General features: G+C 37.4%; 5 protein-coding genes across 5 annotated transcripts; 4 read left to right on the plus strand and 1 right to left on the minus strand.

Moving 5' to 3' along the window:
• The first annotated feature begins 14,205 nt into the window (after nt 1-14,205).
• LOC114710132 (olfactory receptor 1013-like) lies at nt 14,206-15,140 on the plus strand. The gene is given in 2 exon segments (XM_028894216.1): nt 14,206-14,776; nt 14,779-15,140. Coding segments are annotated over 2 exon segments (933 nt in total).
• A 15,892-nt stretch (nt 15,141-31,032) lies between these two features.
• On the minus strand, nt 31,033-31,969 carry LOC114710136 (olfactory receptor 1013-like). The gene is given in 2 exon segments (XM_028894224.1): nt 31,033-31,344; nt 31,346-31,969. Coding segments are annotated over 2 exon segments (936 nt in total).
• Nucleotides 31,970-42,782: 10,813 nt separating this feature from the next.
• On the plus strand, nt 42,783-43,703 carry LOC114710145 (olfactory receptor 1013). Its single transcript, XM_028894234.1, has one exon. The coding sequence runs from the start codon at nt 42,783-42,785 to the stop codon at nt 43,701-43,703; it is 921 nt and encodes a 306-aa protein (XP_028750067.1).
• An 11,317-nt stretch (nt 43,704-55,020) lies between these two features.
• On the plus strand, nt 55,021-55,938 carry LOC114710143 (olfactory receptor 1013-like). Its single transcript, XM_028894231.1, has one exon. The coding sequence runs from the start codon at nt 55,021-55,023 to the stop codon at nt 55,936-55,938; it is 918 nt and encodes a 305-aa protein (XP_028750064.1).
• Nucleotides 55,939-62,736: 6,798 nt separating this feature from the next.
• Nucleotides 62,737-63,735, plus strand: LOC114710147 (olfactory receptor 9G4-like). Its single transcript, XM_028894236.1, has one exon. It carries the CDS (start codon nt 62,770-62,772, stop codon nt 63,706-63,708), a length of 939 nt encoding a protein of 312 aa, XP_028750069.1. The 5' UTR covers nt 62,737-62,769; the 3' UTR covers nt 63,709-63,735.
• Nucleotides 63,736-72,089: the final 8,354 nt, after the last annotated feature.

Genomic DNA, 72,089 nt, shown 5'->3' on the forward strand with positions numbered 1-72,089 from the left:
AAACACAGAGACTTATATTGCTTACAAACTGTATGGCTGTGGCAGGCTTCTTGCTAACTGTTCTTATAGCTTAAATTAATCCATTTCCATAAATCTATACCTTGCCATATGGCTCGTGGCTTACCGGCATCTTCACATGCTGCTTGTCATGGCGGTGGCTGGCAGTGTCTCTCTCTCTGCCTTCCTATTCCCTCAATTCTCCTCTCTGTTAGTCCCTTCTATACTTCCTGCCTGACCACTGGCCAATCAGTGTTTTATTTATTGACCAATCAGAGCAATTTAACATACAGACCATGCCACAGCACCCTTGTAAACCCTAGTTGCTTCTCAAGGGTTGATGGTGGGCCCTTATTGCTAAAGATGAAATATATTTAGGACACACAACTTGGGTCTAGAGCTTGATCTGACCTGAAAGGCTCTTTCCTGTGGCATAACTTTCATGGTACCAAAAACTGCTATGACCAAAGAAAGGAAGTAATTAAAGAGTCCTAACCAGCCACAGTACCTATGAACTTATGGACAACACGTACAAACAACAATTATCAGCATGACAAGTTATGCATAAAGGTGCAAACAGTAGCACTCACATGCTGTTGCTAGGCAACAGCTGTCCTAACTGGTTTTAAGACCCATTCAACAGGAAGAAAATCATATATGGTACTAGAAACCTAGCCAGATTTCCTAGGCTAGTGAGAGCATGGACCTTCGAATAGAATGTACTATCAGCACTTTGCTAGAAGATCATAATTACATTTTGATTTTATCTTTATACCTATAGATAAGTATAGTTATCACTGCTATCAACGAAGCTTCACTTCACAGCAAATGAAGACCATCGCAGAGTATTAGAACTAGATGAAACAGACACATCTCTATTGCAGCTCCTGCTCAAGGAACATCTTAAAGAGGGTGTGGCAAGATTGTAAAAGCCAGAATACCTGGAAACCTGCTGTGAAACAATCTCTCCTAGAAACGTTTGCACAAACAAGACTGGAACAGTGGCAGTATCAACAGATATGTTAATGTGGATGGGGGGAAAATTTTATGTGGTACCACTCCTGGACAAAGAACTATGGACAATTAATGACTGCTAGGAGGAAGAGGAGAATTAGACTCTCCCAGAGATTAGCCCAATTATCGATTGATCAATGCAGAGTATATTCTGTACACACACACACACACACACACACACACACACACACACACACACGCCAAATATAATAATAACAACAAAAAGAGGCTATCTATACTTTGTTGATACCCAGGGGAGGCCTGATTCTTTCTGAACTGAAACATAAGAGGAGTGAATGCGGGGTGAGGGGGTGGGCAGAGGGGAGATGGGGGTGAGAATGGGAGGGGAAACAGCAGTTGGGATGTAAAATAAATAAATACATTTAATTAAAAAAAGGTTATCAGCTTGAGAAGGAGGGCACCATGCAGGGGTTTAAGGGAGGATAATTGTGAGGAATTGAAACGTAGAAAAAGATGAGGGAAATGATGTAATTCTATTTCAATTTAAAATATTAAAAAATAAAGTGAAATTAAAATATATGTTCATAATGAATATATTGATGAGAGTAATGAAATGGTCAAAATGAACTGATAAATCATTATAGCTCAGGCCTCCAGCTTCCCTAACATCAAATGTCCTTAACAGTATCTATGATTCCTTTTACAAAATTTTCAGCAAGGATACATCTGAATACATTTTTTCAGATACACATCAATAAAATGGGCAGCACTGAATACAGAATTTATTAGTTTGCCTTTTTGATTATTTAATGTTAATTAATTATAACAACTCAATCAATATTTATGAAGTCCTGCCTTGCTAAGAATGAGGGTGTGTTAGGGCAGGGAAGAAAAACAGGGGACTCAGCTTCCATGGACCGTATGGTTCTGGGCGCACACAGGGCAAGTTTCAATCTCGAACATGCAGATTGTACAGCATAAGAAGTGGCACAGTCTGGGAGATTCTCGGTTATGGAGATTTGACATGTGTGAACTCTCTGAAAGTATTTACAGCAACAGAACTCATGCATTGGAAGAAGCAGCTCCTTGTCCATCATGTGGATGGAGATGCTGATCACAGACATTGCTTACACATCACCACAAGATGGCAAGAGTTCTCCAGGAAAGTAACTTTGCTGGAGCTTGGATATGTTTAGTGGTTCATAGTAAAATAATGTTATATAAGAGATTTTTTCAATTATACTTTTATTGATATTTGGGAATTTCACATCAAGAATCCCGAGCCACTCACTTCCCAGTCCTCCCAGGTCTGCTTCCCCCACACTTGTGACCTCCTCCACCCTCCAAAAAAAAAAAAAAAAGAAGAAGAAAAAGAAAAAAAAAAGTACAATTTTTGTTGCCCATGTAGTCACTGAATTATGGTCAAACTCCCAGTGGCTAGCTCCTTAAATAAAAATGGGTCTGTCCTCACCTATACAACCCTGTCTTCCCCTGCCCTCCCTGCAGAAGCCACCAATTGTGGAGAGCTTCACTTCATCATCCTTATGACAAATTTTAAGATTTCTCTTTGATGGCTTTCTGTCTAAACTGTTACTGTGGGGGGGGGAGATAGGGGTTGTCACAGAAGCCTTCTACATCCCTCCTTCTCAACTTTTAGTCTGTGGTCATCAATGCCATGACAAAAGTAGCTTCCTTATCCTTTACAGTCAGCAGGAGCATGGATTATGGATTTATACATGGTTTCTGGCAACAGTGTAGACCATGATCCACATGATCTCTGATATAATCACATGCCACAAACCTCAGCATGGTCTCCAGTGACAGTACAGACCATGGACATCAACATGATCCTCTGATGTTGCTTAGGTCATATACACTGTCCTAGCCCTTGGCAGCAGTACAGACCAAGGACATCAACATGATTGCAGGTGGCAGTGTAGGTCACTCAAATCAATATGGCCCTCAGTGGCATCACAGTCCAGGGACAACAATATCACTTCAAGCAGAGGCACAGGTCAATGACATCTGCATGGCCTTAGTTGAAAACACAGGCCAGAGACATCAACATAGAACCTGGCTGCCCTAGGACTATGGACCCAGACATGGCCCTTGGCAGCACCAGGACCCAGATATCAATATGGCCTCGGTAGAATTGTAGGCCACTCACATTGATATGGCCCCCAGTGACAGCAAGGCCCAGGGACAGAGTTTATTTATTTATTTTATGATATTGCTAGGGCCAAATTTTAAATTCAATTGCATGGGTATTATATTATTCTGTTCCTCTTACTAACAATCCCAAATTCCACTGAAATACATGGAAAGTAAAAGATGAATATTCTCTTTCACACTTCTACTTCATGGCTACCCCTTCTCAAATTCAACTTCTAAGTCCCTTCTTTTTAAAAGGAATTTGATTTTTTTGAGAATGTAATTACAATATTTCCCCCTTTTCTTTCATTCCTCCAAACCCTTTCATATATTCCTCCTCTCTTCTTTAAATTCATGGCCCCATTTTGAGCTGCTTTAGCATGCATACATCACACACACACACACACACACACACACACACACACACACACACACACATTTTCCCTTAGGGTTACTGTTGGAGTGTTGAAACACTATGACCAAGAAACTCAGGAAAGAAAGGGTTTATTCAGCTTACACTTCCACAGCACTGTTCATCATTGAAAGAAGTCAGGACAGGAACTCAAGGCAGGAACCTGGGGGTAGGAACTGATGCAGAAGCCATGAGGGGGTGCTGCTGCTTCCTGGCTTGCTTTCATAGCCTCCTCAGCCTTCTTTCTTCTAGAGCGCAGGACCAACATCTTAGGGACAGCACTCCTTATCCTGGGCTGGGCCATCCCTCATCAATCCCTAATTAAGAAAATGCCTTACAGCTGGATCTTGTAGGCATTTTCTCAATAGCGGTTCCTTCCTTTCAGATGTCTCTAGCTTGTATCAAGTTGACATAAAACTAGCCAAGATACACACACACACACACACACACACACACACACACACACACACACACACCCCTAAATATAGCCTGTTCATTTTATATGATGCTACTTGTATGTATGTTTCCAGGGCTGACGATTTGGCACTGGACAACCAGTTGGTGTGCTCTTCCCTGGGGAAGACCATTTCTCCTGCTCTCAGTTTTTCTCAGTTTCTTATAATACTCTGTGTAAGGCTGAGGCCGCATGGGCTTTTCCATGTCCAGTTTGGCATGTTCATTGATATCATTCTTATTCAGCTTACATGTGGTTGGTCATGTTGATGAGCCTTTATGGGTTTAGCTTTTGATGTCAACAGGAGACATAATTTCAAAGAAAATTCCTGGATTCTCTGGCCCTTACTATTTTTCTTTTTCATCTTCTGCAATCCCCTGAGTGGTTGAGATGTTTTGTATATATGCATTGGAACTGGGCTCTGCACTCTGCAATTTGATGGTTGTGGTTTTCTGTGATGATCTCTTGTCTGTTGCAAAGAGAAGTTCCTTGATTAAAGGTGAAGACTACACATATCTGTGTGTATCAGGACAAATATTTACAGATTGTTTTTATGGATTATGCAGTTTTAATAAATGATTTCTTTTATACTATCCTCAAATAACCATAACTTCACTAACACTGAGTAGTTAGCTAGCTTTCCAGTACCATACATGTTTTCCTTCTTGTTGAGCAAGTCTTAAGTCCAATTAGAGAGCTGTTGGTTACTGCCAAGGTATGTACAATGCTACTGCATACTTAGGGTTATCTTTTCATGCTGGGAGTTGATGTGGTTCATGGGCAAAGGACTGTGTAGTACTGTTGGTTCCTTCCCTCCTTTGGAAGCTTGCATGATACCTTATAGTACAATGAAAGCTAGTCCCCAGGCAGAGAGCAATCAGGGCAGTTCCAGCTCAGGGGTCTCCAGGATTTGTTTCATAAGTTCATGGTGTCTTCAACAATAGGGACACACCTTGCACCTCTAGTGGGTAACCAAGGGCAACAGCAATAGGCTACATATTTTGGTTGTCTTCTTTATGGTCCTGGTCAACAACTCCAAAGTGCACTTCTCATGTTTTTTATTGAGGTTTTTGTTAAAAGGCATCTGAAAAAAAGATTTGTTGATTTTTATATTATGTGTATGCATGTTTAATGTGGTACAGAATTCTTGGGTAAACTCAGGTTTATTAACAGCTGAGATTAACAAAGTACACTCACAACACAGAACAGAGCTGAGATGCCACCACTGATTCAGTTGCTGAGTCCTGCCATTCTGCCCAGAGGAGATGGGGACCAACTGCAAGCTGCTTCATGCCACCTGACCTTGTCCTTGCCACCTAAAAGAGCTCATGACTCTTCTTCCTCTGCTCTTAAGTGGTCACATAAGTGGACAAGAACACACCCTGAGGCTTGTTACCTCAAAGCTACTGGCTGAATGAAATGAATTCCCATAACACTTCCTCTTTTTGTCTAAATAAGAGTTCTAATCCTAACACAAAGCTATATACAATAAGAACAATTATAAAGTATTTTCTAGAAGAAAGAAAAGGTAATAGCATAACAAAAATGGAATTACAACCAACAAGAACAATGTTAAGCAAAAAACATACTAAATGTTCAGGCCAAAGGTAATTGGCAAGTTACAGAGAATACTCCAAAAGCTGTCCTGTCCTGAAGAATCTAAATCTTGTACCTGACATCCTCTTAGTTAAGATATGAGAATATTGTAACTGTAACTATCTTGTCCTCAACTCCATCAAAGACCTGAGAAGGAAAATGATACTACCTAAGTAAGCAGGAAGTATAAGCAAGCAACTATGGAAAAATGCAAGAAATGACAGAAACAGTTGGCTGTCTGGTCTGGAAAGTCACACAATGTTTCTCTGCAATATTGGGACATCCACTTTTGGCTACAGGCCTAGAATATCTGACAGACAATTTTCAGAAGCAGGAAAATTTTAAAGACTGTCCTACCCCATCTTGGCAAGGTTCAGCAGTCTCTTTTCCTTGTGTCTTGCTTGTCCAGATTGGACAGCGTACTTACTGTAAGCAGTAGAGGCAAGGGAAGTTCTTCGCCCAACAGGCCATTTATGCCAAGAAGAAAAAAAAGTCTATATGGAGTGTCCCTGATGCTCAACATCATTTTGAGAGTAGATTGGTGCTGCCAAGAGCAATAGTGTCTAATATCAACAGAATTCTAAGTTATTAAAATATTTAAGTGCCATATTCTCTAGGTCTTTGAATTGTTTGAAGATTAATTATCCTTCTGAAATATATCTCTGTTTATCTAGAAAATCTAACTATAAGACAAGCACGGGTGGCTATTAACCTGTAATTCTTATCAATTTTTATAGCTTAAAGACTAAGGTTCACATTATAAAAATAAACAATCTCTAAACATGTACAGTATAAGTACCATATATAAAAATATCTTAATCAGAGGTAGAGATGCATAGTACAATATGACAAAAAAATCCTTGATTTGTATTGATATACAAAATATCCTAAACAGAAGTAGAACATACATACAGTATGACAAATAAAGCTTTACATTCGCATCAATATACAAAATATTTTAAAAAGAAGTAAATCATATGTACAATGTGACAAATACAGTTTTGAATTTGTATCAATATACAAATTATTTTTAACAGGAATAGAAAAATAATTTTACATTTCTATCAATATTCAAGAATCCATACTAATGCAAGTTATCTAAAACTGATATTTGCTAATTTAGTTACAAGTCGGCGCAATAACCTACCTTATTAGCCTATCCTGTCTATCCCCTTTTTTTTCTATTACAAAAGAGATTTCTGAGTCTAAACTTTATTGTTCTACCTCCAACCCTGTAGCAACTTATAACTAATCCCTTACAGATGACTATTATTTATAACCCTGAGAAAAATAAAAAACCTGTTGGGAGAAGGGGCATCATTTTCTTAGAATTGCTTCCTGCTGTCTAGGGGAGATAGGGATGAACCACAAGTTGCTTCATGCTGCCTGACCTGGTCCTCGCCACCCAAGAGAGCACAGAACCCTTTCTCCTCTGATCTTAAACAGTCATGTATGCAGATTAGACCATGTCCTGAGGCTTGTTACTTGAACAGGATGAATTCCCACAACACATATTTTGTCTGCATATATGTTTATGACGTGCATGTTTGTCTGGTTCCCACAGAGGTGGAAGTGGGTGTGGGGTCTTCTGGAATTGGATTTATAGATGATTTCCTTGTAAGCCATCATGTGGATGCTAGAAACTGAATCAGAGTCCTCCCTCATGTTCACATGTCAATTGGTATAGCCATCATTAACCCATGAGGAATTTGACGGGGAGATGGTGGTGTGGAAATAATATAAATACAGTACTTATATATGAAATTCTCTCAGATATTTAAATTAAATTTTAGAAAAGAAGCAAACAATTTGCCTCCAAGTATTTCTTCTACTAGTGCTGCTATTTGTACTTACAAGGTATAAAGGTGTGTGCTCTCTCTCTTTATTATTTTTTTACAGAGAAGGTCTTACTATGTACTCCTGGATGTTCAGGAACTTATTATGTAACACAAGCTGGTCTCATACTACTGGCAGAAACCAGTACCATCAGAAATCTTTGCTATTAATTTTGCATAATTCAGAAGCTGTGGCACTTAGCCTTCATATATAGGCACATACATATTTATATATCTAGTCTTCTATATGAATGGCTTCTCTCCCTATACTAGAAGAGAGATGTTTAACTTGGGCCCATTGATTATGAAGTGTCATATACATAACCAATCTGAATTTTGTAGGTATTTTTACTGTCAATTATACAGTATAAATCAATATCAATTATATTGATACAATTTTTATTATGGACTAGAATAATTTCTGGATATTTACTGTTTTTAGGACATCCTATAGATAGTTTCTATAGTTTCTTTATATATTGATATTTTTGTACATATATATAATATAGTCTCATCACCCATATCTCCCACCCTCTTTTGTCCCCCTTTTTACTACACCAATCCCTTCTTTCCAAGAGGTTTCCATCCTACAATCATTTCTTTCACTTGGCTTTTGCCTTTGACCCACTGAATTTAACTATAGCTTTCTACATGAACATGGAGAAAATTTTTTTTATTGGAAAATGGGAACTCACCAGTGGCTACACCACTAACGATAATGAGTCTTGATAGTTCCTCTTCATTTCAAATTCATCAATTAACTCATACTAAAACCCTTTTTCTTTTACAATAATTGGCTCTTTTGATTACTTGATTGATCTGTCTCTCCCTATCTTGTTCTGGAACAAAACTGAGCACTATAATTGGTCACTTGGCACCAGAATAGAACATAGAAATCTTTTCTTTAGCAGAAGTTCCCAAAGGGATATTCATGCTTATATGATCTCCCAGTACCACAGTCACAGGAAAGAGAGTTTCTATGAGAAAACTGTTTTATTCTGAAGTATTAGAGGAAATTCTGGGTTTTGTTCAAATACAGATGAAGAGACAGTTTATTTCCATGCAAGTAAGTATTACATTTAATTAGCCAAAGGAAATAGGCCATAAATTATAATATAAAGGATAAAGTGATGCTTAATATAAGCAATCTACACTAGACTTCTACTTCATAAAGTACAATGAAATTTTCTGTGATTATGTTTAATGGAAAGCTGAAGAGTCTTCAGATACCTCATGTTTAGCTTTTATTTTTCTTTAAAAATGTTTTGGTTTAATGCATACATGGTATATGTCTTTATTATAATAGATTTTCTGTAGCTATGGCCTATATTCCCTCCTATGACTTGTAGAGACCATTTTTATATTTAGAGCAGTTCAGTTAGAAACATTATGAGTTAATATTTTCATGATTCTGTATGTGTGTAAATGTTACAATTATGCCATGTATTTATGGTAAACTGAAGAACTCCCTAGCAAAGCCCAAAGTTAAATGTCACAGTCAGTGGACATAATAAGCTTTGAGCTGAGAGAGATCAGTAACTGTTTGAGGCATGACAACTGCTGTGAATTCATGAGTGCAATAGCTGTGTCATATTCAGAGGAGGAAATTTTATGACATTGCTCATCCATAGGCTCTTACATCCTTTATACCATTCTGCAATGTCCTCTGAGCCTTGGTGGTGTTGTGTTGATGTAGATGTCTATCGAGGACTGGGCATTCAGCCTCTTATTCTTGGCACTTTGAGCAATTATACATCTCTCCATTGGCTGGTGTCTACGGCAAAATGGAGCCTTTCTAACTAAGACTGATAGCACCCCAGGTCTATGACTTTAAGCATAAATATTTAGATGACAACTGAAAGTATGGCCATTTAGCAAGATAACACTAGCTGGTTCTACCCAAGGGCCTATGACCTCTGTAGCTGTGAGCTTCTTACCAGAATTGTAGTAAAAGACATAAAATTCTATCTTATGAAGCAGGTCTCAAATGCAATCAGGACACGGTTAGAGATCCCTCAGTAACAGTGCTCTTATGGTACCAGTAGGTATCACGACGTTCAGGGTCAATCCCTGGGTAATACTATTGACGTCTTTTCTCTTTCAACAGCATGCACAGCACCTTTCGGCACTGTCAAAGCCACTAACAAGGAAGGAAACTTTTGGGTCAATTTGAGAATTTTCTCTGTGTTTTGCAGCCAAAGTTTTTGGTGTCTTTAGCAATACGGTCTTACTGTTTGGTTATGGTAGCTAATCAAGGACAATGACAAAAGGCTGTGATGTTTTGGAGACCTCTCAGGACCAATAACTTATTGGAAGATATTCCATGCCTTTTACTGAATTTTAATAACCCATGTATTGAGGAGTGTCATTGTCTGTTCATGCAAGGTATTTTAATTCAAACAAATTTTTTAAAAAAGATGTATTTTGAAATTAGATTACTGACTAGTAATTAGTAACTTACAGAAATTACTAACTAGTGAGTTTCTGTAAGGCTCTTTCATACATCCTTAGTTTTATTTAACCTACTCACAGCTGCTCTTCTTCCCCATTACTCAAACCTAACCCACACTTAATTATACTTTCTTTAACTACTTTATTTTTTTTTATTGAAAATAGATTTCTTCTCTCATGCAATATATCTTGACCACAGTCTCCCCTCTTTCCCTCCACTTCTCCTAACTCCCCTACCTCACTTTCCTCCACATCCACTCCCTCTGTTTTCCTTCAGAAGAAAGCAGGCCTCCAAGAATCAATTCTTAAGCCCTAGTCTTGCCACTTTTTTTAGTTCACACGTATTTGATTACCTCCACTTATTTGCTTTAAATTGGGTGTGAACTAGTAGGCACTGATACAGTCCATACTTCCTTTTTTTGGGTCAGCCTTCCTCTTCACTCTGATTTCCTTTAAACTCTCACACCCTCCCTGCTTAAGACTTTCTTTCCCCAGGACTCCATCTCATTGCTTTTTCTGTGCTTATACCTACTAACAATCCTCCTTTAACATGTCCCCAACTCTTCCTGTTAGTTTCCTGCCTTCCACTTTTGCTTCAAGTTAAACACACAAAACAAATAATTTGAATCCAGGTTCCACACATGAGAAAGAACATATAACATTGGCTTTGTAGCTCTAAGTTACCTCCTTTTCCCAGTATTTTACCTGAAACTTTCATATTTCTTTACAGCTGCATGGTATTCCACTGATATGGTACTTTTTCTTGTCAATGCCTCTTTAATGAGCATCAAGGATGAGTTCATTTTCTGGGGATAGTGAATTGAGTTTTTGTATGAGATAGGTCCTCACTCTGCAAGCAGTAGGTAGCCTAGATTGGCCTCAAGTTCATGGTGGTCCTACTGCCTCAGGCTTCCAATTTCTTGGAATATATTCATGAATCACCATGCACGGTTGAATTTTCTATTATATTGAAGATGCAGTAAGAATAAGATACTAGAAAATGAAATCGTTTTAAGGCCCAAAGAGAAATCTACTCATCCATTCAAGCTAGTGTTCCTACATAGACCACAGGATTCCCAAACAGCTTACCCATACTGGAAAAGCAATGCACAATTCGGATCATTTGCTGATTTTAATCTGACTGTTTATTTATTTTGTTGTTAAAACTGAGTATGTTTGGATCCCCATCCTGAGTATTAAACTCCATGTTTTCTTCCATTCTGAAGATTGCCTTTTCTTCCTATTGGTTGTGCCCTTAACTGCAGAAATTTCTTTGTTACGTGCAATCTCAGTTGTCTATGTTCTCTTGCTCCCTGTTCTTTTAGCACTATAACCCAGAAACTGCTGCCCTTTCTAAACCCTTAAAGGCTTTCCCTGAATTTTCTTAAGTAATTTTTTTAAAACTTTTTTTATTAAGAAAATATTTTTATTAATTTTACATACCATTCACAGATCCCCCTCTTCCCTCCTTCGGCCCCCTCCGGTCTCCTCCTCTAGCACACCCCCCATTCCTTCCTACAGGGAGGTAAGGCCTCCCATCGAGAGTCAGCAGAGCCTGGTACATTAAGTAGAGGCAGATCCAAGCTCCTCCCCATGCCTCAAGACTGTATTTTATGGTTTTAGCATTTTACATTTAAGTATTTTTCATTAAGAATTTATCTGTGTACGGGGGTGAGTGATTGGGGTCAAGATTTAATACTCTTCGCATGAGTTTTTTTCACAGCACTAATTGAAGAGGCCATTCTTGCAGTGGTTTCTTTTGACGAGTGTGCTGTAGATGAGCTGACTAAACAGGTATGATTTTTTCCTCTGGAATTTGAAATCTCTGGTTTGTTCAATTGTGGACAACATTCAGTACCATTAGCAAGTATAGAGATAAAAACAAAACACCATGAGATATGACTTCACCTGAGTCAGAACGGCTAGTATAAAATGTTTCAGTCGACTTAAAATGTAACAAATGTCAGTATGTACATGAAGTAAAATGTATTATTATACACTGCTGGTAGGAATGAAACCAAGTATTTTTATTATGGAGGACAGCTGGGAAATTTCTAAAATTTCTAAAAACTAAAACAGAATCTATGCTGAGATCCAATAATCCCACCTCTGGTTGTATAACAGCAAGAAATAAAATCAGCATACCAAAGAGATACTTGAATGCCAATACTTACTGTGGTACTATTCACTATTGCAAATGTATGGCACCAACCAAAGGGCCCACCAATGAATGAAGAAGTGTGATACATATCTAGTGGACTTTTATTCAGCCATAAAAGAATGGTGTCCTACCATTTTTCAGAGGCAGAATTGGAGAGTATTAAGTAAGTGAAAAAAGCCAGGAACAGGAGACAGGCAAGGCATGTATATAGTCACTTTGAATGTAAAACAGTGACTACTAGAGTTTACACAGAAGTTCTGGAGAGAAGTAGCCTATATTTGATTAGTGAATAGTATATGTGATTGTTGATGTGTTATGTAGCATCCCTTTTAATGTGTATAATTATTAAAGCTAATAAGGCCAAAATGAAATAATAAAAAAGAGAAGACTAAGCAAAGGGTTCAAAATGAATCTGATTAGTGTGATAGACAGAGAAAAGCTAGATATTACATTACAGAAAAAGCAGAGTTGTTATTTATAAATCTTTAATTAGTCTTTACTTTTTTCTTAAATTTTCATTGAAAATAGATTCTTCTCTCATACAGTACATCCCAACCACAGTTTCCCTTTCCTTCACTCCTCCTAGCTCCCTGCCACCTCTCCTTCTCCCCAGAACAACTCCCACTCTGTTTCATTTTCAGAAAAGCCAAACAGGGCAAAACAAGATATAATAAGACAAGACAAAAGCCCTCATATCGAGGTTGGCCAAAGCAGCCCAGCAGGAGGAAAACCGTCTCAAGAGCAGGCAAAAGAGTCAGAGATACACTAGCTCCCACTGTTAAGAGTCGCACAAAACACCAAGCTAAACAGCCATAACACATATACAGGTCTCATGTTTGCTGCTTCAGCCTCTGTGAGCCCATGTGAACCCTGCTTATTTGGTTTGGTGGACCATGTTCTCCTGATGTTCTCAACCCCCTCTGAATCTTCCAGTTTTTCCTCCCCGTCTTCTGCAGGTTCCCCATTTCTGAGGGGAGGGACCTGAAGGAGACTTCCAATTTAGATTCTCTCCATTCATAATGTCTGGCTGTGGGTCTCTGTATCATCTCCCATCTGCTGGTGTGGGAAGCCTCTCTGATGATGGTTGGACAAGGCACTTGTCTACAAGTATAGCAGAATATCATTAGGAATCATTTTATTTTACTTTTTAAAGACTAGTCATGTTTGTACAACCCTAGGTCTCTGGGCTATTCAGGCTCTAATTTCTGGCCATCCAAGTGGTGTTGGGATTTGGTTGCCTCTTGTGGAATGGGTCACAAGTTAAATCAGACATTGGTTGGCCACCCCCACAAGTTCTGTGCCACCATTGCCCCAGCACATTTAGCAGGCAGAACAGATGATTGGTGGAGAGTTTTGTGGTTAGGTTGGTGTCCAGGTTTCTCTTTCTATAGCCTGCAGAGTACCTTCTCATGCCAAAGAGACTAGAATGTAAGGGTGTAAAGTTCTTATCAATAAATCTTACTTTAATTAAACTAGTCTTTAACTTACTTTTGATCTGCACTAAATCAGTGCAATAAATGGTTCTCTAATAACCTGTCTACCTATTCTGTCAGAATCAACCTTCCTTCCTTGGGACAGCCAAGTCTAAAGCATTATGCATTCTAGAATGTACAGTTAGATCTTATTATCATATATGCAAATACTTGAGTGTGGTTTATAGTATCCATGAAAAATAGTTAATAATCCTAGGGCAGAAATGTGAATAAGGCCATTTAAAAGCATTTTTTGTCCTTGGAGAATTAAAGAAAAATAAAGTAGCATCCTTTCCAGATATCACCATCAATTATTTTAATTTCTAAAGCCATTTATGAAATACTTTAATACCTTTATAAAATCTATCAATGCCTTTGTGATGTCCAAAGTAATGAATAAAATATTTGAAATAAAAAGACAGTATACAAATTCACAAAGATGGAGACATTAGGCTGAAGATGTAAGTGACATGGAATAGTGTGAATTTAGTAACTGACCTCTGTGGGCAGCATAGGGCTAATTTGCAGTTCATAGTAGTGGTTTCCAGTTCACTACATATAAATCTCATAATGAATGGCATTTATGGACCAGTGTTTTTACTTTCCAGTTTGTAGAATGACAGATAATGAAGAAAATATTCAGTGACATTTTCAGCCATAATTTAATCTTTTCACAGAAAGTTCCATAAACACCCCAAGTCATGGATGAGAAAAATGTTACTGGGGTGAAGGAATTCATCCTTTTGGGATTCACAGAAGACATGGTGTCACAGTGGGTACTCTTTTTCATCTTCCTCATCATTTATGTCATCAGTCTCCTAGGGAATATCACCCTGATTTCTCTCATCTGTGCTGATTCTCGACTCCACACACCCATGTATTTCTTCATAGGAAACCTGTCATTCCTGGATCTCTGGTATTCTTCTGTCTATGCCCCCAAAATCTTGATAACATGCATCTCTGAAGACAAAAGCATCTCCTTTGCTGGGTGTCTGGCTCAGTTCTTTTTCTCTGCTGGGCTGGCCTACAGCGAGTGTTACCTACTAGCTGCCATGGCTTATGATCGCTATGTGGCCATCTCCAACCCCTTACTTTACTCCCAGGCTATGTCCCCAAGGTTATGTGCCAGTCTTGTTGCAGCTTCCTATGTTGGTGGCTTTGTAAACTCCACCATTATCACTAGTGAAACGTTTACCCTGAACTTCTGTGGAGACAATACTATTGACGACTTCTTCTGTGATCTGCCCCCTCTTGTGAAGTTGGCATGTGATGTGAAGAGAGCTACCAGGCTGTGCTGTATTTCATATTGGCCTCAAATGTCATCACCCCCACCGTGCTGATTTTGGCCTCCTACCTCTTCATTATTGCCGCCATCTTGAAGATTCGCTCCACCCAAGGCCGCCTCAAGGCCTTCTCCACATGTGGTTCTCACCTGACAGCTGTCACCTTGTACTATGGTTCAATTCTCTTCATTTACTCCCGCCCGAGCACTAGTTATGCCCTGGAGAGGGACAAAGTGGTTTCAGTGTTCTATACTGTAGTAATTCCAATGCTGAACCCCTTGATCTACAGTTTAAGAAACAAAGATGTCAAGGATGCTTTGAAGAAAATGTTAGCTACAGCCAAGTTTTCATAAAGGAAAAAACTGTTGAAGCAAATTTAAAATGCTTATCTTCCTGCAATTATTCTTAGCTGGTACTATCAGAAATAAGTATACTAGAGACATAAAAGTAATCACAATGTACAAACAGAAGTCTGCTTTCTATATGTTAAATTATATTTATTGTAGCAATAAGATATTATTAACTTGTTTGCAAAATGAAAACAATTCATTTCCCCCACATATAAGCTTATCTTTTTCTCATTTTTTATTTTCATATATTTTAATAATTACACAAATGTATTGAGTGAATTGTGATCATATTCAGCATTTTAATGGCACAAATATATTCATTTCTTGGGGTTGTTTATCTTTTATTCCTTTCTTAATATGTGTGTATGATGTGTGTATGATGTGTGTATGATGTGTGTATGTGTGTGTGTATGTGTCTGTATATGTGTGTGTTGGTATGTGTCAGGGTCGGTAGCACACAAGTGCCATGGTGTGCAGATGGAGGTCAGTGAACAATCTCTGCTTCCACCTATTTTTGAAACAGGTTTTGTCTGTTGTTCACGGCTGTGTATGTAAGATCGTAAGTATACAGAGATTTTTCTATTTGCTGTCTTTGCCTGATACCCCATCATAGTAACACCAGTATACATAACATGTGCTTTGGTTTATGTGAGATTTGAGAATTCAGTTTTATATCTTCATTTACTCACTGATCTTTCCCCCAACCCTATTGTTTAATCATCATACTAACTATTGGGTTTCAATGTGGTATTTTCAACAAAAATTTGTTTTTGTTTGTTCTTCTTTTTCCTTTTCTCTCCATTCCTCTGAAAGAGGTGACTTGTGTTCTTCCCTGAAGACTCCTGTCCACTTTCATCCTTAGTGTGTTCTTTCCTTCCTCTGTATCTCTTACCCACCTTCTCCCCTTCTGATTTCAGAAGGGGAGTGTGTGTGTGTGTGTGTGTGTGTGTGTGTGTGTGTGTGTGTGTGTTTGTGTGTGGTGTGTTTGTGTAGGTGTGCACACTGTGTATTGAAAACTGGAATTCTTATATGGGAGAACATGTAATGTTTATTTTTTTGAGGTTAGTTCACCTCAAATACTTTCCAGATTCTTCCACTTTCTGCAGATTATATTTTTCCTTACAACTGAATAGAATTTTACACACACACACACACACACACACACACACACACACACACACATACACACATACTCCCTCATCAACAACTAGGCTGAATGAAGTTGAATCATTTTAACAAAACTGTTACACTTGCCAGGTTGGAATAGACTCTATAAGGACATTGGTATTCTGAGAAGCTTTAAAGTCCCATAAGACATTTTGTAATGTGCTCTTACTTCAATATTTTAAAGTGAAAATAATAATTCTATAAATGGTTATAGAACTATTACCAGTGTTTGATGGATTCAATGAATTATTTCAAGCCATTTCTATTGGTAGACAAACTGGAATCTAAATCCAGAACTATCAACTGCAAAGTACTTACATCACTTGATGAGAAGTGTGGATTAGAAAGCCATACTAGAAGTCAGAAAAATGGTTCAGCAGTTCAGAACATTGGTCTCTGTTCTAGAGGATCCAGGTCTCAACACCCAAATGGTGCCTCATAACCATCTGTAACTCCAATTTCAGGGGAGCTGGTTCTTCCTTCGGATATCTTTGAGCAATTGGCTTGCATTTGGTGCACAGGAAAGCACAACAAAACAACTCTTCAATATATCCATAGACTTGTGAGTCACTTTTTTAGATATTTATAGTCATATTTACTAACAACAGTGGCTTAAATATAAAGCAACCTATCAACCTAATGATTTTTAATAGCATCTTAGTTAGGGTTTTAATTGCTGTGAAAAGACACCATGATCACAGCAACTTCTATAATGGGGAAAACATTTAATTGAAGCTAGCTTACATTTCAGAGTTTTAGTCCATTATCATCATGGTTAGAAACATGATGACATGCAGGAAGGCATGGTGCTGGAGAAGGAGCTGGGAATTCTGCATCTTGATCTGTAGGCAACAGGAAGTGAACTGTCTGTGTCTATACTGAGCATATCTTGAACATAGAAGACCTCAAAGTGTATCCCTATAGTGACACACTTCCGCCAACAAGGGCACACCTACTCCAACAAGGTAACACCTCCTAATACTACCACTTTCTATGAGCTTATGAGGGCCAATTGCATTCAAACTACCACAAATGGGCAAAAGGATGAGTCAAGCATGATACATACATATTAATATCTATATCCATATTTAGGAGGAAATTCTGATACATGCTGTAACATGAATACAATTTGGAGACATTATGTTGGGACAAATGAACCATTAACAAAAGGATAGATACTATGTAATTCTATTTATGAAGTACTCAGTAATCAAACTCAAAAAAATGAAGAGCCATGGTTGTTCAAGCCTGGAGGGAACAGGAAATAAGCTGAATTTCTATCTTGCAAGGTGATCAACTTCTGTGAGTGGGTGCTGGCAATGGATGTATAAACCATTACTCCACTTATCGCCACTTATACACTAAAAGGTGGTTCAAAATCACTGAGTTGAGGATATAACTCATCAAACCTCATGAAGATGCTTTAATTTGTAACAAGCATTGACTAACATAGAGGGTCACAACTGGTAGACATTCAGAGAATAAGTGTCTAGAAAGTGCTCAGCACTAAAAGGGATATGTATATCACACATCCTCCTTCCCAGGATAAAGGATCATTATGCAAGAGGGGCATAAAGACCATAAGAGACAGAGGTAGCAAATGAATACAAGAAAAAAGTGTTTTTTCCAGGTACAACAGAGTAATGGTACATATTAGTTAACAATGGTTGTGACAGAGTACACAAGATGTGCATGAGCTCAAACTAGACCAAATCTCATCATGGAAGGAGTGACTGGATTTAAAATAAAGCCCATAACTGAGAATTTATTGGTAATTGATAGTGCTTGGGGGATAGAGTGTTAGTTTATCAAGGGTGTGTCCACTGCTAAAGTAATCCAGTGGTGTACTATATAAACAATAGTATGTAGATAGCATTAATTGGAAGGATGTGATCAAAATATAATCATAAAATTTTCAAACAATTAGTAAGACTATCTTTGAGTCCTTTTGATTTGCATTTCCCTGATGGCCAAGGATGTTGAACATTTAAGAGTTTGTCAGGCATTTGAGATTCTTCTGTTGAGAATTTTCTGTTTAAATCTACATTTTTAAATTGGATTACTTTTTTTTAATGTATAGTTTCTTGAGTTCTTTATATATTTTGGAGATCAGTCCTCTGTGGGATGTTGGTATTGATGAAGAGCTTTGCCCATTCTGTAGGCTGCTGTTTTGTCCTATTGACAGTGTTTGTTATCTTAAAGAAGCTTTTCAGTTTCCTGAGGTCCCATTTATTAATTATTGATCTTAGTATCTGCTCTGCTGGTGTTCTATTCAGGAAGTTTTCTCCTGTGCCAAGTTGTTCAAGGCTATTTCCCACTTTCTCTTCTGTCAGGTTCAGTGTTACAATTTATATTGAGGTCTTTGATAAACTTGGACTAGAGTTTTATGCAGGGTGATGGATATGGATCTATGTGCATTCTTCTATAAGCTGACATCCAGTTATGCCAGCACCATTTGTTGAAGATGCTTTATTTTTTTATATTTTTGACTTCTTTGTCCAAAATTAGGTGTCCATAGATGTGTGGATTTATGTTTATGTTTGTATCTTCAATTCTATTCCATTGATCCACCTGTCTTTTTTATGCCAATACCATGCTGTTTTTTATTGCTATAGTTCTGTAGTAGAGCTTGAAGTCAGGGATGGTGGTACCTCTGGAGGTTCTTTTATTGTACAGGATTGTTTTAGCTATCCTATGTTTTTTTTCCATGTGAAATTGACTATCATTCTTTCAAAGTCCATAAAGAATTGTTTTGCAATTTTAATGGGAATTACACTGAATCTGTAGATTGCTTTTGGTAAAATGTTCATTTTTTCTCTGTTAATCCTACCAATCCACAAGCTGGCAGATCTTTCCATCTTTTGATATCTTCTTCAATTTTATTCTTCAGTTCTTGAATTTCTTGTCATAAAGATCTTTCACGTGCTTGGGTAGAGTTACACTGAGATAATAAATATTGTTTATGGCCACTGTTTGTTTCCCTGATTTCTTTCTTAGCCTATCTATCATTTGTATGTAAGAGGGCTACTGTTATTTTTAATTAAGAAATTTTTTTATTCATTTTACATACCAATCAAAGATCCTCCTCTTCCTTCTTCCAGCCCTTCCAGGCTCCCCCCCAACCCACTCTCCATTCCCTCATACAAGAAGGTAAGGCCTCCAATGGGAAAGTACATTTAGTAGAGGCAGATTCAAGCTCCCTGCCCTGCCTCAAGTCTGTACAAGGTGTCCTATCATAGGTAGTGGGCTCCAAAAATTCTGCTCATGCACCAGGGATGGATTCTGATCCTACTTCCAGGAGGCCCCTTAAGCAGATCAAGCTACACAACTGTCTAGCTATGCAGAAGGCCTAGTCCATTCCCATGTAGGCTCCACAGCTGCTGATCTAAATTTCATGAGTTCCCACCAGTTTGGTTTGGTTGTCTCTATAGGTTTCCCCATCATGATCCTGATACTCTTGCTCATAGATTCCTGGAGCTCAGCCTGGTGTTTGGCTGTGGATCTCTGCATCTGCTTCCATCAGTTACTGGAGAAAGGTATGGTGATATTTTATTTGTACTGAAATATGATTTTATTTGTATGTTAATAAAGTTGTCTGGGGGTCAGAGCTGATAGCAAGCCATAGCAGAAGTCTGGCAGTGGTAGCACATGCCCTTAATCCCAATCACATGACAGGCAGATCTCTGTGTGTTCAAGGATACCACCAGCATGGAGACACACAACTTTAATCTCAATACCAACCATAGAAGACCTGGAGGTCTGTATAGATGGGCAGTGATGAGAAGGTCATGTGCTTGGGTTTACAACCAGTGAAAAGACAGAACAGAAAGTCTATAAAAGGACAGATAACATAGGAAGTAGCACTCTTGCGGAGAGGAAGGACAGCAGCAGCAGTGAAGGGTAAGGTTTTTAGCTCTTAGCTATTGCTCTGACCTCTTGGGTTATTAACTCTGCATTTGTCTCTGTGTTTCTTATTTAATAAAACCATTCATCTACAGAAAGTCTCTATGATGACAGGGTATTCATCAACCTGATTACTTGGGTAAGCCAGTTCTGGCACCTTCTCCACTATTTTTTGATACTATTATTTCATTATTTTACTTTTTTTTCTTTATTTCTTTTTTTAATTAAAAGATTTTCTATTCATTTTACATATCAACCACAGATTCCCCTGTCCTCTCTACTCCCTCCCCCTAGCATTCCCCAAACCACCCCCCATTCTCACCTCCTCCAAGGCAAGGTCTCACATGGGAAGTCAGCAGAGCCTGGTGCATTCAGTTGAGGCAGGTCCAAGCCCCTCCTCCCTGCACCAAGGATGTGCAAAGTGTCTTACCATAGACACTAGGCTCCAAAAAGCCGGCTCATGCAGTAGGGACGGGTCCCGATCCCACTGCCTGGGGCCCCCTAAACACTTCAAGATCTCTGCATCTGCTTCCATCAGTCACTGGATAAGTTAGGGTATTCAGCCATCCGATCACGAGAGTAGGTAAGCTCAGGCACCCTCTTGACGATCTAATCGATGATTACCAGTAGTCTATTGCGGAGTCATCCTTGTGGATTCCTGGGAACCTCCCTAGCACTCTGCTTCTCGCTATTCCCATGGTGCCTTCATTTATCATGGTTTCTCTTTCCTTGCTCTCCCACTCTGTTCCCATTCCAGCTCGAACCTCCTGCTCCTCTAAGCTCTCATCCCCTATCTCTTGCCCTCCATTACCCATCCCCTTCACCCCCAGTTTGCTCATGTAGATCTCATCCATTTCTCCATCCCTGGGTGATCCATGCACCCTTCCTAGGGTCCTACTTACTAGCTAGCCTCCCTGGAGCTATGGGTTGCAGTCTGGTTATCCTTTGCTTTATATCTAGTGTCCACCTATGAGTGAGTACATACCATGTTTGTCCTTCTGAGTCAGGGTTGCCTCACTCAGGATGGTATTTTCTAGCTCTATCCATTTGCCTGCAAACCTCATGATGTCATTGTTTTTCTCCACTGAGTAGTACTCAATGTGCATATGTACCACATATTCTTTATCCATTTCTCAGTTGACCACTATTGCTAGTAGTCTAAGCTGGGTTCATCCTTGTGGATTCCTGGGAACTTCCCTACCACAAGGTTTCTCCCTATCCCCATGATGTCTCCTTCTATCAAGGTTGATTGCTCTCTTACTCCACCCCTGTTCCAGCTCAACCATCTGGTTCCCTTATGTTCTCATTTCCCATCCCTTACCCTCCATTCCCCACACCTTATCCCCAGTTTACTCATGGAGATCTCATCTATTTACCATTCGCAGGGCAATCTATGTATCCCTCTTTGGGTCCTCTTTGTTAGCTAGTTTCTCTGGAGCTGTGTGTTGTAATCTGGTTATCCATTGCTTTACATCTAGTGTTCACTTATGAGTGAGTACAAACCATGTTTGTCCTTCGGAGTCTGGGTTACCTCACTCAGGATGATATTTTCTAGTTCCTTCCATTTGCCTGCAAAACTCATGATGTCATTGTTTTTCTCTGCTGAGTAGTACTCCATTATGTATATATATATATATATATATATATATATATATATATATGTATATATATATATATATATCACATTTTCTTTATCCATTCTTCAGCTGAAGGGCATCTAGGTTGTTTCCAGGTTCTGGCTATTATGAATAATGCTGCTGTGAACATAGTTGAGAATGTATCCTTGTGGTATGATTGAGCATTCCTTGGGTATATGCCCAAGAGTGGTATAGCTGGGTATTGAGGAAGATTGATTGCCAATTTTCTGAGAAACTACCATACTGATTTCCAAAGTGGCTGTACAAGTTTTCACTCCCACCAAGAGTGGAGGAGTGTTCCCCTTGCTCCACATCCTCTCCAACATAAGCTGTCTTCAGTATTTTTCATCTTACCCATTCTGATAGGTGTAAGATCGTATCTCTGAGTCATTTTGATTTGTATTTCCCTAATGATTAAGGATGTTGAGCAATTCCTTAAATGTCTTTCAGTCATTTGAGCTTTTCTGTTCAGAATTCTCTGTTTAGCTCTAGGCTACTGATTTCTTGAGTTAATTTTGTATTTTTATTTGTATTTGTATTTTTAGTCCAGCTACTTGACTAAAGGTGTTTATCATCTGTTGGAGTTCAAAAATACAAAATGACAGGGTCCAGCTACTTGACTAAAGGTGTTTATCATCTGTTGGAGTTCAAAAATACAAAATGACAGCTCATTCTGTAGAGGATGTGGAGCAAAGGTGCTGTGGATATCACTCTATATAAATAAAACACTGATGGCAAGTGACCAGGCAGGAAGTATAGGCGGGACAAAGAGAGAAGAGAATTGGGGAAACAGGAAGAAGGAGGAGAGAGACTGCAGCCACCGCCAGGAGAAGCAGCATGTAGAGACTCTGGTAAGCCACCAGCCACGTGGCAAGGTATAGATTTATAGAAATGGGTTAATTTAAGATAAAAGAGCAGTTAACAAGAAGCCTGCCACGGCCATACAGTTTATAAGTGATATAAGCGTCTGAGTGATTATTTTATAAGTGGATTGTGGGACTAAGGGGCTTGGGGAACCTGGAGAAAAGCCCTCCAGCAACAAATGGCGCCCAACGGCTCGAGTTTCCACCTTAAACCTGAGAATATTTAATAACCAATTCTAAACAGAGCCAAAACCAGGTTCCTGCTTCTTGTCTCATACGGGCAGCTAGATACGGCAAAACGCAAGTTTGGACACTGGCGGGTTCCTGGCGGGTGCATTTGACCGGAAGTATGGCGGAAATGAGGCATCTGCCAGCGGCACATTAAGCTGTGTGGTAGATTTAGTCTTTACTAGTATTTAAAAAAAAAAAAAAAAAGAGGTTTCTGGGCTACACGCTGCTTTGATAAAAGCTTAGACCCACTATTTCTGAGACTTGATGACTCCCAGAGCTGGCAGAAAACGTACCACTGCCATGTTGGGAAGCTGAAGTGGGCGGAGCCAGCAGCCACAGCGCCGTTTCAGGCTTACAATGGTACAGTTTAAAGCAATAGGCTCAAGACTCAAGGTAATATAAAACATAAGCCACATAAAGATGGCTACCACACAGAGAATCTGGATTATGTTCACTTTGATATTCATAACTAAAGAAAAACACTTGATTACAAAACCTGTTGAGTTATGCCAAAATGTATATTTTAAAGGTACCTTGACTTCAAAATTTGGATATAAGGATATGTTACTTTGGAAAAGAGGTTCTGCTTTTGTTTCCACAGAAAGCCAGAGGCTGTGGACTTGTTCCAGATTAAGATACATCAGGTTTCACCAGCCAAGACCCCCTGAAAGAACTCCGATGACACCATGGCCCAGATGATCCAACATCCAGATCGGTTTCAAGGCAACTGGTTCACACAATACAGCCTCACGGACTAACCCATAGGTCTAAAATTTTCTTTGCGTCCCCATAAGATACAGTGCCCCCCTCCAGCAGGAAGTAGTAAGAGATGCTACGCCCAAATTCCCAAATATACCAAGCTGGCTTTAGAGGTGGAATTGGCTCACTCCCCCTCTAAACCCAGACATATTGCTTTAAAAAAAAAAATGGTTAAGTGATTCTTGTGTCCCAAATCAGAAGAGCCCTCTGGTGTGGGACAGAGAAAAATCAATATTTTTATTTAAAACAGGTTGATTATAAATGTGATCTCTTTCTAAAAAACAAAAGGGGATATGATATATAGGAGGATATGGAGATGATAAGATAAAAGGGTAGATTAATGAACCTACTTTTAAAGAACAACTTGTTTAAAATGTTTTACATTGGTATAAATTTTAGTTTATGTTTAAAATGTTTTACATTGGTATAAATTTTAGTTCATTGATACAAACTTGAAGTTAATTTTGTTATACTGTATATATATATATTTCTATTCTTGTTTGAGGTATTATGTTTATATAACTCATTTAAAATTGTAATGGATAATTAAAAAATAGGTTAATAATTAGTCATCTATGATAATCATATCTGTAGCCATGTTAGTTAAGTCTTCTAGGTATACATAGATATATTTCAGATAGATAGGTAATCTTCAAACACTTCATAGACCTAGAGAATATGGCATTTAAATAACTTAGAATTCTGTTGACATGAGACACAATTGCTCCTGGCTGCACCAATTTGATCCCGAGAGAATGTTGGACTTCTAAGACATTTCCATTTGGAAGTTTGTCTTCTTGGCACAAAATGGCCTACTGGGCAAAGAACTGCCCTTGCCTTAATGGCTGACAGTACAAATGCAATGCTGTCCTTTCTGGACAAGCGGGACACAAGGAAAGCGACCACTGTACTCTGCCAAGACAGGGTAAGATGGTCTCTTAAAATTCCTGCTTCTAAAAATGGTCTGTCAGATACTCTAGGCCTGTAGCCAATTTAAATGCACCAACAATGCTGAGAAACATTAGGTGACTGTCCAGGCTGCCAGCTGTCTTGGTCTACTCTTGCAAGATTCCCGAAAGTTGCTTGCATCCATCTACCATTTCTCAGGGACCATTATGTTCCTTCTCAGGTCTTTGATGTGGTTAAAGACTAGATAGTCGTAATTTCCTCAGTTATGATAAAAGATAAGTTAGCTATAAAACCTTAAACTCACAAATATAAGATAGATAGGACATCTTCTTTAATATTGTAACTATAATTCTTGCTCGGTAATTGTTTTGTTATATGTAATTTTACCATGTTAAAGTTAAAACCTTCCTTTTTAAAAAAAAGAAGAAAGGGGAAGTGCTGTCGATATCACTCTATATAAATAAAACACTGATGGCAAGTGACCAGGCAGGAAGTATAGGCGGGACAAAGAGAGAAGAGAATTGGGGAAACAGGAAGAAGGAGGAGAGAGACTGCAGCCACCGCCAGGAGAAGCAGCATGTAGAGACTCTGGTAAGCCACCAGCCACGTGGCAAGGTATAGATTTATAGAAATGGGTTAATTTAAGATAAAAGAGCAGTTAACAAGAAGCCTGCCACGGCCATACAGTTTATAAGTGATATAAGCGTCTGAGTGATTATTTTATAAGTGGATTGTGGGACTGCGGGGCTTGAGGAACCTGGAGAAAAGCCCTCCAGCAACACAAAGGCAATACTCCTCTACTTCTATTGGAAGTGAAAACTTGCAGAGCAACTTTGGAAATCAATATGGTGGTTTTTCAGAGAATTTGGAATCAATCCATCTCAAGACCAAGACCACCTCAAAGAGCTATACCACTTTTGTGCATATACTCAAAGGATGCTTAATCATACCACAAGGATACTTATTCAACTATCTTCATAGCAGCTTTATTTGAAATAGCCAGAAGCAGAAACAACCTAGATACCTTTCAACCAAAGAATGGATAAAGAAAATGTGATACATTTATACAATGGAGTATTAAAAACAATGACATTATAAAATTTGAAGGCAAATTGATGATACTGGAAAAAAAATCATCCTGAGTGAAGTAACCCAGACCCAGAAAGACAAACATGGCATGTAATCACTTACAAGTGAATGTTAGCTGTAAGAATAACAATGCTACAATCTACAGACCCAGTGAGGCTAGGTCACAGGAGGACCCAAAGAGGGGATGTATGGATCTCTCAGGGAAGGGGAAATAGAAGAGATCTTGTGGGTGGACTGTGGGCAAGTGGGGATGAGAACATTAGGGTCAGGTTGGGGTGAATGGAGAGGGAGAGTACTGAAAGGGATGACTGGAAAGAGGGGGCCTTTTTTGGTTAGGTAAAGACCTGATGCAAAGGAATCTATAAGGATGACCCCAGCTAAGATTCCCAACAACAGTGGATATATAGCTTGTACTGGTCATCGCCTGTGACCAGGCAAGTCTTCCAGTGGAGAGACTGAGACACCAACCCAGTCACACAACATTTGACCTACAGTTTGTCCTGCCTATGGAATGTTCCAGGGTTGGGGGAGGGATAGCATAGAGATTGTATGAGTGGCCATCCAATGACAGGTCCAGCCTCATATCTGTGCCATGAGGGTGATCCCACCCTTGACATTGACTGGACTGCCAGTACCCACAGGTTGGATGGCCCAGAGACCTAGGATAAAAGCAAGCACAATTGGAAAAAAAATGTCAGTGTAATGATGTCTAATGATATTCTGCTATACTCATAGATTGGTGAGTACACTAATTGTTATCAAAGAGTCTTCATCCAGTAACTGATGGAAACAGATGCAGAGATCCACAGGTAAACATTAGGCTGAGCTCAGGGAATCTTACTGAAGAGAGGAAGGAAGGATTGTACAAGTCATAGGGGTTAAGGACATCACAAGACAATCTATAGAAACAACTAACCTGGGCTCATAGGACCTCACAGAGCCTTAACCAACAACCAGGGATCCTGCATAGAACCAACCTAGGCTCTCTACATATATGTGAGAGTTGTGTAGCTTGGTCTACTTGTGGGACTCCTAACAGTGGGAATAGGGCTACCCCTAAGGCTTTGACTGGCTTTTGGGAACCGATTCCTTGTACTGGGTTGCAGTGCTTAGCCTTAATACAAGGGGAGGTGTTTAGTCCTACTGCAACTTGACATGCCATGCTTTGTTGATACACATGTGGGTCCTGCCCCTTTCTGAACAGGAACAGAGAAGGAGTAATTGGAAGGGGCAGAAGGGAGGTAGAGAGAGGGAATGGGAGAAGAGGGAGGGGAAACTGCAGTAGGAATATAAAATAAATAAATACATTTAATAAAAAAAAGTTTGAGTCCTACCACTTTGAGAAGATACTATATGAATAGCAACGTTCTTTAATAATTTTTTCTTTGGCATACAGTAGTCTAGATTCAAAGTTATTTGCACAAGTTATATTTTTTACATTGTGTGTTTTCAAGAAAGCAATGTTTTAATACAAAGCTCATTAAAGTGAACCCTGACACAAACTGAAAGAAAATAATATCTTTGAAATATTACATCAAAGAAAGTAGTGTTACTCCTGAGAACTGGCTTTGCAGGCCAAGGATAAGAACTTGTGATTAGAGATGGCTAATCAGTCTTCTCTCTTTGCTCTGGGTTTTGTAGAATATGGCTTAACTCCTAAGATCATTCCTATGCCAAACATGTTTGCACACACACACACACACACACACACACACACACACACACACACACGCATGCACGCACACATGCAATTTACACATGTATATACAACATACAGATACCAGACAATGATGTATCTGGTCCTGATAACAATTTGAAATTCAGTCTGATGTTTGTATTGGGCCAACATGTGATATAATTTTACAGTAAAACCTCAATAAGACAGCATAAGTGAGTTGCTCTTGGCTCCATTGTTCCCGCTACTCTGTGTTGCTCAGACTAGTGACCTGAATTACTTTCATTTTCTGGAACTCATGTTTGGGACCAGATAGTTACAGTCTTTCGACAGAGATTTCTTGCTCCAGTGAAGGCAACATGGAATGGAGCTGCTACAGAGATGATACATTCTAATAAATCAGTCTGTCTGGATGTTTCAGCATGATATCCTCTCACTTTTTATGTGCAATTTATTTTCTTTAAATAATATTTTTATCAATTCATTGAGAAGTCTATACAAACTATTTTTTTTATTATATTCAAGCTCTCTGCTTCAACTCTTCCTGGTTACATCTGCCTCTCTACACTCTCAACTTCCTATCCTTTGCTTCTAAAGCCCATCCGGTCCAATTTATACTGCTCAAATTTTCTTGAGAGTGGGGCCATGCCCTGGAGCATGGTTAACTTACCATATGTCATACCCTTAAAGAAAACTGACTCTCCCTTTTCCAGCAGATATAAACTCCTCCACTAGAGATGGGACTTTGTTCTCCATGCCTCCCACCATGCTTGTTTGAGAGTGTCCCTGAGCACAACTTATTGTTCATATATATAATCAGGGAGGAGAAGCCTACAGCCTCTGACCAGTTTCAGAGACTTATTGAAGCTGCTTTGTGCTGTTCACTTTCTGAGCTTAGGGGAGAACTTCCTACTAGATGAAATATTTCATCTTACTTTAGAAAACCTATTGTTCTACCTTCCTGTAATTGTTTAATCACAGAAGAAACTGTCCCACAACAAAAGCATAGTTCAACTTACTTCTAAAGAAGGGCAAGGTGGCCTTCTGTTCTTCACTGTGGTCAGCACAGTGCTCAGTACTTTCATCTATAGTCTGAGAAACTAAGATACCAAAGATACCTTCAGGAACAAAACAAAGACAACATGACCATAAACACGAAGGTTATCCTTCTTGCTAGGGCTTTGACTATATCTTTTAAATCATTCAGCTATAGACATGCTTGTATGCTTATAAATTTCACTTGTATCCAGCTTGTAATCCTCGGCACAATGAAGTGTTGAACAAATGACATTCAATTATTATTGTTCCTCTGTTGTATAATATAAATTGTTTAGTGCATACATGTTATAGCATTTGAGTATTTGTTACTTTTCTGGAGTGTATTTTATATCTTATTTAAGAAATTTATTTCATTGGCTATTTCTGAATTGATAGTGGGGAAATAACACAATTTTGGTAAATTAGTTTGATTTTAAATTTGTCAAGTCATTGCCACTGATTGAAGATTTAAAACAGTGAGATTCCTGGATTTATGAGCAAGATTTTATAATTACAGTTTTAGTAAGATGTTATTTCTAATTTCTTGATAAATCACCAATGGAGTATATACAATCAATCTTATAAACCACACTGTTTTTTACAGTTAGGCAAAATATTTGAGAGTTTCTCTAACATTTTTTGAGAAATATGAATCCTTTTGGTGTGTTGTCTCCTGGGGGGAGCAGGTTCTTTACAGAACCCTCCCTCAGATCACATATTAGTACAGCACATATCAGAGGAAAATAGTAAGTTGAGGCCAATGAAACAAATAAATCAACAATAGCAAAGTTTACTGGTAGGGTCCACTCTTCCTGCTCTTTGTATCTATGCTACCTCTTTTTCTCTGTAGTCTTTGCCATATTACCAAATCCTGAGAAAGTTGTTTATGGTGCTGCCAGAAATCTTGGTGGGTCAAATACATTGCTAAACATGTAAAAATTATGTCTGACTATGCTAAGTTCCTTAAAACCTCATGAACTCAATACCCCAACTCTCTAGTGGCCAAAAACAGACAGAACATTCCTGCCCTGATGTATTTTTCAAGGACCTGACAAAATCCTTTCTGAATTCAAGTTCCATTAATAAATGGAGTGAGCAGATCAAAATGTTATTTAGTGATTTTTTTTCCTTCTTCTTGGAATCCCTGCAGGCATTTTTTTTAGGGTTCTATGAGGTATTCCCTTGGGGCAACTTCTCTGCCATCCCTTTAGGCAAGTTCCAAATATAGATTCAGATGAACCAAAACTATAAAGTCAAAACTAGTACATTTAAATGGAAAATTTTAATTAAGAAAGAAATAACCCAATATTTAGCATATGGCTGGTTTAGGTATAATCACATTCAATACCATATGCATGAATGGAAGTGAAGGTTTACAATTTAGAGGTTTCTTGCTCAGAAATTAAATTTTTTATATTGTTTGAAAATTTCATACATGCATTCAATGCATTTTTATCAAATCTATCTCTACTTCTTCATCTATAATTCCTTCCCTACATAGAACCCACCACTTTTTCCTCCCCTGTTCATGTCCTCTCTATTTTTCTTTTAAAGTTACTGAATCCACTTAGTGTTGTTTACATATGCTTGAGCATAGGACCTTCTACTGAAGCATGGTAGTTGTTCTGTGGCTGCATCCCTGAAGATAACTTATTATTTATACTCTAGAAGCTGTCAATTGTTATCAGCTTCTCAGCTAGTGGTAAGACTTCATGATTCACCTCCACTGTCCATGCTTGAGTTTTGACTGGCTTGATTTTGTGTAGGTATTGTGCTACAATTGGTAAAATGAGAACATTTTGAGTTCATTAAAATTCAAAACTACAACAAATAGCTACAGACACTACATCAGGTATATTAGATCTAAGTTTTTTTTTTTTTTTTGAGACAGGATTTCTCTGTGTAGCTTTGTGCCTTACCTGAAACTCGCTTTGGAGACCAGGCTGGCCTTGAACTCACAGAGATCTGCCTGCCTCTGCCTCCCCGAGTGCTGGGATTAAAGGTGTGTACCACCACCGCCTGGCTAGATCTAAGTTTTTCATCCTTCCTTTTCCCCATGGCATTTATTTTCTCATACAAATGCATTCCCTTTCTCTTTCTTTAAAATTAATTTTGACATTCCCTATTCATATTCATTGTTATTGAATAATCCTTGCTAGTATTTGGACAGAAGAAATTAAGGTGCAATCCCTGTTTGTCATCTTTCCAGGGGATATTTCCTTCACATCTCCATAATAGCCATTATGTAAGGATAATAACTGGGCAGTTATTAGGGGGAACAATAAAATGAACTTCAGTCATCTGAGAAAGTATTTTATGCTTTCCTATTTCACACTCAATTCAAGTTCTACACTTTAAAATCTGTTTTAATATTAACATAAAACTAGTTTAATCATTAGATAAAAGTAAATATGAGTTCCATTATATACATACATGAATACATTACAATGTAACTCATTATTTATTACACTAAAACAAAAAAATTACATTTGTAAAGAAAAAATGTGAAAAATTTTGGTGGAATTTCAAAGAATGGAAAATTCATTTTTTTGTACTCACTTTCCGAACCTTGCCCCCAAGTAGTTTGCTATCACTTGGTCCTGGCTTGCTAAGCGTGCATAAACTTAGATGTCTGAAGGAGCTAACTTGACAAGCTTTCTCAGTGCTTCCTTCACATCTTTATTCCTCAGACTGTAGATCATCGGGTTCAACATGGGGAATAACACAGTATAAAAGGTAGACACCATTTTGTCCCTCTCTAAGGAGTAACTGGAACTTGGACGAGAGTAGATATAGAGGATGGAGCCATAGTACAAGGTTACAGAGATGATGTGGGAGGAGCAGGTGGAGAAGGCCTTGAGGCGGCCCTGGGTGGAGCGGATCCTCAGGATGGCAGCAATGATGAAGAGATAAGAGGCCAAGATGAGCAGGGTGGGAAGTAATGACATTTGAGGCTAGGAGGAAGTACAGCACAGACTGGTAACTCTCCCTGACATCACATGCCAGCTTTATGAGTGGTGGTACATCACAGAAAAAGTCATCAATGACATTGTCACCACAAAAATCCAATGTGAATGTGTTGCTAGTTAATATAATTGCATTGACAAATCCTCCTGTATAGGAATACACAACCAAAGATATGCACAACTTCCTTGACATGGCTTGAGCATAAAGCAGGGGGTTGGAGATGGCTGCATAGCGATCGTAAGCCATGGCAGCCAGTAGGTAGCATTCACTATAGGCCAATCCAGCAGAGAAGAAGAACTGAGACAGACATCCAGCAAAGGAGATGCTTTTGTTTTCAGAGATGCAGGTCACTAGGATCTTTGGAGTGTAGACAGAGGAATACCAGAGATCCAGAAAAGACAGATTTCCAATGAAGAAATACATGGGTGTGTGGAGCCTGGAGTCATTGCAGATCAATATGATGAGGGTAGTGTTTCCTAGCAATGTCAGAGAATATACTCCAAGGAACAGGACAAAGAGGACCATTTGCATCACAGGGTCTGTTGAGAAGCCCAGCAAGATGAACTCAGTCACTGTGTGATTTCCCCTCTCCATGCCTCAAGGAGCTTGCACCTGGGAGTACAGAAGAGCTTTCGTGTCTCTATGAGTATGAAATGTGGATATTGTTTTGATAAGATCCTGTAACATAATCAGCACCAGTGTGAAAACTTAAATTTCTTGGTAGGCAATAGGAATCTCCAAGTTTAAATATAATAATTTCAAAGAATGAAATAATAAGAATGTGTCTACGTGTGGTAGCCCCTTCTTTAATCCCAATAGTAGAAAAAATAAAAGCAGAATAGTTGGAACAAATTTGATTTTTGCTCAAGCTACCTAGTAAGTTCAAGTATAGCTGGATTCAAAGTGTGAGATATTGATTGGAAAACTCAAAAGTAATATTGATATAGAGGATGAGGAGGAGGAAGAAGACTGGTTACAAAATTTCACTGACTAGGTGAAAGATACTTGTCAATCTTCCAAATGAAAAAAATAGAATATTTCTTCAAATTTCTGCTGAAATGGGTATATAGAAAACCTATCTTATCTGTGGATATGAGAAGGCTCAGAAAGCCTGCTGACCTGAATTCTATTCCAAAATTTATGTAAAGGTGAAAGGAGATAAAGAATGCCACAGGTTGTCCTCTGATCTCTACAACCATTCTAGTAGCATGTGTGCCCACACATCATCAGCATACACACACCAAAAAGAAATTCACATTTTAAAAATAAAAAAGGAGGAGATGGAGAGATGGCTTAGCAGTTAAGAACACCTGCTGATCTGGATGACAAAGATTAGATTCTTAGCCACCCGCATTGTGGCTGGCAATCATCTGTACCTCCAGTTCCTGGGGATCCAACACACTCTTCTGATGGTGTGTGGTTAATGGATATACATGAAGGCAAAACACCGGTATACATTAAATACCCAAGAGTTCAGTGGTAACACAAGTAACTTGGTGGTAACCAACAGCTGTCTAATTGAACTGTTCAACAAGACAGAAACCATGCCCCAAACTGGAAACCTTCACTAAGTGCTAGTGAAGTCATGGATCTTGAAGGAGATTCTATATCTACTACTTTAATAAACAAGCAAAATCCCTAACATCAATCTAAACATTTGTCCTTATGCCTATAGAAAAATGTAGTCCTCACCCTCATCAAGGAAAATTCTCTTTGCAACAAAAGGAGATCACTACAGAAAACCACACCAATCAAAATGCAGATTTGTGGAGCCCAGTCCCAATATCTACATCTAAGAAATATTCCCACACCTAAGGCTCCAGGAATATTGTGGAAGAAGGAAAGAAAGATTGTAAGAGCCAGGGGATCAGGGAGCTTGCTGTGAGATTGTGTCTCATAATAATATCAGAAGATACTCCATAAAATCTCATTAGCATGACTGTCTGAACATGAGACGAACAAGAACAACAGACATGCCATCTTGAGGCCTCAGCCCTAAGAAAAGAACTACAGGCAGTTGAGGAATGCTGCGAATGAAAGAAACAGTCTTGGCCCAGTCTGGCCCAGTACACCAGTTAGTTGTCTGTACACTACCAAATGCTCAGGCCTGAAAACATGCATACAATAACATTATACAGACTGAGCAGTTTATATATATATATATATATATATATATATATATATATATATATGCATGTAATAACAGTTAATGAGAAAAGAGGCTATGAATTTGACTACATTATATACTATAAATACTTGAAAAATGAATATGTAAATGTGCTTAATATTATTATAACTTTCAAAGATATGCGCTGTGAGTAGGGCTATGTTTTAATGTGATGCTAAGAATTTCTATAATTATTATCTCAGATAGCTTACTTACATAGTAATCTGATTTTCCTGTATGATATAGATGATAACAATTTCTTCCTATGGTTACAGGAACATTAAAGTGGAACATTACAGATAAAGTCTTTAGTAAATCATCATTCAAAATACCTGTCATATGATGTCACACAGTTGGAATATGGTGATATTGCCTTTTTATTTAAAATGTTGCAGTTGATCTGATTTTCACTTGCTGTCTTCTTTCTGACCTCTTGATGTACTTCTACTTGTCCATCAGCATTCCTTTTCCTTTCTGTTACTCCTTCTTCTGCACTATCATCTTCATACATAGTGACCTAGCCAGAGCCACACCCCTCCCTATTGACCGTGACATGCCTCTATTTCTTCATGGAACTATTATTGTAGAACAAGTAATTAACTGCACAGAGCTATGTTCCTTTGAGATTCAGAATATAATTCTTATCACTTGGAATTCAATGAGTGAGTTCAAGTCACCCAGGGCTACAAGTTGAAAAATAGAGCATGTATTTTCTTGAGGTTGAGGTTTCCTTTGACACTTGGTGCATGAGATAAAGACTGGCTTTGGACCTCAGGCTTATATAAGTAAGAACAAGAAAACCATAGTAATGGCAGCATGCACTAGGCAGTCCGTGTGACAACCTTTTTAACCAAACAGTCATGCATTTGTATTACTATCCAGAAATGATAGTAATTTCTGTTTGTTTTCCATTAAAATGACTAAAATACAGCCTTTTGCCTTTAAAGATTGTTTCTATTGTCAGAATTCTTCTAAACTAAGTGTACAATTGAAACTTCTATGAAGAATAGCCTCTAAAAGCAGCTTTAAATGTCTCTTGATTCACTTTGTCCCAGACCACTAATCTCTGCTACTTTATTCTCCCATCACATTTGCTCTTGAGATATCCTGAGGATGCCTCTTTGGTTATGGCTCTTGTATTGCTTGTTTGTACCATTAGTATCTTCTCCTGAAAATTTTCCATTATTGTCAGTTGCTTTTTTCTTTTTGCCTTTAATGATATGAAATTCTTCTTCTCTAATAAAACTATCAGCAGTTTCAAAAGTGGAAATGGAAAGTTGATGAAGATTTCTCCTTCTCTAGCACTTACCACATTTTTATCAAAAAGCCATTTTAGGAACAAATACAAATAAAAAACAAATAGGAATTTACAAAGCTTACCTAGTTTTCAGCAACAATATCATCTTATCTGAATTTAAATCTGCCTATCTTTTACCCCAAATCTTTTATGTCAGCTCCGGATTCCCAGAGTTGTAGATTGCTGAAAGCCCTCAGGACTTCACAGCCTGCAGGGAGGTAACTCTGAGGACAATTAAAACTGTATGCTGATAAATTGGGTATTTTTGAATATGATGGAGAAAAGTTTTTGGTGACTATGTTACCCTCATGAAAAAAAATAAATCAGTCATGAATTCTTTCTCATTCTCTTTTAATTTGTGTAGAGCATCTAATACAAATGCATATTTATATACTTTAGCTATTCATGTGTATAAATATAAATATCAAATTATACATTTCCCTCCATGGTGATATTTCTGTTTGTTATCTCTCCCAGTACATTCTATAGTTTCCCAATATTTTATATCATCATGTGAGGTGTCTTAATCTACCACAGGGATTCTATACTGTCTGTCTACCTATGAGTTTATGGGTATCAATGTCAGGATGAAGGGTAAAAGGTGGAGGTTTTCCCCAGGCTCCTTACCTGAATATATATGCTAGAGTAGGTGCAGCCATGGACTTTGAGAATGGATACTAACAGCTCAGCCTTTAACAAGGATCTCTCTTCTATGCCCATAACATTTTTCCCTATACCTTTAAAGATATAGGTCATAGGAACTCTCAATGGATAAGTCCCATAATTATTACACAATTATTTCTGAACTCACTACAACATAGATATTCTTTTATAGGACTTTTCATTTTTTGTTTTGAAGACATTGCTTTTATTATAATTTTTTTATTTTTGAAAATTTCATAATGACATATGATCATATCTATTCTCCAATTTCCTTCCTACACCTTCCCCAGCATGCCCCTTAGCATATACCTATCTCAACTTCTTATCTTTTTTATAACTTACTAAGTCAACTAATGCTATATATATGTATGTATACATATATATACATATACACACACATATATACACATACACACACACACACACACACACACACACACACACACACACACACACATATATATAGATGTGGGCTCATGACCTGGGACATGAGAAATTTATCAGTGGGAACACCTTCAGAAAGAATGTCATTCACCTTTCCAGCAGGTGTCTGCTGCTAATAGCTTCTCATTAAGAGCTAGAAACTGAAAAGTCTCTCCTCCATCTAAGATAAAAGATTTGTTAATTATTCTTGAAAAGGTCTTATGCTAATAACCATAGCTACTAAGAGTTCACAAGTGTGATATCTCTGTCACATACAGAGACCACCATTTGCCACATCAATCTATATCCTACAGCTCTTACATTTCTTCTGCTTCTTCTTCTATGATGGTCCCTGAGCCTTGGCAGGGTGAGGGTGGTTGTGTAAATGATGTCCCGTTTCCAGCTAAGCTCTCAAGTCTCTTTTTCTTAAAACTTTGACTGATTCTATGTCTCTGTAACAGTTTTTTAACAAAACTTTACATAAATGAACTTATTTGGTGGGTCATATAGTTCTATCTGGTTTATAAGTGAAAATATTTCTAGAAGGAGTTCATGGAGATACAGCTCAAATGCAATTTTCCCCATATTTTTGATGATAATGTGGAGAAGCTTTATTGGGAAGAAATGAGATATATGATTTTTATAACTTAGTAGCATCAAACTTACTTAAAATGCATCATCATGATATAAAAGATCCATGAAAGACACTGATGTTTACCTTTCTCTGATAATGCACATTAATTTAGATTGGAAATCTTATGTAGAGACTTCTCTGTATTGTAAAGCTACAACTATCCAACTATAAAGGATAAACAGGCATCTAAAACACAATCTCCCCAAATCTTTGAAAAAATAGAAGACCAATGCTTTTGAATTGCAAATTTATAATTAAAATAATTACTTAGCCTTCATAGGTATAGTGTGAACAGTGCAAATGTAAAAATCTAATATCAATGTGATAGAAAGTTTTAAGCATTTTGAGTGCTGATAGGTTACCATAAATTAAAAGTTCCCCACCTGATCTTTTTTAATGGATCACAGGTTAGCCAATCACAAGTGTCATTCCTCAACACACACACACACACACACACACAGACACATACACACACACACAATTAAATAGGCTCAACAGACTCTCTTTCCTCTGCTTCTCTGTATGTATAGTTAAAAAGAAAATGCCATGCATTTGAGAAGGAGTGGAGGAACACAGGATGAATTGGAAGAAGAGGAGAAGGATGGGTGGGAATGATATAAATAATGATATAAATAATTTTTTTTTTTGGTTTTTTGAAAAGATTGGAATATATAAATAATTTTTTTTTTTTTTTTTTTTTTTTTTTTTTTTCGAGACGGTTTTCTGCATGTTTTGCTTTTGAGTCACTGTACCAGTGCTCAACTCACACGATCGCTGCTCTGCTCCCGATGCTGGATTAAAGCGTGCCCACCACCCTGCTTAAATAATGTATTTATGTTTACAGTTCTCAAAAATAAAATAAGAACAGTTCCTGGCTAGGCCTCAGCTATATTATCCTTAAAGTTCTGTAGTCATTGCAAAGAGAAGCCCTCTTGATGAGAGCTGAAGACTACTTATCTGTGGGTATAATGACAAATGTTGAGATTATTGTTAGGGATTATGCTGATTTAGTAAAGCAGTAGATGTAGATTCTCCTCCAGTACCCATGACTTCACTAACATTTATTAGTTAGCTAGGTTTCTAGTACAAGGTATATTTTCCCACTTGTTGAGCAGGTCTTATGTCCAGGTAGAGAGTTGCTGGTTACTTGCCAAGGTATGAAGGCTACTACTCCACCTTTAAGGTTACTATGTCATGCTGATTAAAATACAGAGTTATGGAGCCCAGTTTATTGGTTACATCTACAAAACACTTCTGCACCTGAGGCTCAGGGAACATTGTGGAAGAAGGAGCTGAAAGTTTGTAAGAGCCAGAGATCTATCAGGTAGTTTACTGTGAGATTGTATCTTTTAGAAATATCAAAGGCTTCACTCATAAAGCCTCACCAACATGACTACCAAAACATGAGCTGAACAAAGATAACATCAATGGACATACTAAAGCAGACAGGGAAAGCCCATGGGGCCCTACACAAGGAACTATTGGCAACTGGGAAATCTGGGAAAGGGAGAGGAAGTCTACCTCAGCAAAGAGCACATCAATCAAACAAATGGGCTTTTCAAGACTTTTATTTTAGTCAGGCCTAAGTTTAGAAAGGAGATCTATCTATATGACTATAAAGTATCATCATGCATACTGAATAAGGACTTCTCAGTGTGACTGCTCCTGAGTCACCCATACTCCCACCAGTGACCTTGTAGCAATTGTCTCTAAGTAATCCCAACAGACTCATTGGTTCTCCAGGGTTAACTCTGAAACTGAACTTTGGTTTGTCATTGTGATCATATGAAGAGGGGTTAGAAATTCCTTAGTCCTCCCTCTCCCAGGGAGAAAATTCTCACAATAGATAGTAAATTCATTTGTTAATACTATTATGTCCCCATGATATTAAAAAATAAGAAAAATGTCATACATACAGAAACAATTTTTAGAAAAGATGGATTTGTGTAAAAAAATTAAAATGGTTGGATCTACATCTCCAGAGAGATTAAAGTGGATGGGTGGATGTTTTCACAATGGAAAAAGAAAACTAGAGCGCATTTACAAATTGTGAAGTTTCAAGTAAGATACTTAAGTACTGTGGCCCCTCAGTTATTCTGATCCAAGGGATATGTCTGGTTCTGGAGCTAGGCTAAGAGGGAGAGTGAAGGTAGAGGAGAGGTAAGAAAACAGAATGAGACAACACCTGGCAGTTAGCACTTTAATGAGTAAATCTCTTGGAACATAGAATGAGATGGGAAAAGATGGCCATTGATTCAGAGGAATTTGCAGATCAATACCACATTGTATGTATTCCCAAGCACATGGGCTTATAAATATCCAAGTATCTGCATGTATAAATATAGATATACACACAAATATAGCTTAAGTATATATATATATATTATAATATATATATATAATATATATATATATATTATATATAATTATATGTATTTATTTGAATTCATTACAAAAATACAGAATATGTACAGATTATAATTGAATGCATCCATTACTGAGGAACCTACCCCATATTATGTCATCTTTCTTTATCTTATTAAATAAAATTAAAGCAACATCATCAATGGACTCTTGATTAATTTTCTTGCTTGTCATTTCCCCAAGCTGCAAAACCATGAGGAATTCCATGAATATAAAACCTCTGGGATCAAAGGCTGTTATAAAGACCTGAAGTGGCTGATCAGAATGCTGGAATGAGGTGTCTGTGGAAAATTTGGTAAGTCGTACTCTACAAGTATCAATGGCAAATGAATTTTGTTTTATTCCCACAATGACTCTAGTTATTTGCATTCTACTACAGCTAGGGATCTAAGAAACCTTATTTCTCCTATTAATCCATTATTGCATACAATTTTATGAAACTTCTGCCAGCAAAATAAAAGGTTTAACTTCTCTTCTGTTTTTGATGAGAAAAGCAACTGCATGCTAAGGGAAGACAGAGAACCTGAGCTATGAAATTCACTCCCAATGAAAGGAGTGTCCTCTGGGATGGACTTCTCAAGTGGTGACCTGTTGCAAATACCTCCCAATCTTGGTGGGTGACAGAATGAGGTGTTTCTATGCCCCTGCTGAAACAATGAAAAACTCAGTTATTTCAGTTTATATTTTCCCAGAATGTCAGAAGATAAGGTGCTTTTGAAAAGGATGTCAGACAGCAGCTTGCCATAGCTGCAAAGTGGCCATGCTGAGGTTGTCCAGAGGAATATCTCTATGAAGAGAAACTTTACCTTTAACATGAAATTACTGCCAAGCCTCACTGGTTTCTATTATTGGATGAAATATTTGTGTGTGTGTGTGTGTGTGTGTGTGTGTGTGTGTGTGTGTGTGCATTCATGTGTGCTTATGTTGTGGATCTGAGTATGTTCTGTTTTGGAGATCCAAATAACTCAGGAATTAAGAAATTTGGGCCTCAAAAATTCATTATTATTTTGAAACAAGAAAGCTAAAAATAATAAGCTCAAGAAAGGATGAATGGTGCATGATTATAGGTAATTTGCATACAAGAAGGTTTGGAGAACAGAAGAAAACAATGAAATAAAAAGGTCAATTTTGTAGTTTTGAATCATCTGCATAATTATAAATCACTCTATATCCTTAAAATTATATGCCATCACTACCCAACTTGATATTAAATATCCACCATGAAATTGCTGTTATTAGAAGCTATTAGGTCATTTGATATTCTTTAAAAATATTTCTGTTAATTTTAACCACAATCTTATCTGTAACTTTTGTGTTATCACAGATGGAGGTATATTACATTACAGGGGAGGCAACTGATCATCTAAAGAATTGTTAGTTCATAAAGTTTACGAGGACACATACATTATTTTTTATCCTAAACTTCATATGAGGGTTCATGTTTCCTCTCAGAATGATTGCAAAATGTCAGCAAAATACATTTGTGTGAACATGCATTAGTTTATTTAACATTCATAACACTCTGATGTAGTCTGCTGCTGTTCTAATAACAATAGTGAATATTGCAGGTTTTTTTTTTTCACAGTATCACATATCATCAAGACTTGAGAAGCTTTAACTTTAACAATATGTCAGATGGTACTTATGCTCTCTGGAAGACCACTGGTTTATTGAATATTTTCCATGTGTTGACCCCTAGAATAAATAGTTCACTGTAAATTTTTATAGTATTCCTGTCTGACAGTTGCAACTATTATATCTGCTTTAGAAGTTATGAAGTTGGTGTATGGGAACTTAGCAACATGTATAAAACCTGATAAAACCTGGTGAGCATTGAGATGGACTTATATCCATCTAATTTTCATTTTGCAATCTCAGATCTCTGTCTAGTTTGCTCACTCTCTCACTGTGATCACATGTCATGTTAAAAACATGGATAGCAATAGTAAGTCACGGTGAAAGACAAGTGCTGTCCTAGTGTGAAATGCTTCCATCACAAATATTTAAAACATAATTTTTTCAAATTTCAGTGGCCATACTGTGAATACCAGATGTATCCCTCTGGGTTTTTTTTTTGTTTGTTTGTTTGTTTCTGTCTGTGAAGAACACAGGATGGTCAGACATTCTTAGGTTAAGAAATGTGAGATAAAAAACTAATCCCTTTTGGGTTAAATTCCATGATTGATCTTACCAGAGTGTGAATTTGGTTGATGTTCATATAACCTAAGAATTCCCAGGATGATCTCAAACTTGCTATACTGTTGAGGATGAACTAAAGCAGAATCTGCATGATTGTAATTACCTCTTAAGTTCCATGTTCTTCTTGAGCTGGCATCCTCTTTGGGGACACAGGCAGCAAAGTAGATTATTATTTTTTTATTTTGAAATTTGAAAAAAAAAGTATCTTGCTATAAAGTCCATATTGGCCAATGCATGATTTCCTTGTGTCAATATTCTGGAAGCTGAGATATAGGCATTTACTACCCCATATATTGAGATTTTTAAAAACAATAATGATTAGTACAACTTTTAAGAATGTTAATAAAAAAACCTACGGTCACCTGAGGTAACCTGGTTCATACTGTCTTTCAATATATCCCATGCCAGTCAGATCTGCTACATTTCTCCCTATCCCTCCACCTTCCTTTTGGGTTCTCCCTCCTGTGTCAGGGCAACTATTTTTCTTGCCTAGAATGTCCTTTCTCACATGCAACTGCTCACTGTCTACATGAAAACATGTTTCCTTCTTTGAATAAACCATGTTATCACACACAAAATATTACCCTCCTTGCTTTTTATCACAATCTTCTAATTTGAGCCACAATCAAATATGACAGTGATTTTACCTATTGCATTTGTTTACAAAGGTTTCATTTATTTCAGTAGCATATACATATTATATGTAAAGGCCCATGCCTGATTTCTGTTTTTTATGCTTGGTGCCTAGAATATCTGGAATTGAGACACACACACACTCCTGTGCTCACACATGCATGTGCAGTGGAGTGTGGACACCAGACATATATTTTGCAGACAGAGTTTTTAACTAATACAGGAGCTCACCAACTCAACAAGACTTACTGTTAAGTAAACAGAAGGATCCTCTTCTTTTCATCTGCCTACCACTGGTATTATAGCCATGTGACACTGTGCACTGAATTTTATACAGAAGATTTTATACTAAAATCTCAACTTGAGTATTCACTCCTGCATGACAAACACTTTAATGAGTAAGCAGTCTCCTTCAAGTTGAGAGTACATATTCTTGTTACAAAATTTACAAATGTAAGTTATAAGTAAGATGTATTTTTAAAGTGATATAGTAATAGCTGAAAGGATAAGCAAAGATTATGCTTGTCTGAATTTTTTGGTGTATGGGAAATTTAAGTATTTTATAGTTAGAATGCTTAGGGATCATCTCCTAGTTGTATGAAATTATAAGGTTATTTAGTCAAAATAATTAAGCACTGGTTATCTATTTTTTCTACTTGATAAGGAGAAATACAACACATACTTTATAGTTATTGGATAACTCAATCATCATTATTTTGCAAATGATAAGTTCTTTATATTATAAACTAATGTATAATATATAATAACCCAGAATCATTTTACTTACATTAAAATCTTTTTTATTTTTATCTTTTGAATTAAGCTACATGCTTCTAAATTCACAAAAAGTTTCATTAATTGTATTTTCATAACATTTATTTATTCAACATTTTTTTCATTTATTCAGTACAATCATTTATTCTGAAAATTCATTTTTCCTTCCTCTTAAGTTACATTCCTTTCATCCATGGAGCAGGATAATAATAATACAGTCAGTGAGTTCATCATGTTGGGATTCACAACAGACCCTGTGATGCAGAAGGTCTTGTTTGCAGTGTTTCTTGTTGTGTACACGTTGACTTTGCTGGGAAATAGCTCCCTCATTGTGTTGATCTGCAATGACTCCAGGCTCCATACACCCATGTATTTCTTCATTGGAAACCTATCATTCCTGGATCTTGGGTTGTCTTCTGTCTACACACCAAAGATCCTAGCGACATGCATTTCTGAAGACAAGAGCATCTCCTTTGCTGGCTGTGTGGCTCAATTCTTCTTCTCTGCTGCACTGGACTACACTGAGTGTTACCTTTTGGCTGCCATGGCTTATGACCACTATGTGGCCATCTCAAAGCCTCTTCTTTATTCACAAGCCATGCCCTTAAAGCTATGTATATTTTTTGTGGCAGCCTCATATCTGGGGGGTTTCATTAACTCTGTCATCATCACCAAAGACACGTTTGCCTTGACTTTCTGCAGTGACAATGTAATTGATGACTTTTTCTGTGATATCCCACCCCTGGTGAAGTTAGCCTGTGGCAAGAAGGACAGCTTCCAGTCTGTGTTGTTTTTCCTCTTGACTTCCAATGTCATCATCCCCATTGTGTTCATCTTGGCCTCTTATCTTTTCATCATTGCCACAATCCTGAGGATCCGCTCCACTCAGGGCCGCCTCAAGGCCTTCTCCACCTGCTCCTCCCACCTTATCTCTGTGACCTTGTACTATGGCTCCATTCTCTACATTTATGCTCGTCCCCGGTCCAGCTACTCTTTGGATAGGGACAAAATTGTTTCAACCTTTTACACAGTGGTTTTCCCCATGTTGAATCCGTTGATCTACAGTTTTAGGAATAAAGATGTGAAAGAGGCTCTGAATAAACTCCTCAAGTAAATCAAGATCATTTCCTTATAAGATGCACAGAAAATACTTTATCAGGTTATTCATGTTCCAGGAAAGATGTTGCTAATCATAGTACTATAAAGTAATGTAAAATCTATGTAGTTCAGCCATAAGACTTCTGGGTGTATGTACAAGCAGTCCAAACCAGCTTACTATAAAGATACCTGTGCACTCATGTTTATCACAGCAATATTGAAATAGCTGGGTTATGGAATCATTCCAGGTGTCTATCCACAGGTATATGGGAAAATTGTAATGTGTACAAGATAGCTTTTTACTCAGGCATAAGAAGGAACACAATTAACAAGTATTTTTTTATTTGCAGGAAAAATGGTGGAATTAGATAGCTTCATTAAGAGGAATAAACTAGTCTCACCACAACAAAATTTCTAAGCTTTCTCTCATTTTTTGAACCTAGTAAATAAATAGAAGAGTATTGATGCTAAAGTGGGACCATTGGGAATGGAATAGAAAGAGACAGAAACAGTAATAGAAGATATGTGTATGGTCAAGGCACGTTTTACATATCTATAGTGATGTTATGACTAAACTACTTTGTACAATTGTTATATGTTAATTAAAGTAGAAAGTAAACTTAGAATTAAAAAATAAAGATCTTGTGTAATGGGTGCATATTTCTATGTGGGTAAGTGTAGCAGGAATCTTAAAAGTTCTTATTAATAAAATCAAACCTGGGGCCAGTTATTGGGGTGAAATGCTGGATGGTCAGAGAGACAGAACAAGCCACAGCTAACCTCACCTGGCCAACTTCTCAGCTGATCTTGTTTCCTCAGACTGGAAGCCTCTGTGTCCTCATATCCAAATGGTTCTCAGCTGAACTGTGTTGCTCAAAACCTAAAATCTTAACCAGCCAAATGCTTCTAGTTTCTGGCCCTCATGCCTTATATACCCTTTTGCTTTCTACCACCATTCCCTGGGATTAAAGGCTCGCTTTCTGGGATTATAGGCATCAGTCACCATGCTTGGCTGTATCCTTGAACAGATGGATTTCTGCCTCTGGAATGCCAGGATTAAAGGCGTGTGCTACCACTGCCTATCCTCAGTATCTAGTGGCTTTTCTGTTCTCTGACCCCAGATAAGTTTATTAGGGTACACAATATTTTGGGGAACACAATACCACCACAAATAAGGGCACATCCTCTATATACATAAACACATGAGACAGGTGGATCCCAACAGTTCACTGGATAGCCAGCCTTGCTCAGATGTCAAGATTCCAGTAAATTAAGAGACTCTGGTTTCAAACAGCTATCTCATGCAGCGAGCTCAGGACCTGGTACCACTGCCTAGATGCCTCTCAAACAGATCAAGCCAATCAACTGTCTCACCTATTCAGAGGGCCTGATCCAGTTGGGGGCCCCTCAGCCTTTGGTTCATAGTTCATGCGTTTCCATTTGTTTGGCTATTTGTCCCTGTGCTTTATCCAACCTTGGTTTCAACAATTCTTGCTCATATAAACCCTCCTCTTTCTCGCTAGTCTATCGGGTCGATCTCAGTGCTTGGGGGTGGCCTTGATCTGGAGGTGGCGAGAATGGGGGATGGGCTGGGGGGAAGGGGGAGAACAAGGAAATATGTGGCTGTTATGTAGAACTGAATAGTATTGTAAAATAAAAAAAAAGAAAGAAAAAAAAAAAAGAGAGACTCTGTCTCCAAGTGATTAAGTAAAATTGGTAGAGGAGCACAGCTCATGTCCTGAATATGAAGCATGAACACAACCACTACACAATCATGTATATGTACCATACACATATATACCTCATATTACACATGGTACACAGAAATAAAAAATTAAAAAAAAGAGAGTTCTTGTTGAAACTACAAATTTTGTCCTTTTGTTTTTCTGTCTATATTAACATATGACTTTTATTCTAATAGATAAGGTTTGTAAACATACATTTATTATAAAAAGTATGTATGCTACATTGTCCTTTATGTTGATTGCTATGTTCATAGAGAAGTGGGAATAATTTATGAATAAATCAAAATTCATATACCATGGCTGCAAGCAAATAGAAATTGGTGTAGGCTACCACCTAAAGAAGAACAGCTGGGCTCCATAGCTAGCAAAAAATGTGTTTGTCTTGTGGGTCATGGTTCACCAATATTCTAGGAATATATACAAGATTGTACCAGTAATTGGAAAAAAAGTGGGCTGATGCTGAAAAATACATTGGTGCATTCCTTATCCACATTCTCTATCCCACTTCTTGCACAGCAAACTTTGAGCCTTCTTTCCACTCAAACCACATCTAGTTTGTGTTGGTCATCTAGTCTTGAGAATGGGGACCTTTGATTTGGTCCTCTGACCAAGCTGAGCTTAGTTGCATAATAAGAAACATTTAAAGCAATGTTGGTTAAAAAAAAATATATATGCATGCATATACATTTCCACAGACTCTCTGATTATATTCTTCATTTTATAGCCAGGTAAATCACATTTTGTTGACTAGTTCATGTAAAGAGGTTTTGTAAAGGAGACCCTATGGGAGTTTAGTTGAAAAAAAGTTTTACTAGATAAAATACTTTGTCTTTGGAAGGAATAAAGGAGACTTGATTCCACTTCAGTATGTGGTTTCAGAGAGTGGAATTTAGCTTAGTCAAAAGAATAAAATGATATTGTGTTGCCACATTATAACACTAGATAGTCTTCATTTAAGCACAATTCAAACTTTTTGTTACAAGTAAAATATTCCCATAGTTAATTCCATCAACTTTATTTTTAAAGGATCTCCAACCTGTGTCTCATGACAGATGCCTTTCAAGAGAACAGTGAGTCATTTGCTAGATTTTGTGAGATTTCTGAGCAGTCACCTTCATAGAATCTCTGCAAATTAAGTAGTGTGTCTAGTTCTATTATTTTAAACCATATTTTATTTTATGTTCAGTAATATAATTTAAATAGTAAGTGGGCAGTATAATAGAATAATTTGATATGCTTTTAAACAGAAAATAAGAGGAAAATTTTCACATTCTAAACCTTCTCTGGAGAACAATTTTTTTTAATGATCGCTTTTCCTAAATGAGCCCATCTGAAAAATGTATTCAGTGACTACTCATGTCCAATTCCTATTGCACTATTGTTCTATATAATTAAAAAGAAAGTTCAACTTTCATAATAATTGAATGAAAGAAATAGCACATGTTGGATTCTTTTTGAATGCAAAAATTGTTCTTACTACTTTAATGATCAGAAAGTTGAACTTTAAAAACTAGCATCAAGATAACAAAACAAAGCCATGCTTTTCAGACAAGCAAACCTGGACACCACCCCAGCCACAAAACCTTTGACCTACACTCTCTTTTGCCTGCAAAATGTGCAGGGGCAATGGTGGTGCAGAACTTGTGAAAGTGGCCAATCAATATTTGGTTTAACTTGAAGCCTACACCATGAGAGGGAGCCCATGCCCTACACTGCCTGGATGGCCAGGAACAAGAGACTGGAGAGCGGAGAGACTTAAGAGGAGAACCAAACACGACTGGAAAAAAATCGAAGAAATTATTCCTAATTTTATTCTGCTGTATTCATAAATTGGTGCCTTGTTCAGTCATCATCAGAGATACTTCCTCTGGCAGAAAACAGGGAGCTGGTGCAGAAACCCAAAGCTATACATTACACACAGAGAAAGCTATGCTTCATGTCTTCAACAGATCCCTCCCCTTGCAGGGAATCCTGCAGAAGAGCAGCAGGAAAGATGGCAGGAGTTAGGGGGGAGAACGTGGCCCACTGAATCAACTAAGCAGGGATCATGTGGGCTCACAGAGACTGAAGAACAAGCACAGCACCTTCGAGCTCTACACCAGTATTTCTGCATATGTTATGCCTGTTGACTTGATGTTTTGTGGAACTCCTAAAAGTGGGCACAGGTATATGTGTATCGCTGACTCTTTTGTTTGCTCTTGTCACTGTTTTCGGTGGAGTGAAGGGAGAGGAAACAGTAGTTGAGATATATTGTATGAGAGAAGAGAAGAATCTATTTTCAATAATAAGAAAGAAACCCTTAAAAAATATGGCAAGGATTATACTAGAAGAAAAAAGCTTCATATTCTTTTCTACTATCCCAACAAATTCTATAGATTCTACAACTGCAGGACTGTCCTCCCGAGTGCATTCTATGAAGAAACCTGAAAGAATATTGATTCCTCACTCATTTGTAGATTATAATTTCCCAGTGAAACTATTGCCCTTGGAGCCCTAGGATAAGTGACAGGAGAGGAGGAATGTCATGGTTGAATAGTGGCAGATTAGGCAACCCATACTGATCACTTACAAATCCTTATTTCTGTTCTTCCCAAATTTTTAGTGTAATGATCCATACAAAGTTTATGTATCTCTCCCAAACCACTGTATACCTAAGATTGGCCTTGAAGTGAAGTTCTGTCTCTACCTCCCAACTACAGGAATTACCGACATGAAGATCCCATTCTTTTAATAGTCCATACTGTCACAGTTATATTCCATACCACAAGAGTTGGACTCAGTGCCCTGCACTCCACTTGTGTTTCATGCTGTGATGTCACCAGCTATAGGTTTGGCACATGACTTGGCTTAAGTGTTCAATTTCTAGGGACCCTCTTGACATTAATTATTGTATCAGTGACAGCCCTTCTTAGAATCAAATGTCCTGCTTGCAATTGACAAGTTAAGGAGGATTTAATAATACACAAAAATGTAAAGGGAGCATAGGAAACAGAGTATAATGGGATAGCTTAATTTTTGGCCACAGAATTTGACTATCTCTAGGCCTATAAGGCGAGAGGGGAGGAGAGTGAAAGAGGATGAAGAGAAGGGAGAGAGAGAGAGAGAGAGAGAGAGAGAGAGAGAGAGAGAGAGAGAGAGACAGAGACAGAGACACAGAGACATAGACAGAGAGACAGAAAGAGAAAGAGGGAGAGAGGGAAGGAGGGAGAGAGATAGAGACAGAGAGAAAGAGGGAGGGAGGAAGGTGGGGGAGAGAGGAGAGAGGAGAGAGGAGAGGAGAGAGAGCGAGGGATTGGTGAGGGAAACTGTGCAGAGGATTGCATCCAGACATAAATGTGACCCTTCAATGATCCTGTCTGAGCCCCTGGGAATAAGAACTTTCACCTCAGAGTCCATTATTTCTCATGTATTTACCTATTTAATTGGTACAATTTTCTAGATTGATCTCGTGAGGTAGTGAGAAGATGTATTGATCTAGAGCAGTGGTTCTCAACCTTCATAATATTGTGACCTTTTAATACAGTTCCTCAGGTTGTGGTGACCGCTGACTATAAAATTATTTTCATTGTTCCTTCATAACTATAATTTTTATATTTTTATTAACCGTAACATAAATATTTTGGAGGTTTGCCAAAGGGATCACAATCCACAGATTGAGAACCACTGAACTAGAGGAAGTGGAAGATACCAGCACCCTGAAGAAATATGTGTGCTACTCTGTTTAAATATATTCAAATGCCTACACTGAACTATATGCGATTGATTACAACCATGAACATTTTTTGAAACCAGTAAACAGTACAGGTTGTTGAAAAATATGAGTGAATACACTCCTCAGTTGGGAATCAGTTTCTAAATAAAACCTTCCCTAGTCTCACTGAGATAGACCCAACTTCAACACACAGCTTTACTTCATTGCTTTTCATTCCCTAGGCTACCAATCCACAAAGAGTTTCCTATCTGAGTCTCTTGGGATTAAATATCTAATATAAAAGATCTTGAACTAGCTGGATGAATTTTGGAGTATTAGAAGGAGATATTTTCTTCATGGTAAGTAGCATGGTACCTATCATTAGAGTCTTATAAGTTTTATTTTGCTTTCTTAATGCCTCGACACTTGTTTGTTTTTTGTTGTGAGAGGAATGGCAAAGGTTTCTTTTCATATGCCTCTGTCATTCTGTAGCAATGTGTAGGCTTTCTGAGCTAAAAGGGCATTTAGTTCCCCCTGTGTGTGGACATAGAGGATAGTTTACGTGAAGGGAATAGATAGAAAACTATAACTGACTTTAGATGGTAGGATTATGTACTGAGACCCGCTTAGCAAGGAGCTCAGCTGAGAAGGCTGTCTCACATGCTGCACTAGACAACAGGTTAGTGTTTCTAAACTCAGATTCAGAGGAAATCATAAAACATTTAAATTACTTTTAACTTATTTTTGTTTTTCGGGAGGCAAGAATACATGAATGGTTTTTGAAAGAATGCTAGATAGCAGATATCTCTGTCAGGCTTGTCATATTAGATGGTCTTATTAGATTGACCAGAAGAGTGTTCCCCCCTTCCATTCTTTCCTCTTATCTTCCCTCCTTCCCTTCCTTTCTTCCTTTATCCCCATCTATGCCTTCCTTCCTCCCTCCCTCCCTCCCTCCCTCCCTCCCTCCTCCCTCCTCCCTCCCTTCCTTCCTTCCTCCTTCCTTCTCAACTTCTTAAATTATTTAGGACAGGTTCATGTGTACTACTATGTTTAAATATACTCAATTTACAGTGAACCATATGCTGGTTTGGGACTTGCTACATAGTTGAGGACAATACTTACTACCCTTCAGGTGCCAGGATTATAGACACATGCCACCCTCAGCAGGCAATGTCTCTTTACTTCTAGTCAACTGTCAGCCTGTGACTTGATGTCACTAATGAACCCTTAAGAAAATCAAAATTAAATAGTTGCTGTTTTATTCCCTATTCTTGTGTTGTGGTTTTGAACATTTTTTATTGCTGAGATCTAGACTGTTGAGATTCTCAGTCATTTTGACCATCATAGCTCACAATTTTATGTATAAACTAATCAGATAAATGGCAGAAATAAGCCATAAAAGATGTGGGTCATAAGTATGAACAATTTGAAGTCATAAGTATGAATAAACTGAAGTCATAAATAAAATGTGATTGGGCCATAGAAATATAGGACCAAATAGAGAGAATAATAGCAAAGGAAAAATGGAAAAATTGAATATTGACTCTTGAATGCTTATTATAATATTAGTTTTATAATAAATTATATGACATGAACCAACACTAGCTACTTAACACATAATATCTATTACTCATCTGATATTTTTAAATACAATGTATCTATTAACTAGTGCCATAATTTTATAGGAAGTACATTAATACAATGGAGAAGTGCATTATATTACAGATAAGGAAACTGAAACTGATTATCCTGAGGATAACTAGGTTTCCAAAGGTAACCAAGTTGTACAGAGTTAATATCAGAATTTTACCTAGGGCTGTCTGACCACACATCTCTGGATGTGGAGAATGTGCTCTCTCCAAAATTATATAACCACTAATAATATGCTCTCTGGACACACATTTATTAAATCTTAATAAGCCTATAAAATAAGACTTCTGCCATCCTTATAATAATGAGCAATATCACTATATTTCTCTCAATAGTGTGTGAAGTCAGTTTTCATCAGAAATGTCTCAGGCTACTTGAGCAAGAGGAGATTCCATAAACCACTACTTAGTGAACTTTACCATCTTGGGGTGAGACTCAGTGAGTTTTCCTCAGCCACATCTTGTGCTGCCTATGCCTTAGAATTAGGGACTGCTAATGAATGTCTGTCTTGTATTGATTCTTTTAGTAGCTTGGCTTTGCTTGTTTTTATTTGTTCTTATTTGTCTTTTAAAAATATTTTATTCATTCTTTGACAATTTCATACATGCTGTATAAAATGTATCCTGATCATATATACTTCAAATTTACTTCTTCCTCTCTCCTCAGACCCTCTACCCAATACCCCTTCCACCATTATGTCATTAAAAAATTAACTCACTGAGTCCATTTAGTACTGCCCACATGTGCTTGGGTATGGGTCCACCCACTGGATCTGGATAACCTAACAGGGGCCATACTCTTGAAGAAAATGGACTCTCCCTTTCCAAGAAGACATCTGCTATCTTTGGTTTCTTCATCTAGGGACTTTTTAGATGTATTAATTGATTTTGATCATACCTCTTTATGGTTTTAATTTTTCATACAAAATATTTTGATAACATTTTTCTATTTCTGACTCCTCTCAGATTCTCCACACCTCCCTGCCAACGTAGCTTCATATTCATTTAATCTCTCCAAAACAAAAAGGAAAAAAAAAGAAAATCAAAAGAACTCAAAAACTGTTAAGACAAAAAGTTTATGTTGTTTTTCAAAATTACAGCAGCCCTATGCTGAAGTTGAAATAATCATTTGTATTTTACAAGAGAGATTGTTGAAGCATAAGAGAACTAAATGATGTATATAAGGTAATGACATATATAAGGTAATAACGTATATAAGATAATGACGTGTATAAGGTAATGACATATATAAGGTTAGCTGAGCTCTAGAGAAATGAACTGAGGTTTTGGACTAGTGTTTGCAGTCTCACTGCTAGGTTTATTTTCCCGGTCTCATTGTCGCTAACTCTAAAGTAGAAAACTAATAGCTCTTCAGTCTGAAAGGTGGTGTGATACTCAAGAAGAACTTCACAACCCCACAGTATTTGAAAAAATAATTCTGCTCATTAAGGTGGCCATCTGAATTCTGTAGCTACTCTTTGGATTTTCTGATATCTATTTCTAAAGAATATAGGATACTCATATGTTTAATTATGACATTGGATATTGGATAAGAAACAATTAATTTAGGGCTTATGGCATGATTAGATATGACTAGAATGAGGATTTGATTGAAATTCTTCTTGAATCTGTTCATCCTCTCAGGAAACATGATTCATGGACTTTGTAAAAGACACAGAACAGCGAGCAGTGAAAAACAGTTAGTGAAACATGCCCTTCGTGTGTTGGTGTCCTCCCTAGTGAGGACAGACACCAAACTATATGATTAATTGGTTTTGTGGTTGGTTATTTGTTGAGTGTTCTATAGAAGAAAAGAAAAACATGGAAGGAAGTGAAAAGCATTTGGGGTGTGAGGTATGTATCCAATTACAGATCTCCTCAATTCCACAACTCCCTTCACATCACATATGTATGAGCAATCATAATGGACAAAATAAATTTCTTAGCAGAGTGGGCATCCAGTGAAAGTATTTTGACTTTTAAATCCCTTTGACCCACAGATACAGTAAGCCTGTGTAAATTGTTGTGCCTTATTCTCTGTAGCATTTAAATGCAGCCTGCAAAATATTTCCTCGAGGACATCATTTCAGACCTGTCCCATGCCCACTTTGCTAGATTATCAGCTTGATAGATTATCAACTACTCTCATGCAAGGATAGTAGGCTGGGATGAGAGATCTGGAACCTAAGGTTATTTGTTCATTTCTTCAAGATGTGAGGAACAGCAAGATTTCTTAAAAAGTGGGAGAGTGATTGTCATGGCTGGAGATGCTTTAGGGTAATTTACCATAATAGAAGGAGCAGAGAGCATTTTTAGAGTCTAAGTTTAGTATTCCCAGCACTGCTCTGGCCTTGGCTTGTGACCCCAGAGTCCTTCAGCTTCTCCACTAGGGTCTACTTTCAGCATTCATAGTATCCTCATTGTACAGGAATAAGACACACCAGAACACTCTTTTCTAGGACTTAAATTTTAGTACTTAATTTTCTCTAGTTCTAGGAGAGATTTTCTTCAGCCACAGATCAGTATAGAAATATAATGAGTGAATTCACTTTTATCTACAAAGCATAGCACTTGGCATACAGCAAGAGTTCAAAAATGATAGGAACCACTGCATATTGGAAAGGTTTTTGGAAGATGGGTCATATGTGTCCATTGCTGTCACCAGGGGAGAGCTGATGAACAGCTGAGCCTTGTAGGATAGACCCGGGGTTATGATCCCTATAGATCAAATCAGATCCTTTTAATATGTTTTTTCTTCTCATTGAATTCCATACTGGAGGTATGGGGATACAAATAAGACCTTAATATTCCATATTTGTTTGACATAATGTAAGGAGTTTAGGCTCTCTCTTCTAACAACCTTAAGTATAGATCTTATTTATTTGTTGATATCAGCTTGATTTGTCTGACATATGTTCCTATACTTGCAAAATGAAGATGATGTTGCCTTATTGTGCTTGGGTTGTCATAACACGATGCTATGTAGTGGTGTCTTCAACAATATACCATTATTTTTTTCAGATATTTACAGGTTGGATGAAGTCCAAAATCAAGGTGGATACATGGTTATCTTTTAATGAGATCCATTTCACAAGTTAGAAGTGCCCATCTGAGAGAAAGAAAGATACTGAGGGAAGGAAGGAGGGAAGAAAGGAGAAAACAGGAGAGGGAAAGGGATAGGGATAGAGAGGGGCTATATTTTCTTCTCATCAAGCCACTTATCTATGCAGATAAGTGGGGCATCAACTTTGTCTTCTTGAATCTCATCCTTTTTCTAAATGTAGTCACATCGGGTGCATCAAACGAAGTGGAGGACACAAGTGCAGATTAAGTATCAACACAATAACGTTAATGTGTACAAATAAGATAACTTAAATGTCAAGACTGGCTTGGGACACAAATTTCTTCTGTCCTTTTTCAAACTCCAACCACTTACAATTTTATTTTTTGTATATATGTGAAAATGCTCATGTGGGTGAGGGGGCATTGTGGGAATGGGTGCAGGTGCCCATGTTGCATGTGTGGAGGTCAGAGGGCAACTTTTGCTGTTGTTCCTCAGGAGCAATCAGGCTTGCAATTTTTTTTAAACTGTGTCTCTCACTGGCCTAGAATCTATCAAGCAGGCTATGCTGAGACCAGTGAACCAGAGGGATCCTTTTGAAAGTATCCAGTGAAAGTATTTTGACTTTTAAATCCAGTCACCGTGGCCCTTTCATCGCCTCCTGCCTGCTCAGGGTTTCATCACTGTTGGCACAACCATTGTGGACTTTTGCCTTGGCTTCTTTAGAACTTAGATGACAATTATGTACCCCAGTGTCCCATTTATTTTCTTTTCAAGTTGCTTCTTGGCATCTGCCTAAGGTCTTCATGTTTACAAGGCAAGCACCTCAGCAAATGAGCTGTGCTCCAGTATTTGGTAGTAATTTTCTAATTAGGAAATAACCCAAATCTTATCCAATCAAAACGATTGTCATTTAATTGAGTGTCACAGATATTATTTAATCCATACTTTTTCTATTTTTCTTTTATTGAAAATAGATTTTTTCATATACTACATCTCGATTACTGTTTCCTTTCCTCCAACTCCTGTGAGTCTCCCCACATCCTCTTCCATTTAAATATGTACCCTTCTTGCTTACTTACTATTTTTGAAATTTTATTTATTTAACATAGTTTTCCATTTATTCAGCATACTGTATCAAGCTGAACTCTAATTTTATCTACTCCTAGGTGAGATTTCCTAGTGCGATGGAACAATATAATAATACAGTGCTTGAATTTATCCTGGTGGGATTCACAACAGACCCTGTGATGCAGCTAGTCCTGTTTGTAATTTTCCTTGCTGTGTATGCATTAACTGTGTTAGGAAACAGCACCCTTATTGTCTTGATTTGCAATGACTCCCGACTCCACACACCCATGTATTTCTTCATTGGAAATCTGTCTTTCCTGGATCTTGGATTGTCCACAGTCTACACTCCAAAGATTTTAGTGACATGCATCTCTGAAGACAAGAGCATCTCCTTTGTTGGCTGTGTGGCTCAGTTCTTCTTCTCTGCTGGACTTGGGTATACTGAATGTTACTTATTAGCTGCCATGGCTTATGACCGCTATGTGGCCATTTCAAAGCCTCTTCTTTATTCACAAGCCATGCCCTTAAAGCTATGTATATTTTTTGTGGCAGCCTCATATCTGGGGGGTTTAATTAACTCTGTCATCATCACCAAAGACACGTTTGCCTTGACTTTCTGCAGTGACAATGTAATTGATGACTTTTTCTGTGATATCCCACCCCTGGTGAAGTTAGCCTGTGGCAAGAAGGACAGCTTTCAGTCTGTGTTGTTTTTCCTCTTGACTTCCAATGTCATCATCCCCATTGTGTTCATCCTGGCCTCTTATCTTTTCATCATTGGCACAATCCTGAGGATCCGCTCCACTCAGGGCCGCCTCAAGGCCTTCTCCACCTGCTCCTCCCACCTCATCTCTGTGACCTTGTACTATGGCTCCATTCTCTACATTTATGCTCGTCCCCGGTCCAGTTACTCTTTGGATAGGGACAAAATTGTTTCAACCTTTTACACAGTAGTTTTTCCTATGTTGAATCCCTTGATCTACAGCCTGAGGAATAAAGATGTAAAAGAGGCTCTGAATAAATTGTTCAAATAATCAAAATCATCTTCTGCAAGAAGTAAATATGAGTTTGATAGGCAAATTGTATGTATAGTAGTGCTTTTTCTATTGCTTGTTATATTCATGAATTTTTATGATACTAGTTATTTGAAATACACCTTTGAGAAGGACAGTTCAAATGATCCCATATGAAAAATAGAACAATTAATGAGATAATATTTGAAAACAAAATATGTATATTTGACTTAATTTCTATGGTATTATTGAAAGCAAATAAAATAGTAATTCTCTCAAAGTCTTTTCTGCCTTCATAAAATTACATATTCTATTCTGTTTTCCTTTAACTAAACTTAGGTTGACAGTTTTATAGAATAGAATCATTAAGTTTCTAGTCCAATTCATTGTAGGTATTCCTAGTGCTTTCTCCACATTTGGATCTTATCTGTTTTCTATCGTATTGTACTATGGTTGAGTTCTCCTCATTTAATCCCTACTATTCCCAGTCTTTGCAACAGAACGAGCATAAAGTAATAGCTATGTTTCAGACTGTGGTAGATTAATGTGAAACTCCATATTCTATAGCTTAAACAAATTAAACATGTTGAAGATGCATTGAGGCCAATTTTAGGTGGTAAAATAATTTTGTAAAATCAAAAAATTTGTAAAAAAGATTTTTTTTCAAAGATTGTTTATTGCTGTGTACCTGTCTTTATCCTGTATTCTCAGATATAAATTAAATATATAAACAAAAAAAATGGTTATCACAGTAAGTGATATTGTATTATTATTTTTTGAATTGGCATTATTATAATTTAATATGTTGTTAAATAGATGATGCTTAGGAATTTGAAAAAACACATGTACTTTTACTAAACTTTATTGAAGTATATTTTATGTCTACAATTGTATGTGCATATAATAAGCAACACAATGTTTGGATATACATTGTGAGTGTATTAACATCAAGTTAGTTAGTATAACCACCACCTTCTATGCTATTTATGTTTTTGTCAGACAATTTATAATCCATCTAGCCCATTTCAACAATCTAAACTGGTATTTATTTAGTGTGCTTTATGCTAAACACATTTTAAAATTTTTCATTTGACAAAGCTTAAATTATTATTTATTTGCTCCCCAAACTGTTCTCTCCAGCCATGCCAAGTTCCAGAATCTACTACTATAATCTAGACTTAGTTTTATTATTTTTACCCCATACATATCTGAGTTCATGCAGTATGTGCCTTTTGCACCCAGAGAAATTCATATGGCATATGTCCCCTAGTGCAATCTGTATTGCTGAAAATTTGGCAAGATTTACTACTTTTACAAAGCCGAAGTGTGTGTGTGTGTGTGTGTGTGTGTGTGTGTGTGTGTGTGTGTGTGTTGTGCCTTAAATAAAATGTTCAATAGACACAGGGTTTTCCCATACCTGGGCTCTTCTGATGATGCTGAAATGAACACAAAAGTCCAATAGCTATTGAGATATGGATTTTATTTACACTGAACATATAGCCAAAAGTGAGATTGTTGAGCTGTTTTGTAGTTTATTTTAATATTTTGAGGAATCTTCACACTTACTGTCATAATGATTATAATTTGTATTCCCATCACTGGTTTACAGGGTTTCCCTCCCCTTCAAACCCCCACCAACACTGGTTTTCTTTGCCATTTGTATTTCAGCTATTCTAACAAGTATGATATGCATATCATTAGCATTTCAAAATCTGTGTTAGATATCCTTTTTCTATTATGCACTATGTGTCATGCATATGTGCTTTAAATTATTTGGGTAGTAATGTTTGATTAGACATTTTTCCTGTTTGCTGCACATGCACTATCATATAATTGGAATAATGAGAAAGTAAAGAGGAAGACACAAATATTTTACATTTTCATTATGGCATGTGTCTATAATATTAAGTCCATAAGTGAGATTAATATATGTTGTTATCAAATCATCATCAGTAGTGAAGTAAATTATTCCAAATAATGTGCAGGTATAGAATCATAAACATGAATCTGGTACATTTAGCTCTAAAGGTATTTGACCCACTTATCAGAAGGGAGGATATTAAAAAATGTATAATGTGACTTCAAGACAATTTTAGGATGGCCTTGCCCTGTCCCAGTTAATCATCCCTACTTCCTTACCTGTAGTTCTCAAGACTAATTATAAAACATGCAGGGCATACAGCTTTCTGAAGAAGGAAGGATTACCCCATCCATTTCTGTTTCTTTCTGGAAGTTGTTTGGAGCAATGGTCTATCCTTCAATGCTCTAGCCCAGTTCAGTTGGTCATAGATTATATATCTATATCTATATCTATATATACATCTATATCTATATCTGTATCTATATCTATATCTATATCTATATCTATATAACCCCAGGCAAGTTACTTTCAGAGTCTCTCATCTGCTCTAGAAAGAGTTGTATGAGAACAAGTTCTACATGCCTGGCATGGACATCCTAAGCCCATGAGGACTATTTTGCAAGGAATCCCGAGACTCTGTTATACTTTACTTGCTATCTGTAAGTAACAAGTCCTTTCCATATTACCTGCTATACAATGGGAGTTGTGACTCTGGGAAATCAGGCCTGTAGTAAATAGGACAACATGAACATACCTCACAAAAGTGCCCCAAGAAGCCAGTATAATGTATATTTTTCTGGTTTTTATTCTTTTACATAACAAATTTTGTTGACAATAGATGCATTTTAATAAATATTTCTACTCAGAGGTCCTCTAAAGTTCAAGTAAAGAATCAAGGGCAGATATAGTTATCTAGAATAGAGAAAAGAAGACATACATCAATCAAAGAGTGTAGTCAGAGACAGTGAGAATTCAAATTCTATATCCCAAAGAACACTCATGATGATTTTTTTTCTACTGGGTGAAATAATTACTCATAAAAACATTTTATGAATTCATCTCTTTTATTTTCAGCATTATCTAGGAATTAATTTAAAAGCTAGAGAGCATTACCTTTTGATAAATCACATTTGCTAATTTAATATTTTTTAACTGTAAAATAGGGTTGATGGGGTCCTTCAACTTAGACTCTATCTGCCCAGACCAAATTCTCAGAGCCACCCCTAGCACTGAACAGGACACCAGCTGCTCCGCCCCCTTTTCAGAAGTTTTCTATTTTCAAGTTTTCCTTTATTCTCTTCCCCTCCCCTGCTTCCTTTATTTCTCTTTCCTTTTCCTCTCCACCAATGGATCTGAGTTTCTTGATGGACAAGACAATGTTTTGTAGTCTGGAGACTGAGAAGAGTGTAAGTCAAAGAAAATATAGTTTACAGAATACATCCATGACATGCTTAATTTTCAAAAATTAAGAGTCTGTTTACAGACACACTTAATGATTATATTGAAACACACAGCTGTTGTGTTAACTTTTAAAATGTGTTGCAGTATGCATCATAACCTAATTAATCATGTAACCTCAAATTACTGACAATCTCTAATTAAGTCTTTGGAGGCAGAAGCATATATTCCTATACTGCTATGTGGATAAAATCTCAAAGGGCTATTGAGGAAATATGTATATTGAGTCCAATAGACACAGGACATGCATCAGAGAGCAGAGGAAGGGTGTCAGTTCCAGGAACTGGCCTTTCTAACCAAAGGTAAGCTTAGATAAACAAGCTTAACAAAGCAAGGTGGTCATTCTATGGCCTTGACTACAATTAGCATAGGTCTGTTTTGGCTCTAAATGGATTGTTCTATATACCCAAATGCACACCTTCCTTCTCAGACAAATCTCATTTGGTGAGATGTGTGTTCCTCATCTACAACCTTAAATTTTGTCTAAGATCATACCGTGAATATTCTCATTACTCAGGGGAAATTAAGAGGACAGAATCTGTGATATTCTTGTGGATTTAGTTACTGTTTTGCAGTTTGCTTCCCAGACATTTAAGATATGATGTTTTCATTTCTCGGTACTGGTCTTAAAGTGCCAGCAGGTCCCGTTATTTCCAATGAATTTGAGGGGCTCCAATGAAGAAAGTAGGCAAGTGATTCTATGGGAATAGAGATTTCTTAATAAAACTTATCCTTTGAATCATTCCCTACAGATAATATCTTCATCAACCATATTATGTGAAGTATGGTATATCTTAATAGATTATTCTGAATTGGAGGCTTTGTGTGATAATTTCTGAATTTATGCCTATTGCTTCCCGAGCACGCTTTAACTGACACTTGATTAACAATTCCTGGTCGGCTAAAGGCCTTGAGAATGAGTCTTCAGCTTCATTTTTTTAAAAATTTATTTTATTTTACAATACTATTCAGTTCTACATAACAGCCACATATTCCCTTGTTCTCCCCTTTCCTGCCCCCCTCCCCTTCTCCCCAGTCCACCCCCCGCATTCCCACCTCATCCAGAGCAAAGACTCCCCGATGACTGAGATCGACCTGATAGACTCAGTCCAGGCAGGTCCAGTCTTCTCCTCCCAGATTGAGCCAAGGGTCCTTGCATAAGTCCCAGGTTTCAAACAGCTATCTCATGCAATGAGCCCAGGACCACCACTGCCTAGATGACTCCCAAACAGATCAAGCCAATCAACTGTTTCACCTATTCAGAGGGCCTGATCCAGTTGGGGGCCCCTCAGCCTTTGGTTCATAGTTCACGGCTAGGCCCCGGGTGGCGCGCCGGGAGTCTAATTAGCCAGAAAGAGGAGGGTTTATGTGAGCGAGAATTGTTGAAACCAAGGTTGGATAAAGCACAGGGACAAATAGCTCAGCTTCATTTTTATTCTTTCTAGTTATGGGATAGTGCAGTATGCTTGGGAGACTATCAGCCAGTAGATTTTTGTCTTGAATAGTGTGACCTAGGTTCAGAGTAAACAGCAGTTTGAGGAGATAGATGTAAGGCATAATTGTCCAACAATTCATTATAGAAATATTTGTTAGAAAGTGTCTTATTCACCACACTATGGAGGCAAACACCATGGCAAAGAATACAATGCTGCCCTATTGCATTTTTTTTTTTTTTACCCATTCAAACACTGGAGTAAATCACTCCATTTGTGTGTTTAAACTTTATGCTTGTTTTCAAACAATTGGCTAAAACAATTGTATTAAATGTGTCTTTTAACTTTTTTTTGAGATTTTTGGTATTTGTAGATATGAAATACACGGATTTTAAATCTCTTGATGCCCTCACATTAAAAACTGGACTCTACTTTTGTTGGTTATCCACAGTGTCAAAAATGCCCCAGTTATATTTATATTCCTACACAACCTAAGGCAAAGTGAAAAAAGTAATTTTAAAATAAATAGTTTTAAAACATTTTTAGTAATTAAAGAAGTAAATGTTAGTCAGCTCTAGCATGATCTCAGTGAGGAAGAGAAGGGTAGACATAGTCATTCTCTTCTATTAGTGATAGTGGCTTAACATTTGGGAAACCTACTTTCCTATTTTTTCCTTGAAAATTTTTCCATACCATACATTCTGAAAAAATTTCCCCTCCCTTTTCTCTTCTCAGTTCTTTCTCGCCTCATCACACATATGATTTTATACCTTCTTTATCATTTTCCTTAGAAAACAGACAAAAAATAAATAGAACTAAATAGACAAAAAGAGAAATGAAAACAAATAACAAAAAATAAAATCACAAGAAACACATAAATATGCAGACAAGCAGATGGACAGACATACACTGTAAGAACAGAGTCAGAATCAATAACAGACACGCAAAAGACAAGGTAGAAAAAATGCCCAAACATAGCATTATGAGACAAAACATCTCCAAAAATAACCTTGACTTTGTTTTATGCTGGCCATCTACTATGGACATGGAGCCTCTCTTAAGTGTGGTTTGCATTTCTAGTGAGGCACCATTGGAGAAAATGAGTTTTTCCCTTGCTGGGAACTGGGAAACATTTGAAAAAGGAGATTTTTGAGTTACATTATGAACTGAGCTGCTCAACAGAGCATGATCACTGTGGACATCCTGCTTAATTTGTGCTTCCCTTTTATCAACTGATGCAACAGGCTTGTCATGCTCCTTATAAAGCTAGGGCAAGTTTTAAAGTGGTGGGATGTGGGACTTGGGGTCATGACTAGAACATAGTAATAAACACTTTTTTTTCTTTGTACTTGAAGTTTGAAAGATTACATATATATGAACATATATATATATATATATATATATATATATATATATATATATATATACTGCTGCTCATAAAAATGTCATCACAATGCCTAGCATATAAGATGTTCTCACTAGTTTATGAAAAGATGATTGAGTGTTTTTAAATTTAATAGAAAATGTCTAATATGTTAGGTAATAGCAGTACACAAGGCAGAGAGCTTAGACTAATACTCAACACAGTTAAAAATCTGTCTTTTTGATTAAATGCAAAAGGTGTCATTTATTTCACTTATGTATTTAATTTTTTTTACTATTTCCTCTTTACTCAGTCTGACAACGTGTCAGAAAATAGTAAAGAATGTTCATGAGCTTTCTGTCTTATCTTTTTGATAAGGGCCTGGCTCTGAGTGATGTAGTTTAGAAATGAAACTTGGAAAATTTCTAATTTAAAATCTGCGTTATTACTCTAATTCCAGGAGTCTTCTACAGTCACAGTCTGAAACCCCACTGTTCTGTGATACTATGTAATTATTTAAAGGATTAAACATCTATAAACCTCCCGGTCTTTGTTGATTTCATGGATACATTGTTCATTTCTCTTAATTGATTGTATCACTAATCTATGTTTTTATCACACCATGTTATTCAGGTTCAATAATTGTTGATTGCTTATTTCTTTTAATCTCTTATTAGGATTATCTCTAAACTGTGCATTCCCTGCATCTTCCTACCCTGACTTTCCCCTCTGTCGACATGGAAGTGGACAATCGCACCATCCTTACTGAATTCATCCTCCTGGGCTTCTCAGAAGACCCTCACTGGCAGCTGGTCCTATTCGGAATATTTTTAACCATCTACTTGATGACCTTGTCAGGGAACATGACCCTGATTATCCTAATTCGTATTGATTCCAGGCTGCATACACCCATGTACTTTTTTATAGGAGGCCTATCTTTTTTGGACTTCTGGTATAATTCTGTGTACATACCTAAAATCTTGGTCAATTGTATCTCAGAAGACAAGCGTATCTCTTTGGCTGGCTGTGGGGCTCAGTTTTTCTTTTCCTGTGTAGCAGCCTACACTGAGTGCTACCTGCTGGCAGCCATGGCCTATGACCGCCATGCTGCAATTTGTAGCCCGTTGCTTTATTCAAGCATCATGTCCACTTCTCTCTGTACTGGGCTAGTGGTTGGATCCTATGTAGGAGGGTTTTTAAATGCCATAGCCCATACTGCCAACACATTCAGGTTGCGTTTCTGTGGTAGGAATGTTATTGATCACTTTTTCTGTGATGTGCTTCCATTGGTAAAAATGTCCTGTACAGACACTCGTGTCTATGTGAAAATCCTTTCTAGTATGGTGGGCTTCACTGTGCTCTCTAGCATTCTTGCCATCCTCATTTCCTACTTCAACATCCTCCTGGCTATCTTGAGGATCCGCTCAGCCTCAGGAAGACGCAAGGCATTCTCTACTTGTGCCTCTCACCTGGTCTCTGTCACCCTCTTTTATGGCTCCTTGCTCTTCATGTATTCAAGGCCTAGTTCCAACTACTCGTTGGAGAGAGACAAAGTGGCTGCCATGTTCTATACCATCATCAATCCATTACTCAACCCTTTTATCTATAGCCTGAGAAACAAAGATGTTAAAGAAGCCTTTAAGAAGCTGATACAGATTATACAACAACACACATGAAGGCTGCCTTTCGTGTATTATGGCTGTTTAAAAACTGACTTGGAGACATGTTTATATGTGTTTCGATCATAGTTAAAGTTGAAATAATGTACTAACAGTTATGAGAGCCTTAACAACCTTCTCCTCAATTATGATTAACTTATTCTTGCTAAACTTTTCCAAATACATAACAATGAGTTTTTCAATGTAATATTCTTGTGTATTTCAATACTAACTTTAATACCATACCACCCTCTCCCCTCAATTTGGTCAGAATGATCATGAGAAAAGAATGAAATAGAAAGAGGTGGATTGTTTTCCCTCACTTAGTTTGACTTTGAAGTTTTGTAAATGAACTGCATCAAATATGGAAATGATACAAAATTGTTAAAAATTTGTTCAACATTTTATAAATTAGTATTCTTAGTAAGATGTCTCTTAAATTTCTTCCTATAAGTGTGATTAAATATACATAAAATATATTTGTATAAAACTTCCATTTTCTGCACTAGGATATTAATACAAATGTTATTAAGAGATATTTTGGGTTAAATAAAAATAAAGGGCTAGAGACATGACTCAGAGGTTAGAGTATATGTTGCCCTTGCAGAGGACCAGAGGTCAGTTGTCAGTAGCCACAGTGGGTGGTTCACAAATGCCTATAATTTAAGGTCCAGGGGCATCTGTTGCCTCTGGCCTCTATAAGCACATGTAAACAGGTACATATACCCACACAAAACACAGACAATCTACACATAATTGAAAGCAAAAAAAACTTTAAATAAATATTAAAAATCAAAATATTCTAAGCCTAAGATCAAAAACACATATTTAGGGTCTCACTTTAACCTAAGGGTATAAATATTAATATTTATGATTTACTTCAGTGTAAGCCCCATTGAAATAAAACATTATAATTGAGTGGAAAAGGCTTAAATAAGGTAACAAATATTCAGCTGTATCCTGTACTCCATGGTTGTTTTATTTCTCCAGGTATTTTATGTCAACTCATAGTTAAATGTCATAGTTTAGACAGTTGATATTTTAGGTTCTTTTAAACAGTGTAATTGAAATATTTAAAATTTTATACTTTGCAAGTGAAGAGCCTAAAATTCAAGGTTGGAACTTCACTATTGAAAAGAAAATTGGTGTTTTGAGAATGACCTTATTATGTTATGCAATTAATTTTCAGTTGGTGTTTTAGAAATGAAATATTACATCCTCCCACTCTTTGTAATAGACCTTGATTCTTCTTCAAAGGTATATTATTACTTATAAGACATCATATTGAACAGTTCACATTGTAGTCTGATGTATAACAATAATACAAATGATAATGATACAAGTAATGTCCTTATTTAATGTATTATCATTACTTCGATTTTATTGAAAATATTTATTCTTATAACACACACACACACACACACACACACACACACACACACACACAGTATATATAATATATCTTGATTACAATTCCCAGGTCCTCCCCACTGCCCTTCCCATCCAAATCCACTCCTTTTCTGTGTCTCATTAGAAAAGAACAGGCTTTTAAGGTAACAATAAAATATAATAAGATAAAACAATAACCTTCATATCAAAGTTGGACAAGGCAAACTAAAGGGAAAACGTCCCAGGGGAAGGCACAAGAACCAGAGGCCCATTCATTCACCCACTCAGGAGTCCCATAAAAACACTGAACTGAAAACTATAATATACATGCAGCAGATCTAGTGCCGACCTGTGCAGGCCCTGTGTCTGCTGCTTCAGTCTTTGTGAGTTCAAATGAGCTTTGTTCAGTTCACTTATAGGGATTTGTTCTTCTGATATACTCCATCCTCTCTGACTCTTACACTTTCCTCCTCCTCTTCTGGGAGATTCCCTTAACTCTGAAGGCAGGGATTTGATGGGGACTTCCCATTTAGAGATGTGTGTCTCAAGATCTCCCTTCCCCCCTGCCCCTGCACATACTGTCTGACTGTGAGTCTCTGTGCTTGCTCCCATCTGCTGCCGTGGAAAGCTCCTGTGATGATGGCTGAATACGGCACCGATCTATGAGTATAGCAGAATATCTTTAGTGCAGACGAATTTCTAAAGGTCTTACTAATAAAAACAAACCCGAAGCCAGGTATTGGGGTGAACGCTGAAAGATCAGAGAAACAGAACAAGCCATGGCCAACCTCACCTCGCCAGTTCCTCAGCTGATCTCGTTTCCTCAAACTGGAATCCTCTGTGTCCTCATCTGAAAAGATCTCAGCTGAACTGCTGCTAAAAGCTAAAAGCTTAAAAAGGCTCTAGTTCCTGGTCCTCATACCTTATATACCTTTCTCTTTCTTGCCATTACTTCCTGGGATTAAAGGCGTGTGTCACCATGCCTGGCTGTTTCCAGTGTGGCTTTGAACTCATGGAGATCCAGACAGATCTCTGCCTCTGGAATGCTAGAATTAAAGGTGTGTGCTACCACTACCTAAAACTATGTTTAATATAGTGGCTGTTATGTTCTCTGACCCCCAGATAAGTTTACTGGGGTGGACAATATATCAACCACACTTTAGGAGTCATTTTATCACTACATTTTTTAAGAGCAGTAGTATTTAAAACAACCCATTAGTGCTTAGCATTGATTTGAAAAAATTATGCTTATTAAGACTTGGAATAGAGTAGAAAAGAAAACAATTTCCTCAATCCATACAAGTCAGAGAATTGTCTGTGTTACATCAAAGAGACACAGTCAATTTGATGGTTTGAATAAGAATGCTCCCCCCATAGGCTCACATAGTTGGATAGTTCGTCACTATGAAGTGGAATTTTTTGATAGGATTAAAAGAATTAGAAGGTGTGGCCTTGTTGGAGGAACTATGTCACTTGGGATGGGCTTTGAGCTTTCAAAAGCCTGTGCTAGGCCCAGTTCTATCTCTGCTTGCAGATCAGGATGGAGCCCTTAGCTACTTTTCTAGCACCATACCTACTTGCTGCCGTGTTCCCTGCCATGATGATAATGGACTAAGCCTCTTAAACTGTCAGCAAGTATGCAATTAAATGCTTTCTTTTATAAGAGTTGCCTTGTCATGAGCTTTGCTCAGTCGATTTAAAGGGACTTGTTCTCCTGGTGTCTCTTCACAGTAATATAACAGTGACTAGGACAGTTGACACTACCACAATTATTTTGCTTACTTTAAAACTGGAGTTTTCCAAGCTTCAATATATAAGTTAATAAGATAAAAGCCTCAGTGTTGCATGCCTTTATTTATTTTTTATAATGTATTTCTTGATTTCTCAAGAGCTTCTATGGGTGAAGATGGTAGACCTGGCTTTTATCTGGTGGCATCTTCACTCCAGGATGGTGTTATACATATGTGTAGCAACAACAACAACAACAACAACAAAAAGCAACTGAATACAAATGGATTTCCAGTTAGTGGAATTAAGAAAATAATACCAGATAGTGGGACAGAAGTGAAGCATAATATGAGTTAACTGAATTGAGACAAGGAAATTAACAACCTCACGAAAAGAGATCCAAGCAACCAAATCAAAACTTCCAAAAGAAAAAAAAAGATACAGAAATGGCCAATAATATATATTAAAATCACAAAAAATGCAATTATTACAGCCATTACAACAGCTATGCTCAAGAAAGATACAAGGTAAGTTAGGGAGCCACCACAGAGAAAAGGGAATATTCCTGTTCTGGTGGCAGGAACGTAGATTGCACAGCCACTGATGTTTGTTGTTTTATATATAGTTCCCTTTATTTAAGCATGATCAACACTTTTGCTGTTTTCTCAGCATGTGAGGACCAGAGTGAACTAAACACGAGACTGATAGAATAGAGCCTTTGCTTGTTCATTTATTTTTTGTTTTCTTCTATTTTTATTTATTTTTGAGAATTTTATATAAGTATTGTATTTACATCACATTCCCTTTTTCCTCTCTTCCCTCCAATTTCTTCTGTGTACCCCCACTATTCCTTATCAAAGTTATGGCCTCTTCTTTAATTACTATTGTTTCATATATATGCTTTATATAAATACATACAATCTACTGAGCTCATTTAGTGTTGCTCATATTTACACAGGATTAGGGCTGACCTCTTGGGATATGATATCTATCCGGGGACCTGTCCTTGCAGAATACTGATTCTCCTTCTCTCAGCAGCCATTGACTGGGTGTAGCTTTTCATCTAGGGTAAGGTCTTGTGAGCTTTCCCCCATCCACATGTCTATTATTACTGTCATTTTTTGGATCTTATTAGGCAACCATATTGGGCACAGCTTGGCTTCCCTATACAGAAGACACCATCTTGTACCATACATCTTTGTCTGCTGGCTCTTATAATCTTTCCATCTCCTCTTCCACAATGCTCTCTGAACCTTTGATGTAGAGCTTATATTGTAGATGTATCAGTTGGGGACAAGCACCCCAAGATCAGTTGTTCTCTGTCTTTTGACCACTTGTGGATTTCTGTAATCTTCTCTGTCTGCTACAAAGGAAGCTTCTTTGGGGAAGACCAAGAGCTACACTTATCTCTGGGTATAAGATTAAGTATTTATAATGCAGTTAGAAATTATACTGCTTTAGGGAAGTGGCAGTTGTAGGTTCTCCTCTAGGGTTCATCGGCTCACCAGCTACAGTTAGTGGGCTAGGTTTATAGTACTAAGCATAAATTACCTCCAATTGAATTCTCTAAAGTCCAAGTAGATGGCTGTTTGTTATCTCCAGAATATAAGTGACATTATTGCATCTTTCTGGACTTCTTGCTGTGATGGATATTGTTGTGTTCATAGGCATTTTCTTCTTCAAAAAAATTCATGTCAAGTGTTTTGATGGGGTAGATGATCTTCAGGCCCCGTGCCTTGCTGAGGAGCTTTTGACAGTGGATAGATACTGGGGAGGCAGTCACTTTTTTTCTTGAGAATGTGGCCACTGGTAGGTTTTTCATGCTCCAATGAATGGCCTCACATCCCTGTACACTGAATAGCACAATCAGGACTTAACGCATTGTTCAAAAAAGGCATAGAGTTAGGAGGGGTGTATGGAGGGAGCAGAAGAGAGAGACTGGGATAGATAGGATCATATTCATTGAGTTCACCTATAAATTTCTCAAAAACTAAAGGAGAAGTTTAAAGAAGAGCTTATTGGACATATTATTCTCTTCCTATTGCAATTTTTGGAAATGCTAAAGCTTCAGTTATATTGCTGTAAAGCACTGCCATAGGATAATCAGAGTGGAACTGGCTTCTAGAGCTGTGAAAATCTGAGTTCAATGCATAAATGTCAGAGAGAAGGTGATATCAGCATCTACATATGTCAGAAACTCTAGGTGGCAAGTAAATATTTTGTTGTGTCGACATGTATGTCAATAGATCCTGGATCTGGTACTCTCTGAGTAATAAAATAGATGAAGAAATATAAGTGATGATTTTCTTATAAAAACAAATATTTCCATTGTTAATGGATGTTATGTACTTCAATATTTCCTAGAAGAAAAATATAAACTAAAACAATGCTCCAACTTAGGTTAAGCTGACATTAATCTCTGGGAATGATAAATCAGCATTGCCATACATCATATCAATCAGGTAATGATATTGATACAGAATATTGTTTTGTCTGAATACATGGCTCCATGATTATAATGGAAGAATGCATCCATTATAGCATATTTTAACCTTACCTAGGAGTATGGATATGAATATGGATGTCCTGACTAAAGCACAATTTTCTTGATTTCTATTCCCTAATTGTTGGCATGAAAATTACCAATGTTGAAAGGTCAGATGCAGTGGAAGTTTCTGAAAAGGAGGAATTTATAATTCTGAAGTAATATACACGGATTTGTATACTAGTTATGAAAACAGAGGAACAAAATGTATTTCTAGAAAAAAATGCTCACCTGTGAAACCCCAGAACATTTTGCACCTTGTCTTAAAAAATGTTCACTTTCACTCAAGCAAGCACAAAAAAGAAAAAAAATATATATCCTCTGTCCAAAGACAATTATAATAGAAGAAGGGTTAATATAAAGCAAGAAGCAGAGACCATCACAGAAATCCTTATGATGGCCCAGGATCCATATGAAGTGACAGAATTTAGAGCTACTCAGAACAAGTAGGTCAAGGGTACAAAGTTATTAATGGAAAATGTAGAAATGGGGGCCAAGGAAAACACTCCTTTTTGTTGTTTTTCAGTGTGTGAATGGCGTTATCACAGGAAAAATTCAGTAAAACCTCTGTAGAGATAAAGGCTGGGATATGTCTACCTCTGTAGATGAAACTGAGTGGGGTGGGGGATGAGGAGGAAGGACAGAGAAGATTTTGTTTATTGTGACTGTGTTATAAAATAATCAATATTTATTCTTCCCAACCTCAGACTCTTATAGCAACTTGAGAATGGATTAAAATTCACAGTAGTATCCCAAGTTTCAGCTTTCTTCTCCAGCCCACAATTTGTTACTCATACCTACTCTGCTTTCTGTGATGCAGAATCAGGTGTCTATGGGCAGGGAAAATCTACATCACCACCACCACCTCTTACTGCTGTCATCCATATTGCTCCTCTTACTGTTGTTTATGCTGGCTTTGATATGTGTTTGTGTGTGCGTGTGCGTGTGCGTGTGCGTGTGTGTGTGTGTGTGTGTGTGTGTGTGTGTGTTTAAGATGCTCTTTCAAATTATGTTACCTGGTACATCCCTATCCATGTTAAGTGATTTAAATAAGGAGAAAATGTAGAACATTTGATGATCCCCATACTCTTTCACAAGACAAATATAATCAGTCCTTGCATTGTATACCAGAGGAACCCAAAACCTAATGTAGCCTGCACAAAGCACTGTGCATAATAAAATCTAGGTTCTGTCTACTCAGTTCCCATTCTGAAGTCATAATAAAAAGGATAGTGGTATTATATATTGTTTATAGATCTTATCTCAGTCATACCTCAAGCAATTCATTGACATAAAGCCTATGAAGAACAATATAAAAATGTTTAAACAATGTGTTATTGAGAAAAATGAAAGTGCAGAAGTATGGCATTTACTTAAAGGAGGAAAAGGAAAGAAGAAATGTTGTAATTATAGTATAATTTCAAAAGTTAAGTAAAAAATAAATAAAAAAGTTCAAGAACTAAAATGCACAGTGAGTCTGTTTAAGAATAAATTAATGGAAAAAGAGAACACAAATGTGAAAGAGAGCATGGAGGGCTGATGAGGAAGCTTCGAAGGGAGGAAAGGGAAGAGGAAAATGATGCAACTATGCTGCAATCTCAAGAACAAAGACATAATTCTTAAAAAGAATAACTGGAGCTCCATTGACATGATGACGTTGTCTGATTTTGCCTGGACTGGAAGAATGAAGGTTCTGAGAGCCAGGCACATTGTCAACAGCTTTCTACCATGCTTGTTTTTCATAGCGACTCAGATTTGCAATGCAAGAGGGCTTAATTTGGAAGACTGGGGAGAAAGCATTAAGTAGATACTTTGTAATGTGTGTTCATGAACTAAACCCTGCTTTTGTTGTGGTTATGTTGAGACTTTAAGGAAAAAAAAAAAAACATTCAAAAGACTTGGGAGCTCTCCCAAATCTACTTCTCTGCTCCACAGCAGTCAACCTTGCTAGTTGGGGAGTTATTTTATTGGATACCTAGAATATCATTTTGGGAATTTTCATTCATTGGATACCTGGAATTTTATTTGATATCACTCTCTGACTACACAGTTTAAACAGAATGGACATTAATGAGAATGAAAATACTAATCTTATAATGGTTTTAAATAAATGGACAGAGAAAGTCATGTTAACGATTTTTAAATTTTTTTTATTCATGTTTTAAATTTTGTATTCACTGACATCTGAGAATCTGGCTTTTTAGCTACTGAATAAATCAAAACCCATTAGAACTCTTCCCCCTCCTTTTTTTTTTTTTTTACTTTTATCACATCCCACATTATAAAATTTTATATACTGGCAATTTTATGCTTCCTAATTTCCTAAATAGTTTCCAAAACATAAGCCACAAGATGACTGAGCCTGTGTTGGTTTTGTTTACTGTATATGTATCTGAGGCCTGCCATAATCCCCTGCACTGTACTTAGTAATAAAGTACTACTTCATGAATGTTTGCAGAAGGTTAGGTAATTAACTAATTAATAAGCAAAGGAATAAGTCTCTCCAAAGTGACTTTATTAAGAAGGAAGAATATAGAAAACTTATAGCACTTCTCCGTGTGTGTGTGTGTGTGTGTGTTTGTGTGTGTGTGTGTGTGTGTGTGTGTGTGTGTGTGTGCCGGCGCGCACGCATGTGAATTTTACAAATATATTCAGGCATATTATTGTAAATAGATTAATGTTCCCTAGGAGAGGGAAGGAAGGGGAGAGCTAAGCTTGGTGCACACAGTTTTGGTGG

Source organism: Peromyscus leucopus, chromosome 4 (assembly GCF_004664715.2).
Source record: "Peromyscus leucopus breed LL Stock chromosome 4, UCI_PerLeu_2.1, whole genome shotgun sequence".
Lineage (NCBI taxonomy): Eukaryota > Metazoa > Chordata > Mammalia > Rodentia > Cricetidae > Peromyscus > Peromyscus leucopus.

Excerpts from the sequence above, each read along its gene's own strand:
- LOC114710145 (XM_028894234.1), top strand. The coding sequence starts at position 42,783 with ATGGAGCAGGATAATAATAATACAGTCAGTGAGTTCATCATGTTGGGA.
- LOC114710143 (XM_028894231.1), top strand. The coding sequence starts at position 55,021 with ATGGAACAATATAATAATACAGTGCTTGAATTTATCCTGGTGGGATTC.
- LOC114710147 (XM_028894236.1), top strand. The coding sequence starts at position 62,770 with ATGGAAGTGGACAATCGCACCATCCTTACTGAATTCATCCTCCTGGGC.